This window comes from Orbicella faveolata, unplaced genomic scaffold (assembly GCF_042242905.1).
Source record: "Orbicella faveolata isolate gen_17 unplaced genomic scaffold, um_ofav_v1 contig_14, whole genome shotgun sequence".
Classification (NCBI taxonomy): Eukaryota; Metazoa; Cnidaria; class Anthozoa; order Scleractinia; family Merulinidae; genus Orbicella; species Orbicella faveolata.
This window is the reverse complement of record NW_028301541.1, coordinates 4,220,720-4,281,667: the sequence shown is the minus strand read 5'-3', so window position 1 is coordinate 4,281,667 and position 60,948 is coordinate 4,220,720. Positions and strand designations below refer to the sequence as shown.

Genomic DNA, 60,948 nt, shown 5'->3' with positions numbered 1-60,948 from the left:
TTTGCAAGTAGACACCTCGAAAACCAGCTTATAGCCGTTCTCTTTCTGTTCACGTAGAGATGACTGAGAATTGAAGGAATCTCTGTCCTGGAGTGTTGCCAAAATACCGATAGAGGGACTAAGGGAAATCTGGCTAAAAATCCTGCGATATCAGGTGGTTGATACGTTATCATAGCATATCAAGAAGTGGACAAGGTTTCTGACTACCGCGTGGCACGAAATTTTTGCGGAAGTTTAATCTTTGCGGATCGGCTTTTTTTTTTTATTTTGCCGGGCTTTAATTTTTGCGATTTTCAGAAAGTCACGTTTAATTAGAATTTCAACATTTTCGTGTGTTTTTTTTTTTTCGTTTTACTAAACTACATGCAATCGTCAAGTCAAACAACATGTAGAGAGATAAAACATTGACGATAGTCGATGTTACTCTGTTACACTGAATTACATGATCCCGTCAAAGTGTTGCTGATTGCTCCGACGGCAGATCAGTAATAGCTGCGGTACCACTTGATGCATTATTTCTCGAGTTATCGCCCACTGGCACTTTCTTTTCCACACCGGTATTTTGCCAACAAGATTCTACATGTGATGTTTCTGTGTATAATTTCGCCAGTGAAGTAAATTTCCTGAGGAGAAAATTGTTGCGGGAACTTTTGTTAACGGGAATTTTTTTGCTGATTATGTAAAAAAACTGCAAAAATCGCGAAGCATAACTATGCCACATGGTAGTTAACCATCTGGTAACTCAATCCTGTAGCAGGGCACAGACACCGGTGTTTTTACACTCTTTTATAATTTTAAAAGATTAGTGAAACAGGAAAAACAGCTGGCAAACTTTATAGTTTCAAACTTTAATATTTGATTACAACTGCTGTGGGTAAAAACCACTACAAATCGTATTTTACGTAGGATTCCGAAGCACTGATCTTGAAGAAACTCAAGGAAAAAAATAATCTTGATTTTACACAGCGTGAACTCCAAGCATCAAAAGTTACAATTCAAGTTTAATATAACTTCGTCATAACGGACTCAGAGGCTATCCAAAAACAAAAAACAGATCATTTCTTGATACTTTTTTTTTCTAGACTTTCTATCACTTTGTCGATTTTCATCGAAACAAACAACTTGCACTTTATTTGTTTGTTTGTCATATAAACAAAGTTTCCAGATTGAAAAGATTTGGCGCTAATCCTAACCAAAAAATACAAATTACATATGAAATACTGTAGTGGAGTTCTGTTTCTTTTCAACTCTGGGGGTAGAATTACCCCCGTAGAGTATTAATTGTTCGATTGAGGGGACGGAAAAGATTTTTTGCTCGAATAATCGGGAGGTTCGAAAAATCGAGGGTTAGAGAAATATACGGATTACAGTGTGCTCAGTAACAAGTCAAAAACAGTTGAAAAAAAAAACCTTATAACGTTACTCGGGCTTTCATTAATCCTTGTCTTTTTCTGTAATCTCCCTCTTAAAACCGGCCAAAAATGACCGAGAATCTCGGCACACTTACAAGATGTCAAAAACTAATTAATGAGAACTGAATGAAATAAAATATCAGTCTATTTTATTTCGTTTCCTCTTCGCTTGCCACAGTGCTTTGGTTGTTTAAGATCTTGAATGACGAATTCGTTGTAGTTTCAAGTCGAGCCGGCTGCGTAGTAACACTTACTGTGGTATTGATTGAAAATTCTTGTGACGTAACAGGCATGGCTGTGGTGGACTGGGTTGGAGCCGCGGTTGTTGGGGTTGGGCAATGTCGGTGGCATTCTGAAATCTTGTTGTTATAAACTTTTTTTAAGGAATCCCTGAGAACATAACCAGTAGTACTTCACTATAGAATCAGACCCTGTCGTTTATATGGTATACCCGTATCATATCTTGTCACGCCATATCCTTTTGTGTCATGAAATTTCATGTCACCATTTAAGGTGACAGTGTCACGGGTGACTGTCACAAGTTCTCTTTCCTACACTAAATTTCCATGTCATATTTCCAAGCGTAACCAAATATAGCTAAATATACAAGAAAAAGTGTCTTGGGGAAGAAGATCAGGATTACAATTCAGTAAATTTGATTTTGTGACAGGATACCGCGGGGGGTGTGACTCCCATATAAAAAGGACCGGGGAGCTCGTCGAAAATTTTAAAAAAACTTTTAAGAGGTACCAAGATCCTGTTTTGTGGGCGTGGCTTGAAATTCTTTTTCACCTCTAAGAGGTACCGGTGTAAATGAGACAAAATTCAAAATCATTTGATTGTCACATTCCTCCTGTCGTATTTTTTCGGCTTAATAACCTGAAAGGTACCGCGAAAGCTCCCGATGTGAATCTTTTAAGGCTGAACACCCTTCGAGTTACAAAAATGCTTTTTTAACCCCTAGAAAGTACGGCGAACACCCCCGTCCTTTTTGCGTGGGAGTCCCTCCCCAGGGACAGGATGTCGAACAACGAAATTGCCATTCTGGTAAAACTTTGACTCTTTTGGTCATCATGTTTCTTTTTTAGATTATACTCCCCTGCTTTTGGTGTTAATAGACATTGGGAAGATTGTTGGATTGTGGAGTTCCATTAAAGCAAAATACAAGGCTTGTAAATTTACCAGACATATGGATATCTCATATAGCTGTAGGGCATTCTTAAATGATCAACCAACAGTCCACAGCGATCGTAAATCAACATATCGTCTTTCTTTCCGTCAAGCATTGCCACGATGTCTTGGTTGGCGGGCTCTTGGTAGACTGGGAACGACACTCTCTTTTTCAACTCGGAGATGGAGGTAGCGGATTTTTTCATGTTCAGAATCATGAAGGTAATATCAGTGATATTCCTGTAAGGGACAAACGCTACCATGTTACAAATGAGACTGGCTGACTAATGGGCTAATGGTCTGAAGAAGTTGTTTTCGTAGTTTTACCGCTAAAAAACCTCAAGAAAATTCGGTCTTTAACGTCGAATGAATGAATGAATGAATGCTTTATTTAACGTGGATATACGCTTAGCTTGAGAGCTAGTTAACTGAATAACTAGGCTATAATTCGATAGTAGCACTACTACTACCACAACAGCTGCTCAAAAGCGTCTCGATGAGGTTCAAAGATGATTTCCCGTCCGTGCTGCGCAGTCTCAGCACCAAAATGTTTGTGTCGGAGTCTCAGTCGATGGAATGCGAATCGATGTTTTCCTTACGAATCGTTTATCTTATCTTTGAGGCATTTTAAATTCTTTTTCCAACAGTTTCTTTGATTTTTACAGCCACGAAGTTGTTTCGTCAAGAAGTATGAGAAACAACGAAGCATAAATTCATGAATTCACTTCCTGTAAGTAGTTGCAAAATGTTACATTTTGTGACTAAATTGATACCTGAACGTCCATTGATCAGAATCAGTTTAACCGTCAGCTGAGACACAAAGCGTTTTCAAAGTGAAAGCGATGTGATCTGAGATGTTCAAAATTTAGTGACAGCTGAGAAAATAGCCGAGATTTTAACTACGATAGAAGAGAAATCGCCGAAAAGTTATCTGATAAATGATATTCTAACACCCCCGTAGCCGCGCTAAAAACCGGTGATATTGCGACTGAGTAGTGTATTGTACTCAACAGATAGAATGAGTGTTCTGGCCCGGGTCACCGAGTTCCGTTCTTTGGACCTTTACTCTGATATTGTCTCTCTGCAGATGCACACAGGTGATTGTTGTACGGTACCTTAACAAAAACTTTGGCTAACCTGCCATTGACTGCTTACGTGTTTCGCACTGGATAAAACGCACTTTTCGTGGTCAAAACCAGTATTACCTTTCGGTCCGAATTAGTTTTTCATTTCCGCTGTGCCCTCCCGAGGGGTTTTAACTTGAATTCGGAAAGGTTAACATTCCAGTTTCAAGGAAAAAACGTTTGGCATGGCATTACGTTTGGTCAAAAAGTTGAACAACGATTGATCAGCTAATGAGAATAAGCAAAAACCACTACAGCAGGTTCGAGTTCCAGTCACTTGACTTCCTGAGTCGCGTTACCTTTTCAGCAAGAGTAGTCAAGCAGTCATACCGAGGAGACGGGGTAGAGCAACTAACAAAGAGAGAAAACTGAACAATGCTTGTCTTGCGCTCTATTGAGGATCTCTCACCTTGTCCACTAGACCAAAGAAAAGGCCGAGGAGATAATGTTGAGTAAACAAACGCAAATAGTCGGTGCATAGACGCTTATTTCTTTTGCTAATAGTTATTTTTCTTCGAGCGCGCGAAAGCGGCCGCGAAGCGTGCGGAAATGGGAAAAGAAGTCCACAGACCCTCTATTTTTGTCTTTCCCCAGCCCCAGCCCCAGCCCCTTGCGTTTCGGCTCATTCATATCCCACGCGCTGGGTTAATTAATATTTTGCTAAGCTTGCGATCTCGACGAACTCAAGACAAAATAGAAGGACTGCGGAGAGACTGCTCACCTCTTCACAACTATTTCTTTATACATGAGGTTCATCCGCCCAGCCTGCCACTGACAAAATCGTCAGCTGGCGAGCATCACTCCAAGAATTACCACGTGACCCTTCGATCGCGCTTCAGCCAATGGGTTCAGCTGACCGATCGTCCACGAAGATGGCCGCTGGCATATCCTTTTTGATCCCTCTGTAAGTACCAAGAACGAAAGCGAGGCAAGCAGGAGCTGGGTCGCAACTGCTCGCATGGTCCGGCTGAAATAGGAAAACTTATAACTACGAATATACCAATGTGGTTGTCATACTCTGTCTCAAACCTAAACGGGAACCCTCTTTTTGAAAACAACAGTCTTATGCAGGGGAACACAGACATTTCGCCCCTTCCCGTGTCCCCTGTTACCGTTCTCACCAAGCATACGTGGTCTCCTCGCGAGGCGCGCGGGTTTTAATTTCCACCAAAGCGCGTTCCTTTTCCCACTCGTTTCTCAATAAAACATTTTCAAGAGAAAGGAGGGATTGTTTTGCAGTGTGATAAAAACGTGTATAAAGAACCAAGAGGCCATGACCTTAAATAGCTAACATTTTGCTCTCACACACGATAGCGGACATTAGCAATCTTTCTGCGCAGAAAAAAGCACTGATGTGAAACATTTACCTCCCGTTGATGGTTTTTAACCGATTTCTGCTCACATACTTACGTAATTCGATTTTGGTTTTAAAGGTAACCACCACTGGTTGGAAACGTTACGTAATGGACAGAGATTTTGTCCGTAACAATTACTGTATACTGTGCTTATCTGTTCGTGTTGAAAACTGCTTAAAGGTCATTAAATAGCAGAGTTTTCGCAATTCGTTTGTTGAATGACTTTACAGACTTACTCAAAACGGACTTGTCCTGGATCCAAGAACAAGGGACCGAACTTTCAACGTCTATGCGCTGTTTGCTGTGTACTCTTGGCTCAACACACGGGTAAATTCATTCGTACGGAACACGACACGCTTTTTGATGATAAACGATATGAAGGTCACATATGGTAGTGTCTGTGATACATCATACGTGGGGTCAGCGTGTTGCGTGACATCCTGTGTAACGAATGCCAACGAGACCATAAACTGTGATTGGGCGTTTTTTCTCTGGGGAGAGAGGGAGAGGGAGGGTATGACCATAGGCAAACAGCTCTACATCTCTTCTCATCTGATCACCAAACAAATTTTCCAACTCTTGTCAAACAATTTGTGGAAACATGTATCCTCTCAGAGAAGCCAGCCAACTCCAGGTCATTGTCCCTCCTTTTGCTTACAGAGATGTTAAGTGTCTCGTGTGTTTCTACAAATCTCCTTTGTCTAGTAACCCTTTGACTTCTGGTCTCTAGCTTGAGACGTTTTATATGTAAACAGCTAAATTCTCATTCACTGACTGCTACATGTCCTTGAAAAGAGGTTCTGAGAGTTTGGAGGTACATCAAAACAATATCTCCTAGCTTAGAGGAAAGCCTCAATAATGAGCAAAGGCTTATTAGAGAACAAGAAAGGATGGCTAGTTTAAAAAGAAAGAGTACAGAAGAAGGGCAATAGAATGGGTAGTATTTACAGAAAGAAACAAGGCCCAAAAAACAAACACAATTGGTCGACTTAATGCTTAATTTTAATTCCTTTTATGAACTGTTTAATATATCGTCTTACATCAGGAAGACACACTTATTTCTGAAAAAATTATTATATTATATAACTTATTTTTAACCATAACTGTATGTTTGACAACTAATGTATCAAAAACATATTTCAACATGGTACAGCTTTAACAAACTTCTCCATACCATTGAAATCTGTACTGTCATTTTCCTGTATTACAGCTGAAAAATCGGGTGGTTAATTATATTTTTGCCAACAATTAACCGTCTATATCATTGATATAATAGAAACATGCAAATTATAATCTTTCTCTACCTATGATTTAACATGAATGATTCGATAAATAATTTTCATAACTATCTTTATATCCATTGCAACAGTTGCACTCGTATGTAACACAATGACACTGAATTTCATGCAACTTGGTGTCACGCAATCAACCGTGACAATAAAAATCAACATCAACTTGAACAGCCTAACACATATTGCCAGTACATTGTTCCAGTAATGAAATACGGAAAATTCAGAGAAGGACAGTCAGCGTTTGTATTAAACGAATATTTATGCATCGTGTAACTGTTGTGATTGCGTGACGCCTACACTGTGTGGTTCAAGGCAAGTTTGTGCTGTCCAAGAGCAGTGTGACTTTCAAAAAACCTTCCACACCGCACACAGGCCCAGTGCAATAGCTCCTCGCTGTGTTGGTTCAAGCTCACTTTGGTCTTGAAGCTCTTGAAGCAGACACCACAAGTGTACAGCACGTCGATGAAGCGCGAAGGATCTCTCAGACGCCCTGTACGAACACAGTAGATACGCTGTAAAAACGCTTGCCTCTTTTGATACCAGACAGTATAGCTGAAATGGAAGCCGTATTCAGATCCAGAATATTCTGATAACTCCGAATTTCTACGGCCACGTCGCCGTTCCACCATGCAGCGGAGAACAGCGAAGTTTTCTTCTCTTCTTTGCAGACGATCTTCATGGTGTCTGGAGTAGGGATGGAAACGCTTCCTACACAGTTTTTTGTGTTTCATTTTGTGGCCACTGTAGTGCTGTATACTTCTTTCATAGTGGTGTGAATTTTCCGCTCGGTTCCATCTTCTGGGCGTTTCTTGTCGAGCAAAGCGAGACCTCGGTTCATCTTCTTCGTAGTAAATATTCACCTCCTTGGAAGGACTACAGCGTGTTGTTATTTGCAGGTTGTCGCCTTTCCAAGTGATCGAGCGCTTGTTTTCTGCAAGAGTTGCAGAGCCATACAACAAAGACGGATACTCAAAGACATTTTCCACGTATTCAACCCTCTTCGTCTTGACAAAACGACATTTTCCAACCTTTTCCAGCTCTTTTAAGACCCAGAGTCGTCGGTTGTTCAAAGTGTACCATTCCCACTTCTCTGGGTAAAACACGACTTCTATGAGCGGGATATCCTCCAACAAAATTTCTCCATTCTTTATCTGAGTGAAGGTCTCCTCAAGGGGAATGCCATTATCAAACTTCGATGCGAGAATGTTCTCAGTAAAGCGTATTTCTGAAGGCTTCAAAAGCACAAGGTACGTGAAATTCATTTCGAATATTGCTTCTGCCAGACGGACTGAGATGATTGAGGTGATAAACAAATCGCGCCACGTGCGAAGATTTGCCGCGAAATATTCCCAGGGTAGTCTGGTAGCCTGTAAACAAACAAAGGTCTCCGTAGTGGGAGGGGAGAGGCTAAAAAAAATGTTGATAGCACTTAATTATTTTTTCAATTCTCAAATCGACTTAGAGTTTATCTTATACCATAAATTTGAATGGACGTCATTGAATGGATGACTCGACAACGAAAACTGAGCAAAAATAGCTTCTCTGACAGTCGTTTTGACAAAGACAAAAGAAAGTCCAATAAAGACAATTTTACACGAAAGAATAATTTTAGGAGAAATTTTCAAAAATCTGCAAAAATAAACGATGGGAAATGTGTTAAATATGGGACTACAATGAAGGAAAAGAAATTTGAATTGAAACTCAATGCAAAATAGATTCCCTTGTGGAGATGGGTGGGTACTTTTTTTTTTCCTCTGAAGAATGAGGTACCCAGTCCCCCTCACAATCTTTCTTGGAAACGGAAGGTGAAAAAACGGTGAGGTTGGCGTTTGAACGTAGCAGAATGCAAGTACTTTCGTTACTGTTAATCAGTTTTTCCTCTCTGGTTTGTCGATCACTTGGACAGGAAGGTAATTACAATGAAGCTGAGCAGTCCCTTCCAGGAAATGAGTGGTTGAATCCGTGGGACATGATCCACTATGATGCGGCAGCTCAATCGTTCGACAACACGGTCAGTTTGCCTTTAATTTCACATCTTTTCATTCCCTTGCCAAACTAAAAGTTGAATGTTTTCTTCGCTGAACCTGCTAGTCTTTTAAACGTTACGCTTTTCCTTTCACTTCTTATTGTTTTCCTCGTTTTCTATCCCGTAAACTTCCTTGCAACTCGATATGCAAACTGGTTTACAGTGGAGACGCTATAAACGGTTTTCGAAATACGGGATATTTGGGTAAAAAATTAACAGGATGCAGAATATTTTGGGGAAAAATCAATGGGATATTTAGATCAGATAAAACGGGATATCGAGTAGAAAACTCTTTAATTTTTGCAGTTGGAGTCGGGATATACAGGCCAAAAATGGTCAGGAATTACTGCAATGTGGGAGCCCCCTAATTTCGGGTCTCACAATGGAAATGGAAATGTGATTTAAATGAAGAGTGCTGAACGCCATGGCAAACATTTTGCATCTACCGTGATCAGAAAGATACTGTAGGGGGTTTTACTAAACTGGTGCACCCTGAGTGAGTTTTTGTTACAAACATCAAGAAGTGAAAAAATAGTTTAAGTGCAAAAATGCTGTGACATTTGCAGGGTGCAGACACCAGACTACATTTAGGCCCAAATAGCCCTCTAGTTAGCCTGAACATTACTTGGGTTAGCCTGAACAGCACTCAGGTTGGCTTGAATAGAGCTCAGGTTAGCCGTCCTACGGTTCAGCTCTCACTAATGGAAATGGGAAAACAATATTATTTCATAAGTCTGCAATTGTCGTACACCAGTGCAAAATCACCTTGTACAACTTCTTGTGATCGATATAGACAGCGAAAAAATCAGTGATCATCCTGAAATTCAAACCAACCAATCAACAGACACAGACATGAACAGACAAACACTTGGTACCATGTCAGGAACAATAAAAAGGTTTACATAATAGAGTTTAAAGACCTATCCAATAGCCCAGGGTTAGTGTATTTTGCAGTGGGACAGTGGATTCTGTCCTTTGCCTGTCCAACAGGCAGTGGAAGTTTTTTGAGGAAAAGGTTTTGAGAAAATTCAAATACTGTAAGAGGTGAAACTATTGTTTTTTAGGAGCTAATGAGAATGATCTTTGGGCTAGCTCACCATAGTCACAGCTTGCCCAAAGCTCTAGTGAAAGCTCGCTTATTGCTTTTCTTTATGGTCTGTATACGAACCAAGTGGCCCATTAGGTCCTTAACTTGGTTTCAGTAGCCCTGGATGGGATGCTAGTCCATCGCAGGGTTGCCCCACAGCTTTAAGTTTGCCGGTACCCATTTATACACCTGGGTGGAGAGAGGCACTGTGATCTCCTGCCCAGTAAAATGTCTTGCTCAAGAACATAACACAATGTGCCTAGCTAGGGCTTGAACCCAGACCATGTTATCAGCATGCGAGGGCACTAACCATGACACCACTGTCATATAACAAATTATGTACATTTTTTTACAATCAGGGAATAGGTGTAAAGGATGCCGCAGCAAAACAATCTGATCATGACAAACTCCAAGCAAAGCTATCGCAGTGCTACAAGGACTTGGAAAAATCACCCGTAAAATGTCAGGCCTGTGCTGAAAAAACTGTTGCCAATGCATCACCGTGTGACACTCCATACTTTAAAAAAGTAGTCAGAAGCATACTAGGGAATCTTGAAGATCATGGAGATCATGAGGTTGTGGTGACTGCTTCAAAAGATAATGTTGCAGCTCTGGAAAAATTTGTCAAATCAGACGATGGAAACGTCCAAGACGTCTGTGAGGTGATCATCGGCATTGTATCTAATTTTAAAGGCAGAGACGATATGTATGGTTTTGGTCAGTGGGACAATTCATCATTAAGTTATATAACTAAAGAGGCAATTCTTATCTTGGCATCTCTGATTTTGGTGATTTGCGCAGCAATTGTTTTTGAGACACGCACAAGGTTAACCTGGCGGACCCAGCTCTGGGGTGTACTGTTCATCTGTTTTATTGTCAGCATTCCTTGGGAGTGGTATCGTTTATACAGAAAAGCATTTGCTTCCAAACAAGCACAGATGGAAAAGGAAATTCCCAAACATTGCCGGCCAGATCACGAATTACGGCCATTAGAGTCCCTTACACTTTGGTTGAAAAATTCATTTACCTTTACTGACGACACTTGTGTAAAGTACCAGGAGATGTTACTTGTTGACCCAATTTGGGAAATTTCTCCATCAAAAGTAAGTTCACATTGATTCCCTCGTACTGTGTTACTTGTTTCCAAGTTCTTAATTCAGAATTTTCTAATGTTGGTGAGTAATACTTATTTTTGCAACAATAATATTGAATGGGTTGGCTTCATTCATACTCTAGTCATCCTAATTCAATTGACTTACTAATAATTTCAGAAGTGTAGCAGCTCTCATAAGCTTGTAACTTTTTTTGCTTGTTAGAAGCTGTTGTTGTTTTGGGGCTAGGGGCACTGTTTCTGTTGTTTGTTTGATTGTCCTCTCTAAGGGCATCAAGCCATTCATGTCATGGGTTTCATTAAGGGCCAGGCACCAGGCAAATTGACCGGTTGTGAGGACAATTTTGCCCGGCTGGTTTGACCATCTAGTGGAAAGTTTTTCTTCTTTTTTTCCACCTGTAAAAACCAGTTGCCCTCTTGCTGAAAATGTTAATGAAACCACTGTTGTGTGAGACCTGATGAGAGCTGCTACCTCACCCTGATTTGTTATTTTATGGTTAATACCGTATACTACCACTTATAAGCCCTGGGCTTATATACTCGAGCTTCATGAGAGGTTTAGGATGGGCTTATAAACAGAAGGGCTTATATCTGAGAGGGCTTATTAGCAGACTAAGAAAACCGTCTCAAAATGAACCAAATGTACGACAGTGCAATATGCTTTTCAATATACTGGTTTTAAATTAGATTTAAAACAAAAAAAGTAATCATAATAAATCAATTTCATTATATTTTAAACAAGAAGAGGGCTTAATCCAAGGGCCTTCATTCAACAAAAATTCCAGAACTTTCAAAACAGAGGCAAAGTTTCTGGAAAACCTGCAAATTGTTGAATAAGAGCAGCAAACCATTTATTATATACAAAAATTCTAGAAATTCCTGGCGTGAAATTTTTGAAATTTCAAGAAATACCTCACTAGGTTCTCCTCTTTTCTGGAAATCCTGAAAAATGCTGGTCTATAATGGTTGACCACTAGAAATGTTTGGAAGTTCAAACCAAACATTTTTTAGTAATATTAAGATTCAAAATTTGCCAGCAGACAGCAATTTGGCTACATACAGACTTAAATTATTTGCTGCACATTTCACACTGGAGATCACAAATCCTGACGAATAACAAATCCATCTGTGACCTTTCCTGGCTAATACTTCTGTTCTCCTGCCAGCTACCAGCAAAACATTTTGACAAGGCTGTACATTTAATGTTCTTATGGGAAGCTTGGTACACACAAAAATAACTGATTAGAACAGTACTGTGATTTTGTCCGTAATAATTGCCAAACCTTTGTAAACTCTCTACAGGCAATATCTGCAACAGTAGCCAGTATTATCGCACAACCATTTGAACATGTTGCAGAAGCCATTGGCAAAAGTTTTCGTGCATTGTTCAGAGAGGTCCCTCTGCAGTGGCAACCATTTGTGTTCTTGGCAGTCGTCATCATTATCATTATTGCCATGTTTACACTAAGTGGATTGCAAGTGAAGTTGCCATTTATGACGATCGCTACTGTCCCAGCCCTCCCTGGAAATGTCCAGGGAAATCTTCAAAGGCTTGAAAACCATGTTCAAAATGTCGAAGTGGCCGTACAGCAGTTAAATAATGATGCACATCAGAGAGATGCAATTGACCACGCTCCACTGCAGGAGAACATTAATCAGCAGCAAGAGCAGATTCTTGAGCTTTTGAATGCTATGAATGAACGGCAACGGAGATGGGAAGAGGTAATGAGACAAGGCATGCCTGCAATTCAAGGTGGCAACCAGCCAGTTCAAGGTGGCAATCAGCCACTTCAAGGAGCTCTGGGTCCTGCAGCGAGGGGAGTGGAGCGCATCGGTGCAGAGGAACAGAGGCCTGAGAAATGCCCTGTCATGGAGTCACCCAACATTAAAACCCCTGTTCAGAATACAGATCATGACGTCAAGTTTGGTGTAGAGGATGTAGGCTCTTCTGAGCGTGCATGACATTATTATCAGCTGAACTTGATAAGGAAAAACTTCATTAGACAGATTCAATCATCAGGAATGCAGAAATAGTCTGGGTGTCCTGTCCGTAAATTATCAAGAGTCTGTGTAATCAGAATGTCTCCAATATTTATGAGGCAAAGAAGTTTGGAAATAGAGTGGAAAATGCATGCAAACTTTATATAATGGCCTTAAAATGTTGAATCAAATGTTTGTTTTCAAAACAATGGTATTGTGTCTGTGCATAGCAAAATCCATCATCCCTAAAAGTTCTTTTTGTCTGAACAGAGAAAATCAGAGAACTGACCTGCCGCAGGCTAATGCTATAAAGTGAGTTGATTTTATTTAGTATTAATAATTAATATTCATGCAAACATTTGGATCAGAGTTAAGGGTCCCGATAGGAAGAGTTTTACGCAACAGTGACATGTAGGCATGTGGGGTCCTCTTCAAGGAAGTATTAAGCTGTGATTTACTTACATTTCAAAAATTTCAGTTATGCAGTACTAGTTTAAATGTAGCATATCTTAAGCAAAACTGACCCATTAGCCCCTGGAAACTATGGAAAAAAAGTGATCTGAAGCAAAAGGAACTGATAGATTTATAAAAATAATACAAGAAATTTGGGTTTTATGGATGTAATTTTGCTGATTATGTAACAGTTTGAAAAGACTGTCTGTTCTGTCTGTTGGTAGGGTCACTTGTGTTTGTGGATGAAACACTGGAAAAACATGTGATATAGAAGTATATATTTTCTGAGCTTCAAAAAACTGTTTTTGGTTCCTTTACCCTGGAATCAAGAATTTCAATAATTTGTCTTTGTTCAATGTCAGTAAGGGTGCTTTCCATTATGCCAAAGATTACAGAAATTTTTTTCAGAAGTCAACATTATAACACGGGCACCATTGAAAATATTGTCCAGCGAGGCCAAGATTCCCTTCACTTTCTGCTCAGTGAGAATCTGTCTCACAGTGTACCATCCTATTGGAAAACTCACACCAAAAAATGAAAAATCATTTACACAAAAGGCTCTGGTACTTTTGACAAAATAGTTTTATTAGCATCTTAGTTGAAATTCTACAAATTGCTAATGTTTATCTCATAGTAAGTAAATAATAGCTTAAGTTATTTCCTTAAGAAATAAATAGTCTATTTCCTAGAAGACAATCGTACTTCTCTTTCTACATATTTCAATGCCTCTACTTTACACAAATTCCTTTCTCCATAATTTGAAGTAAGGCCTTTTGCCTAAGTTGATCATATGAAATTGCAACTACATTGCATATGGTGGAAATCTACCTCACAACCACTTTTGGTGACCTGAAGGAAATGCTTTGACAGTCAGATTTTTATTTGAAGAAAAAAAACAGACTGCAACAATTATACAATAGCACAAGAACTGATAGCAATCTACTGTGAAATAAGCAAATAGTTTTCTCCCGTTGGATTTAATGACTTTGAAGTGAATAGAAGTTTGAGATTTTTTTCTCAAGAACTCATCTCTTCATAGAAAAAAAAAAAAATTAAATAATTCTGTAACAACATCAACGCCAAGGTTCCCTTTCAGTAAAATTTACTTGCAATTAATTCAGGGATAATGTCAGTTAATGCTATTGACATAAATATCATCAAGAGTCAAGACTGAAAGATGACTCTCTTTCATTCATTGTCTCTGAGTAAGAATGAACTGTTTCAATGAAGGTAGCAAGTTTTTCTGGGTCATGATCTGGATGCATCCCGTGGCCGAGATTAGCAATATAACGTTGAGCACCAAACTTCCTCAACATGTTCTTGACAGCATGTGCTAAATCCTCCTGCATTTGATGACAAGACAAAAGAGTTCAAATTAATCATGGTTTTTTGCAGTCCATTTCCTGTGATTGTCTTCATAACTTTTCACATAATTTTGTTGAGTAAATGCTGTGCCAATAGCAGTGTCCCTTTTCATGACATATTCAGTTTGCATTGTTCAAAATTACTCAATTTAAGTGAAGGAAATCTCAAAATGATAGTTACAAAGGTAGAAATACAGCCCAGATTGTGAAGTTCCAGAAAATATCCATACTCCCCCCACAGAAGGGATTGGAATTTCCTGGGGGGTAGGGGTTCTCTAAGACCAACAATTTTAAAGAAATGTGTGAAGCTTAATTGGAATTTCCAGAAGGGTGAGGGAGGGGGTCCCTCCCACAGGGGAGGTATGGATACTTTCTGGAACTACACATTATAGTAGACCAAAAAGGAAAAAAGTTAATTGCTCAAGACGGGAAGATTGAGATGGATTACAAACGAACAACTGCAAAATGTCTGCCAAAATGTGCTTAATCCATGATATCACTTTAAGGTGACTACAGTTAGACCAGGTGCCCAGTACTCAGTGTGTAATATTAATTTGTTTACTGTTCAGTCATTTTCAGTTGGAGTAAAATGTGAATAGAATAGCCCAATTTCGATATATTTAAATTCAGCCTAAACAATAGACCTTGGCACGAGGCTCCCGGGAATAAACCCCACAAACTCTGTAGTTATTCCCCACAGCCTCTGGTTGAGGTCTATTGTCTTAGGCTGAATTTTGGTCTATTATATTGAGTGAGATTCAACAAAAGAAGCATTATTACATTATGTAACCCTTGTGCGACATATTGTAGATTATCTCAGAGATATTGTAGATTATCTCTGAGATAGCAGCAGTTCTTTATTTGGAGTTTCGAATTAATTCTTTCAACAATTTCAAGTATCACTTACATGGCTGCTGTAAAGACAAGCTGGATCAAGGTTACCTTGGAGAGTCACTGTTGGGGCAACAATCCTACAAACGAAAAATAATTAAAGTTTAATTTAACACAATGACTTATAAGTGAAAAGATGACAAATAGTATGTCCTGGAGGACAAAAATTACAATGCACAGTAGTTGCAATAACCAGTGTCAAAATGCTCAGACTGCAAAACAGTCAAATGTTTTGCGAATGCGGGTGACAGGCAATATTCGAACAAAAGGTCTGGAGCGAGTGTAAAAAGGACGAAGGAGAATGGGGAGAGACGCTACAACTCTTTGCGCCTTCCAAAACCGTCCAAAAACGACTGTTTTGCAGTCTACAAAATACTGGGCTATTCTTTGATGTGATCAGTTGTCTAAATCTGCATCCTCTTCCATGCAAACTGATATCCTAGCAATCACCCAGACTCATGCACATATTCTGACAGTGTAGACAGTGCTGCCAGATAATTCAGGGTTCAGGTGATTATTTGTCAGAACACATCAATTAGCTGTCAAACCTTGCATCTTTAGGTGACACTGTCCAGTCCAAGCTGACGACATCGTAACCAATTTGTGATAAATCTTTAATGGCATAGTGAGCACCCTTAGCAAATATTGTCTGGCGAGAGATAAATTGAAAATTCCTGTTATAAAATAAGAGTCTTCTACCACTAGTTTTCAGTATGTAACACTTTGATATATTGATTGGTAGCTTGATTAAAAATCTGGGCATTGCTAAGCACTTCCATTTTTACACTTCTCTTGGCTTCACTTTTATTCAGTTTGTGGTTGGCAGCAAGGTTGGAGTTTTTTCCTAACAGTTTCGTTTGTTTTGCACATATAAAGAAGGCACCCATTTCACTAAAATGGTTGTGAATAATTCATTCAACACATCTTTATGAAAGGGCTGAATCTTTCTTATTTCAAGAGAGTGCTTACTTACGGAAAAGTACAAGATTGTGCAGAAATAAATTATATTTTATATTGTGAATTTCATTTACAAATTGTATGAGCCTTTAAAGTCTGGGCTTCTCTATCTGGAGTCAAGTGCTGTAACCATGAGGCCACTGCTCCTCCCTCTTTGTACAGACAAATTTGTAAATTATAGGTACTGACTTTCACTCAATATGTAAATCTATTTTTTGATGTGATTTATTCCTAATGTTCATAATGATTTACAGAGTACCCCCCCCCCCCCCTCCCCCAGAGACAACAGGGGTTTTATTAACGTTCTCAGCAGGGAGGCAACCGGTTCTCCCAGGCAGGAAAAACTTTTTGAACTGAACTTTTTTCTAGCAAATACTTTCCTCCAAATGGTCACACCAGGCAGCAAAATCATCCTCAAAGCCAGTCAATTTGCTCAGTGCCTGACCCTTAATAAAAACCCTGAGACAACCAGGGAATAAGGTTGACCTGACACATTCCCATCACTGCCATGAAAGCCTGTCGCAGTGAGTTCCTATATCCTCACCATTGGCACAGCATCAGTGCCTAACTTTTCTTTCACTTTCTCTGCTATTTGTTTCAGGTAAGGCAGTGAACACAGTGTAAAAGTATCATAACCCAAAATTTCAGCATGAGATTCAAACACTTGAAGCATCTGTAAGAGAAAAGAAGGACAACAAAATGTTACAAATTTATGCACTTTCTTCCATATTTAATTATGGACACTTACTGTAAAGAATGCCCTGTGGAATTCTCCATGGATCATTATGACATTACATGTCACTAGGATGATTATTCATTGTCCATTTATAGGTGGAATCCCCTTGTTGGACATAAAAGTCTGTATTGATCAAAGTGGGGTGCTTTTTCTTTGCATAACTGACTTGTAAAATAATACTCTATAAAACCTACCCCTCTTATTTATATGTTTCTAAACAATTTTAAAATAAGACTACTTGTGGGCAGCACCCAGCAGCAAATAATAATCTTGTCCAACTGAGTTTATTAATCAACCGGTTTTGTCTCCAAGTGAGACTTCGTCAGGATTAAACTACGAGATACAAAGATGGAACTTATTTTATACTAACTCTTTGTAGTACAACGTACGCTCCTACTATAGGGTGTGAACAATAAAACACCCACAAGAAACACATGCAGGATATGACTAAAATCCTGCACTAATAAATGCATTAGAAACTGTGCTCATGGATTTAACATTACATCCGTGAGCCCCACTTACAGTGTAGATTTTTTTTCTCACAATTGTGAAGCTTGGAATGCATAAGTATTGTTATTCAAAATTAATGTCAGCACCATTTATGCAAAGTGTCTATTCTTCCAAGCAACTCTTGAGCTAGATAGTTTCAACCACTTTATTTTTAATTCCTAAAGTGGTTGCCTATGAGAGCATCAACTGTATTACGTTTGAGTGACTACTGAGCACTATACATCTCATTATTTTGCATTTTGCAACTGATAGATATACAGATTTCCTTTCCTTGTTTCCTTCCTTTGTTTGCATTACATCAGTATTTTTATTTACCTGTGCACCAGCTTGGACCTGTAGCACCAAGTAGTCTACAATTAAATCTGTTAACTGTTGCAACAGCCGGCTGGAAGTCTGCAAATGCTGGTTCAAAAATTTACGAGCTTTGATGAATGTTTTGCTGCTTTCACCCTCAATCATGTAACACATTAGGGTCCACTGAAAAAGAAAATAGGCAAAAAAAGTTATAGTCAGAAAAAAGTCAGAAAAAAGTCAAGATTAAAAGTAACATCAATCATGTTCGACGCATCAAGCATCATTCTCAAGATTGAGATGATTAATGTCAATGTTCAGGTTGTTATGTACGAGTTGAGTTCGAAATGGATTGCATTCCAGTTTGCATGAAGTATGTAAATGCACTAAGTAAATCATCAGTGGATAACTTTGTGTAGGTCACTCAACGTGCAGTCCGGCTGACTCAATCCATGCAAACTTATTTACTGATAATTAGTACATTTACATACTTCACATATACTAGCATACAATCCATCTTGAACTCAACTCTTACAAAACAACTTTGACATTAAGGACCTCAATCTTGAAAATGATGTTTGTTCCACCAAAATGTCCATTGACATTACTTTAAATCTTTATTGTCAAATGCTTTAGCAATCAACTCATTATCCGATCTCATAAAAAAGTTATAGTCAGAGAAAAGTCAAATAAAAGTTATGGTCAGAGTCAAGGCCTTATACAGCCCATAACATGATAATGATAAAGAGTTAGGAGTATATTCAATCCACCCCCGGGAAAATGGCCAAACTAAATTGCCTCAGTCTGCTTTCCAGGACTGATTTGAAAAACTTTTCCCAGTCCCAACAAAATGTAAATTGGAGAGGAAGCAAGATCTTAAAATGAAGTCTGTCATTTTAAGTAGGTGGCATGGTACAGGTAGACCTTAAATGTGATATTTTTGAGGCATCATTTGACAACAACTCCTCTAGTTTGGACAGTTGTTATTTAAATTTCAGTACGGTTTCAACAGTTAACCAATAAGGCAAAAACAAAATGAATTCTGGTAGCTGAAACACTGTGGTCAAATAATGACATTGTGCAAATACACTATTAGGAGGTACTTTGAAATCTGAATAGAGCAGTGTGGGTTCAAATGTGGGTCAGTGTCACTAACTGGTCTTTTGGACAAGGCAAGTCACTCTCAGAGTGTTCCTATCCGCTAAGTAGAATATACATAGGTTACTATGATTGACCAAGCATTTTTTTACATATTGTACATTTCCAAAAATATCCATACTTCCCTCACAGAAGGAATTGAAATTTCCTGGGGGTAGGGGGTTTCTGTTAGACCAAAAAATGTAAAGAAAGGTATGACGCTTAATTAGAACTTCCAGAGGGGATGGGGGAGGGGGGGGGGGTCCTAGAAAAAATTCCTTCAGTGGGGAAGGTATGGTTATTTTCTGGGACTACACATTAATGGGCGAGATGAAGTTGAGTGTTTGTCAAATGTCCCTTACATGTACCAGTTTCCAGGTCAAAACGCCAGGTTAGTTGTTATGCTAAAACTAAACCTTCTACAGCCGCAGAAGATTTCCTGTCCCCTCCTAACCCCAATGCTAACAACATGCAATAATCAAAAAAATCTTTTCCAACTGAGACTCTATCCATAAGGCCAGGGAAGCTTTTTTAATTCAAAAAGGCAGAACAATTGATCCCGATGGTCTGAACATCCACAAAGAAACATATTAATTGTTTCCTTTTATTATGTTATTTCATTATTTTATTTTACCAAACGCTTATCTTTAATTCACACTGTAAATTAGTTTTACATAATTATTTCCGGTATTACGCAAATATGCTACATAAAAACACGTCCCAATGTAAAATTCTCATTGTACCTGAAGAAGGCTGGTTTGGACAGCCAAATATAGTACACCTTCAAAAAAATCATCCTACGTTATGTAGGTTTCTGCTTTTATATTCTTCATTTTATGTGTGAAGCCAATTAGATCACTACTGATCCAACATAATACCAGCAGGATTATCGTTCCAGTTGCTTGCTCAAACATTTTATAGTTATGCTTTTAACTGTGGATGAAACCCTGATACGTTACCATTAAAATAGAAGCTTTCAAGAAGTACTGTCTGTTTATTTTCCAATATCTTTTAATTCTGAAGTAAAGGATAAAAAGATAGCATTTTCTCTATCCTTACTGGAGCTCCTGAAAAACCAATGAGAGGTACTCGTCCCTCCAGCTTGTGTCTTGTCAGAGTTATTGCACGGAAAACATATCCCAATGACTTCTCTAAATCTACTTCTTGTTTAAGTTTCTGTGGGGACAAAAATAATTAATAAGCTACAAATACAATTTTGTGAACAAAATTGGTAAATAGGTTGACTGAAAGACAATGGTCAGTAACTCAATGATCATGACCTCAATGTCACTTGGTTCTCGAAGGGGCTCTGGAAACACTGGACCCTAAAAATGGAGAGAAATAAAACATCAAATTACTTTCTATCCATCAATTGTCAACATTTAAAAATCAATTTTGTATCACACTCATCAGTAGTCAGAGAAATGAAATTCTCAAACTCATTAATAATTCATCAGGTAAAAACACAGAAAATCACAACCGTGAAGGAGGTTTGGATACCTGGTCTTAATTAGCATAAATTCTGACAATTTTACTTCTCCATTTACTCCTTAGTTTTTGTTTCAATTGAGAAGATATATCAAACACTCAAGACAGTGTTTCATCGGCTATCCAAACACCTCGAATTTTGTCAAATTCAACTCTCTTCTAGGTGTTTGGATATCCCAATGAAACACTGTCTCTCGTGTTTGATATATTATGGAAGTGTGAGTAATTGATGTGTGCAAACCTTTCCGGGGATCATGAGGACAGTCATACCAAGAGCCTGGTTGGAACAAAAAATGAACGCTGTTAGTATTTCTTTTTATTATCCAACTACAGTGAATACCGTCCAAATAACAGTACAAATATACAGCAATATTGTACAGTTATTTGCACAGTAGAAAACCTGTTTGCTAGCATGCACACGGAAACTGTCGCACTCTCCCTCCTTCATTGATAAATTTATTGACTACAACAGTTGGATAGTAAATCTCTTATTAGATGTTTTGGTGTGTAGTATCGCTTTATATTTTTACTTGTTGTCAGAATATTTTTACGGCATAGCTCATAAAAATATACAGCAATACTACACACCAAAACATCTAATAAGATATATAAATTGCGACCATTACAACTGGGATGACAGGCCGACAGACAAAAGACATTTAGAGTGTCAAGAGTTGTCATCACTTGCTGGTCACTGGCCACTGTGATTGGCAGGTGCAATGAATATAACAAGCATTTGAAAACATGGGAGGTCATCTGAAAATTATGACCATCTGCATACAAGAATTGGAGGAATGGAGGAACCTCATGGTTAGTATGCTCATGACTCCAGATCAAGTGGTCCGGGTTCGAGCCCAGCCCAGGGCCATTGTGATGTGTTCTTGGGCAAGACACTTTACTCTCGTAGTATGTCACTCCACCCAAGTGTATAAATGGGTACATGTACCAGCAAATTTAATGCTGGGGGTAATTTTTGCAATGGACCAGCATTTCATTCAGGGGGGAGTAGAAATACTCCTTGTTACTTCATGCTACTGAAACCAGAGCTAAGCCCTTGCCTGATGGGCCACTTGGTTCGTATACAGACTTCACCTACCTACTTTTACTTACATGTACAAGAATTATGATGAATCTACCTCAATTTAATAACATTAAAATAATGTAGAGCCTCCTTCTCAAAAGCTGAGTTAAAAGCATGCACATTGCTCACACTCTTAGGAAGAAACTCTGTCATAAACAACATTTTTGCCATAGTTTATCATGAATAATAATTATTCAATAATAATTGGTATCATAATTATTTTATGATTATTAGTATTTACCTGAGGAATAACAAGGATATCTGAGAATATGATAGCTGCATCTAGAGGAAATCTTCTTATAGGCTGAAAAAAAGAAAATAAAACTGAGCATGTAATTTGGGAACAGAAGTACCTTATAATAATTAAGCATACTAGTCTTGACACTGAAAGGTTAGAAATTGTTTATAGAGTATGCTTGGTTTTCACCTGACGTCACAGCGGCCATGTTGGAGCCCAAAATTTAACCTCTGGGAATTGAACTCTATTTTTACGTAAATCTTTGCTTTGTTTCAGTGAGAAAACACAGCTGTTGATCATGTGAGTTAAACTCATCACAAATAGATGAGCTTGGGAACTGGTGCCTTAAAGGTTAGCGGGGTGCCAAAGCCATAAGCCGCTAGGAGGTATCCATGGCAACCCTGGAAAGCAGGAACCACCCAATGAGCGTCCGCTAACCGGCACCGTCACACTGAAAGAAATTCAGTGGAATCTACTTACCTGGGGAATACTTACCCTGACCAAGAACAAAACGGGAGGGAGGAGAGGGTGCAAGAATCCGCAATGATTCGCGAGTAAAGCAGTGCAACTGATCCGCAACAATCAGCAGAATACACTACAACAATATTATGCAATGAACCATAAACCCCTGCAAAACCCCTGAAGGCCGCCCCACAGGTCACGTACTCCCAAACGCAGAAACCGCTGGCTGCATAAGCTCATATTTAACTTGCCTAAATGATATTAGCTGGATGGGCACACTAGCTGGCTGCATTAGCTCGAGTTTAACCTTGCCTAAATGATATTTAGCCACATTTAAAACCAAGAATAAGAATTCAACATTATCCAAAGGGATATAAAATCAATTGACTTCACAAGTTGTTAAAAAATTATCTATGTGAGACAGGGTTCCAGATAATTTTTCAATGCAGGGTGTCAATAAGGAATTCCAACAGGTCAATTACCACTGTTCCCACCAAATCATCAATGTTCTATAATTAATTTGTCAGGTCATGTAGCTGACCTTGTCGGGTTTTTGATCTGAGGCCTGTCACTTATCTGGAACACTGTGAGATCTATCTATACCTGAAGAGTGAGTTCGCAAGCCAGTTCTGGGGTCTGCACCATCTTAAAGAAATCAGCATTGTTTTCTTCCTTTAATTTCAGGAATTCTGGAAGTACAACATTTATTATTAAAATACCTTGTGGTACGGTTAGAAATAATGCTTCAGTGAGCAATATGCTGGCGTAATTTGTGGGAGAGCCCAAATAATATCTGGGAGGTCATGCAGTCATGGGTTTGAATCCTGTTGGGGGTTCACATTTTTTTCCTTTGTCTTGCACTTGCAACATTTCATCTTTTACTATAGAAGAATATTTTACAGTTGGAAGTATTTTTCATCAACCTCTGGAATCCTAGAGCCTTACTATATGCGTCAGGATTTATACAGCATACAAGCAATATCCTCCATTTGGCACAAAAACATGCTTGGATATTTGTCTACAGACATTATCTGTTCCGAGAAGCAAATAGTTTTCCAATAATGTTCAAGGTAATGTCCAAGGGCAAATAACCAAGCATATTTTCGTTCACTATTGTGTTCGTTGTATCCTTTTTAATATTAAAAATTGGGGAATATTCTCAGATATTCCACAGTTTTAACTGGGGAATATTTGGTCACATGACATGTTTAGACCGATCATGTGCAAGTAAAAATATTTGATGGATTATAAGTTGAATTATCCTCACACTTTCATTGGTTCTTACTTATGATTCATTGGTGGACAGACACATAGATGATGCCATGAACATTTTTCTTTGATTTCTTCATCATTCAAAACAGAAAAATTCCATGTTGCCTTGCATATGTGCAGAAATACAGTAGATCACAGATGACATCAAAAAGTGGTAAGAACATGGGTGACCGCGACTTGCCTAACAGCTCTTGTGCCACCTTTCCGTTTCGACCACATTTTGGATGGACATTAAACTGACTACCACACAATTATTTTCTTGCCATAAAACTTATCTCCCGTTGACTGGTGACCTGCTAAATATCAGCAAACATCATTGAGGCCCAAAACCCCAGAGGGAGGGAGGAGGACCCTCATATGAAAATGACGGTGGTGCTCGTCGAACCTTTTAGGGGTTAAATAATTGGTTTTGGTACCTCTTAGCATGTTTAGCCTCAGTAGGTCCACAGCGAGAGCTTTTGCTGTACTTTTTAGGGTATTAAGCCAAAAAAAAAATATGATTGGAGGTAATGCATTGTCTTAGAATTGGTACCTCTTAGGGGTGAAAAGGGGGGTAAGCTCCCTTCTCTGAACCTTTGAACCCTTTTTGTAAATACAATGTGCTGGGGGAAGGGGAAGAGAAGCAGCTGCCGAGCCCTTCCCACAGATGTCAGTGCCCTAACTACTGCAGTGAGAGCAGAGATGATCACTAGATCATTGTCTGACAAATGGACCATTTTCGTATTCTTGTTATTGGACTGGAACTAGCTTGGAACTGAGGCTAATGCAGGGAGTGTTTTTGAAATACAAATATAATTTCTCTCTTTTTCAGGATATACCCCCCATGAGCCTCCTTTGCAAGCTAGTTCCAGTCCATACTGAGAATACAAATATGGCCTACTTAGCTCATGTAAAAACCAAACGGATTCGAGGTCATCACGTTGAACGCAATATTGTCTCGATTAAACGATACTTTGAGTCCCTAAACTATCTCTGCTGTGAATTGAAATCTAAAAACAAAACATAAGCTTACGTGACCTAATAAACATGTCAATATTATGTCATCAAAACTTCTCTTACCTGGGAGATAGCGGCCCGCTTGCCGCATGACCCAGACTGGAACCCGCTCAGTCCCTTCTCCACGGGCAGCTCGCAAAATTAGATCATTTTTCAGCTCTGGGAAACCATTCTGTATTTCAGAATCAGCCATTTCTGTGGCTAAAAACTTTAATACTCCGAAAACGACAAAAATATTGGCTCCCGCGATCACTAGAAAAGTACAAGCCTTCTAAACGGAGGTGTACTGGGTTCTATGTTTCCGCGCAAAGCCTTGTGGGTTCTCCTTGACCGCCGCCATTTTGCCGGGTATTAGTACAGGATGTTGGGTTTAATTTCTCGCCAAGCACCTCGTCTTCTGAGACAACCAGGATCTTTGATCTTCAGAAGATGTCTTGCTGATGGTGCCCCTGCCGTGGCTCTTACGTTTGGTTCTCCATCGGAGGTAAGTTAGAAAATAGAGATTCATACATACGGAATCGTCATTCAGTTGAAATGTGCAACAGGGGATACCAGGGACTTGTGTCTAATGTGACCAATATAAGTTTAAGCTCAAAGACAGGAGAACTTTATTGAGCAGAATGTTGGTAGTTGTGGTCTGGTAGATTAAGTTTTACCAAAAGACAGAGCAAATCTCTTTACTTTAGTACTTGGTAGTCGATAAAGCATGCGAATAATTATTTTACCACAATTGCTGCCAATCTCGATCTCGCAATCTGATTGGCTAATTTGCCGTTGTCGATAAGAGTCCATACCACGCTGCTCGCGTCAGTGTGTCGCGCAATGCCTTTTTCAGCTCGCGCTCTAAAAAAAACATTTTCTTTGATGTTGATATTGTGGTAAAAAAAACAAGTCAAAATGTGGCTTAATGTGGTCTGTACTCTTATCAACAATGAGTACGCATCATTACTCTTTTCCCAAACATTTTTTCTTTTTGTCCACTGTAATGACGCGTACTCGTTGTCAATAGGAGTACAGCCCACGCTAAACCACATTCGATTTGTTAATTTTACAATAACTGTCTAATTTCTCGTGTGCTGATTGGCTCATTTTTATCATCAATAAAAGTACAGACGGATAAAATTTTAATTTATGCAAGCTTTTAAGCTTTTCCCAAACATTTTTTTCTTTTTGTTCACTGTAATGACGCGTACTCATTGTCAATAGGAGTACAGCCCACGCTAAACCACATTCGATTTGTTAATTTTACAATAACTGTCTAATTTCTCGCACGCTGATTGGCTCATTTTTATCATCATTAAAAGTACAGACTGATAAAATTTTAATTTATGCAAGCTTTTAAGTTCAACTTTCAGCTGTCAAACTGTCAACTTTTTGACCAATGAGATTTTATAGACTATTTTAGGTAGCCAATCAAAAAGCGAGAAAAGTTATTGTGTAGTTCCAGGAAATATCCATACCCCCCACGGAAGGGATTTTTCCTATGATCCCCCTCCCCTCTGGATTTTCCAAAATCGGCTCACAAAATGCCCCCCCCCTCCCCTCCGGAAATTCGATTGTTGTTGTACACCCCCTGGAAATATTACCATTCCTTGTGGAAACCAAAATAAGCTTTTTTTTAGTGCAAGATGTCGAATTTTGACCCTTACCGTTTTTTCCCGAGGAAAATCTGGTGGATACTGTGACCAACACATAACCAGAAGGTACATCGCCTACCTCAAGGATGCATATCACAGAATTTGCAATATGAAAATTATAGATTTAATACCGTCAATTCCGCCTCACAATTTTGACAAAACAGCAGTTACTAAAAAAGTTCATTTCCAAGACCGTTGAGAGAGAAATGGTGAAAAAGAAATGCTTCACACCACACCAGTTAAGCACAGCAATCAAAACAACATAATTTTCAGTGCATGTTTTGTATCAAATTTCGGTAGATCAAATCGTTGCAAGTATATATCTGAAAAATTTAATTTTATTTGGAAGCTGGAAAAGCAGAACTTTGTGGGCCTTCAACAAATATCTTAGTATTTTTAACTTCTCCAGTGTGTTAAGTTTTCTTAGCCGTTCTTTTGTAGTGTCCCTCACAGCTGCGCTGTTATTTGGGTTGTCACTTTGTAGTGCCAGATACATGTATTTTTCTTACACAACCCTTTGCTCTTGATCTTGCTCTACGAGTAGCGTGAGCGACGAGAAAAATAATTCTTCAATTTGCCAGGGAAGTGCACCACAGTATGGTCACAGTGAACATTCATAACTCTGGCAGCAAATTCCAGCAAATGTTTGCCACAGGTTTTTATCATGTAAGTACCGAAGAACACGCTTCACGGTGTAAACACAATATTTATATTAAATTATTAGCGACAGTGCAAATTGAGACCTCAAGATAAAAACTGCTTTGGTCTGCATAATATATTCAAATATAAGTCCTGCATTGGGATTAAAAGAATTCAGATCATATTAGTGATATATTTTTGGTTTAGTAATAAATAGTACATGACATTCAGAGCAGAGCAACTTCGTTTGCTACACATCCAAGGTGTCATGCATGAGTGATCACAACAACAGACCACGCCAAAAATACCTTCCAACTTTAATTAAGGCCATTCATTCGGCCCTTGAGAGGAGCATGAGTTTTCGGGCATAATTTACAAGCCTTTTCTCCGTTTTTATCCGCTAACAGCTTCACTTGACAAGCAAACAACCGCTTAAAACAGGTGTCCAAGGAATTTCTTTTCCTTTGTCTTCGGTTTTTACACAGAAATATCGAAGCCGCAAGTCGTTTATTTATCTAATCTCTGCTGATTTATATCACATGCGGCTCGCTTAAAAATATATTTCCCTCCCGAACTATAATTGTTGCTGTACTGTTTTCCTCATTCAAGAATCATTGTTAACAAGATAAGAGGTCTGTTATCTACCGATTCCGAATTTTGGCTCATTCAATGTTGATGTTGATGCACACGTTAAGTTCAAACCATATTTTTCACGCTTGCGGCAATACAGGTAGGAGTGACAGAAGTACCTGGTCAAGTGCGACAGACATATTTTCAATCAGTCACAATCAACTCGTCTACTTTCCACAACATGCGCTTCGATCAACAGCCACTACTCGGGAAAATGATCGGGGGCGACAGAATATCGAACCTAACCAGCACAAAAATATTCATTTTGTGCTTTAAATTGGCCAGATTTATTTTTTTGCATTCACGACTCGAGAACCAAAATGCAAACAACGAAACTTTACGTACAACTGTATGAAAATTGCAACAAGCCTGGAAAAAAAAATTCATTGAGACAACCCCCCTCTCCCCCTCCAGAAATTCCTGGGCCTTTGATCACCCCACACCCCCCCCCCCCCCCCCCAGAATTTCCAATCCCTTCCGTGGGGGGTATGGATATTTTCTGGAACTACACACTGAGAATGCTTATGGCAAGTCAACAGCCTTTTTTTCTCCTCATTTATTTCCGGCATTTGACCATTTTGGGGTCTCGCTATTGTAAAAAACAAATTGACGTCAGTTTTTTATGCATCTGTCCTCTTATTGATGATAAATTTTGTCATAACATTGTCAAAGTTTACTGCGGAACCACTCGCCTATGGCTCGTGATTCCTCAGCCACTTTGACAATGTTATGACGTAATTTATCATCAGTAAGAAGACAGACGCATAAAAAAGTGATGTCAATTTGTTAAATGTACAGCTGATAATTAACAGTGTTAACAGTCATATTAAACCTTACACCAGTTCAGTACAGTGGTTTTCAGTACAGTGTATAGCAGTGATTTTGTTACAATTTGCTAATAGTGAGTCCTGGGACTCATCTCATGAAAAATCATGAGTCCCAGTCCAGAATCAATGAGTCCCAGTTGAAAACCCAATGAGTCCTTACTATATTTACTATGTTTTTTCTCCTCATTATATTTCAACCAACCATAGGTTTTTAGCTAGTGTGGCATGAATTTCCTTTTCTTCTTTTCTTTGGTGTTGTTGTTAGATGCAACAACCACATCTGAAGGACAAACACTGCCAGGTCTGCCAGCAACACTTTCACTCTCAGGACCACTTGTGTTTGAAGCCATATCTGGCAGCTGCCCTCCAAAACATAATTTTTTTTGGTACAGTATAGGTTGTAAGACCTTTTTTGGGTGGCATTTCTAATTTCTTTTTAACATAAACTAAATCTTTAAAGAATCAAATGGAAGAATTATGAAAGTTCCGAACCTTTGTCCACCATCTTTGTTCAGCCACGTGCTTTCCATATATGGCAAACATAATGAGTAACCACTCCATCAGTAAAGTAAACATGGCCACTTTTGAAAAAGAAACAGTCGTATCAGAGAATTTGTGTGGAAATATTTCTGTCTATTTGTTCAAAAAGTTATTCTTAACCTATTTTTTTGAGCGGACAATATTACTCTTTTGATTGGAGGTAGCTTTCAGTACATATTTCAAATCGTGCAAACAGGGCATTCAAAAAGATTTTTTGATCAATGGATCGATCATTGCATCTCAAAGGACGCAGGCTGTGAATTATTATGCGTCGTTGAGAATTTTTATGCATCAGGAACGCAGGACGCAGGGGTAACAAAATAGCTGGTTTAGACATTATTTACAAGGGTGTCTTCATGTTTAATTTCGATCAAACAGTTCAGGTTGTAGACCTGCCAGAACCTTGTCACATGTGATAAAAATTCAGTATCTAAATATCATGTCCTGCAAAGTTATGAAATATGAATCAGCCCATGGTTCAGGACAGTCACATCAGTATCCAACATAAAACTAAGAACTTAAAAGAAACTACAAAATTTAAATTGCACATGTTTTCTTTAGATGTTTTATTCAGAATCTGATGTGAAGCAAGTTGATGTTTCCACGACAGCAGGGAGCTTTGGTATTCTACCTAATCATGTTCCCACTTTAGCAACACTTCGACCAGGGCTTCTAACTGTGCACAATGAAGCTGGTGCTCATAAATATTTTGGTGAGTATTTCTGATAAGAGAATTTATTTTTGGTGAAATTTCACCGTGGGGCTGACAACTCATTAAGTGGAGCTAGGGTGGCCTAATGGTTACTGCAGTGGATTCATTGGAGTTACAACTCTGATAAACCTTGTTTAAGGAGCACCTTTTTTTTCTCAGACTAAAACGTAATTTCTTAAATTGTCTCAGTCATTCAGTCTTTCTGTCACTCTGTCACTCAGCATTCGAGTCTTTCAGGCCTTCAGTTTTTTGTCTTTCAGTCATTTTGTCACTCAGTCAGTCAGTGTTCCAGTCTTTCAGGCCCTCAGTCTTACAGTTTTTTGTCCTTCAGTCCTTCACTCTTTCACTCTTTCACTCTTTCACTCTTTCGCTCTTTCACTCTTTCGCTCTTTCGCTCTTTCACTCTTTTGCTCTTTCACTCTTTCACTCATTTGCTCATTAACTCATTCACTGATTCATCTTTCCATCTTTTTGTCTTTCTATCTTCCATCTTTCGGTCATTCAGAACTTCAGTCCTTCCTTCCTTTGTTCATTCATTCACTCATTCATTCATACTTACATGCAGTTGTGGTCCTGGCCACACATAAACACTAAATTCTAATCTCTAATCATCTGGCACATCTTGGTATCAGGAGACTCCAGTTATGTGTGGTTTGAGGTAAAGATTTTGTAGGAGTTATTTAAATGTTCCCTTTTACAGGGAAAGTTCTTGGAAGTCCTTGAATTTGAAATTAAAAATTTAAGACCTTGAAAGTCTCTGAAAAGTTCATTGGGTCCTTAAAAACCCCCTGAAGTTTGTTGTTGACTTGTTGCCTAAAAGCGGCAAAAAAAAAAAAATGTCCGCATACAGTTCATGCTTGTAGTTCCCAGAATGTCCTTGGAAAGTCCCCAATATTACTGTAGTTCCAAAGGGAGTTGAACCCTAATTACAAACATTCTCTCTCCACAGCAAGCAGTGGTACAGTGACTATCAATGCTGACTCTACAGTTCAAATTCTGGCTGAGGAAGCTCATCCTTTGGATAGATTTGACCCTCAAGTATGTCACCACCTTACTGTTTTTAGAGACTGTAGTTTAATTTATATTTAGACCCAATTGGATCAATATTTCAGATATTTTAGGCTTTCCTGGACAGGTTATAGTGAGCAGGGACTTTAAGAGGGGGAAGAGGATCTTCATGTGGGACAAGGTGACTATTTGGAGCCAGGGAAGGGACTTAATTGAATTTTTTTGCATGTACAATAAAAAGAAAGAAAAGAAAAATAGTATCAGCAACTGGAGCAGAAAACAGGACAATGTCCCAATTGATATTCAACCAATAATTATCATATAATGTTATTTACAATCAAGTTAATTTAAAATGACTTCATGTGGGACTTCAATGTTAAAAGGACGGCAGTGCTTGTCGTGCCTTTTAGGGGTTAAACAAGTGGTGTTGGTACCTCTTACTTGGTAACTTTTGGAGTATTGAGCCGAATAAAGTCAGTGTCAGTTAATGTGTTGTTTTAGAATTGATACCTCTTAGGGGTGAAAAAAGTTCCAAGTCACACCCACAAAATAGTATCTTGGTAACTCTTAGGGGTTCTTTTCAGAATTTCAGACAAGCACCCTCGTCCTTTCTATAAGGAAGTCTCTCCCCGTCCACCCCCCCCCCACCCCCCACCCCCGCGATTTAGAGAGGTTCATTAATTATTATAGAGGGGTCTGCCAGAGGAAGATTACCCAAACAAATGTGTATCTTAAGTAATCAGTGGAGAAGATGGTACTCCATTCATGTTCCCACAATATGTACAGAAGTCTGCACACGAGCCAAGTGGCCCACCAGGCCGGAGCTTATCCCTGTTTCCTTAGCATGAAGCGACTAGGAGTATTTCTACTCCCCCCTGGATGGGATGCTAGTCCATCGCAGGGTTACCCCGAGCATTAAATTTGCTGTACCCATTTATAGACGTGGGTGGAGAGAGGCACTGTGAGAGTAAAGTGTCTTGCCCAAGAACACAACACAATGTCCCTGGCCAGGGCTCGAACCTGGACCGCTCGATCTGGAGACAAGCACACTAACCATGAGGCCACTGCGCCTCCACACAATAGGTACAAGGCATCCCTTGTCTGTACCATTGGACTGAATAATTCATCAACTATTTTGAAAGAGCCTTTTAGGTGCCTAAATGGTAGTTTTCTCTACACTTTTCTATACTTCAGTTTACCCTGTGTTGTAACTCTATCCTACGAAAGGTAACTCTTTGGGACAGAGTCTCCCTGTGCATGGAGCACCCAGGGTCCTAAGGGCACCAGCTTATAAGAGGATTGACTGTTGCGCTTGTTTAGGTATACCTTGGTGTTAAGTCTTAACTAATACAGTATTGTTATAGAGTAGATAAGTCTTGTCTTTTCTTTTATAACAGGCTGTTAGTCAACAGTTAGAGCAAGCTCAACAAGGTTTATCAAGTGCGTCTGGTGAAGAAGATAAAGCCAAGGCACAGATTGCTGTTGAGTGTTTAGATGCACTCAACAAAGCCCTAGGACACTGACAATAACTTACCTTCTCTGTTTTAACCTGAGTGGATTAGAGAAAGGATTTGTAATGTTCTTACCCCAGTGGAATTCAAGTCATTTGTGACCTCCAAAGTAAATTGAACTATCAAGCTTTGGTACTTGTGGTTTGTAATGATCAAACAAGTTTTGTTGATTTGTATCAGCTGCTCTTCGTGACATTTGCATATTTTGAGAAAGTGTTTACCAACTTACTCAGGTCTTTCATTTGCAATGGCTTTTTCTCTAGTGTCGTTAAATCTTGTCATCATTCAGACCACAGCAGTGGCTACAATTTGAACTGATTTTCATGGTGTCATTTTGTCTTGAATAAACTTTATTTGGTGCTTATACTTACTGCAATTGTTTTCTTGTTTGTGTTGACCCTTTACTTCTAAAGTGATCAATGTCTAATTTTTATGTGAGGAGACTAACGACATTAACCACATGAAGGTCTTTATGTACCATTGAATTCTCAGAACTGGCATTTAAATGAATGTGTGGAAATTAGTATTAAGAATTAAGATTTTGATCATAGGCCAAACTAAAAGACACTAGTGGAATGTTTATGGTGGGGCTTAGTACAGCAGTTCAGGAGGAGGTTCCAGGGTGATAGACTCCTGCACTACGAAAAAAATGCACAAGCATTTTTTTTAAATTAGATATACGCACACTCACGAAAAGAAAACATGAACACTGTCTCAGACTTTCAAGGACTAATAACCGTGGATATTTATTTTTTCCCCTCAGTATAAGGTCAAGGTGGAGTCACTCAACTCCCCAGTTTCTGTAGCATGGAGTAAGTTAGAGTATTGGTACACCCTCTGGATGGGATTGAAGTTCATTGTAGAGTTACTTCCTCCCCCCAGCATTGAATTCATTGGCACTCTTTTATATACCTGGGTGGAGAGAGGTACTGTGAAACTGACCTCGGTCAGGGCTCGAACCCAGACCACTCAATTTGGCACCCAGTGCACTAATTATTAGGTCGCCTTGACTCCCACGAGGTTGTCTGTAATCTTTTTCACATGTGGATAGCATCCCTACAATCCCAGCCTGAGTAAGTGTGATAAAATTCACAGTTCAGATTGGTTAACTGGAAACATTCATAAAATGCGACGTTAATTAGTGTCAATTATAGTTTGACTTGTGACTTTTTCACATATTCTAAACAATGGCGAAACTTGCGATTTTTTTGTGCCGTAAATCCTCGAATTAGCGTCCCCCCCCCCCTCGAATAAGCGCCCCCCTCCCCTCCCCCCATTTTGTAGACGAGTAATGAGACAACAAAGGATGTATAGTTTTCGTCCTGTAGTATTAGATTTGCATTATTTCAGTTTGTGAACACGTTACGTGAACACGTCAGGGTAGTAACGGTGCCGCGATTTAAACTTTAGGATCAGCTTGTTATGTTGATAAACAGCTTATGTTGTTGTTTACGAGCCCCAGACTGCTACCACGAAGAACTAGAAAGGGTGTATCTGGAAGACGGTCAAGACTTCCCAATGACTGATCAAGAAACAAAGAAAAAAGTTGTAGCTTTGAAAAAAGACAAAGAAGCGCGTCGAGACAAGTGGCTCAAGTCAATGGAAAACCATCCTCGTTGTGCCATACTTCCGTCTCCTGAGAAGCTCGACGTATTGATAGGCTCTCCAGGCTCCGATAAGACCGATACTTTAGGAGACTTCGACCTAATTAAAGACTGGGTAACAAAGTCAGAATTTAGTGAATGGTTTGAACCCAGGGTATCAGTAGTTCGTATAGTGTGATCGTCCGGGTGAGTGTAGTTCTGAAAAGAACTGTTGTTGGTGACTGATGTTTCGACAACCTGAGCGGAAGTCATCTTCAGAGTCAAGTGAATGGTGTTTGTCAGTCGATGATGTTATAAGTCTGGTCCGTTGAACGTGATTGGTCAGTATAGTCATGATGGTATTGGCTGAAAGACTCGTGTTAAGTTTGTCGTCAGTCATTGGTGGGTTTCAATCCGTCTATTGTTAGTCAAATAGGTCGGTTTTTTGGTCCGTGTATTATTAAGTCGGTCTGTTAGAAGTCCGTTTGTCGGTTTCGTTTCCGTCATGGATAAGCCGTTTGTAAGGCGCCGGTAGTTGTTGACATCTGTTAGGAGGCGTTTGTTCTAGGTTAGTGTACCAGCTTTCCAGAGTCAGTCGTTGAAAATAGTTTGTACTGTAGGTTAAGCACTGAGCAGAGTCCCAGTCAATGCTGTGGTTTGTCAGTTGATGATGTACAGCAATGTGATTGTTGGTATCACCATTTCTCGTGGCTCGTTTGTGTTCAGTCAGTCTCGTGTTACGGATTCTGCCAGTCTCACCAATGTAGGAAGCCTGGCAGTCGGAGCATTTGATCTTGTAAACTGCTCCCTGTCTGTTGTTAGGTTCGTCTCTGTCTTTCACGTTGGTCAATAAATGTCGTAACGTAGTTGTGGGTTTGTGGACTACACGAGTGTTGTAGGGCTGTAGGGTCCGTGAGATGGTCTCAGAAGTGCCCTTAATGTAAGGTATAGTCACTGTAGTAACAGGTGTAGGGTTCCTGTTCGTAGTGTCAGCTTCAGTAGGTCGGTAAATGTTTCGTCTAATAAAGTTAGCGTTGTAGTTGTCTTTGTGAAAAACACGTTCTAGGTATCTGTTTTCGTCACGTAAGCTGTCCGGTGTGTCACAAACTAGTTGCGCTCGTCTCGTCAAAGTCTTTATTGTCGTGGCTTTGTGTGAAGTCGGGTCGTAGGATGATTCGTCAAGTACTCTGTCGGTATGTGTCGGTTTTCTGTACACTGTCGTTCGTAGTTCGTTGTTGTCGCGGCTTACCAAACAGTCTAGAAAAGGAAGTTTTCCATTTTCTTCGATCTCTTTAGTAAACTGGATGTCGGCGTTCAGTTCGTTTAGGTGGTCGCGAAAATCGTCAATTTCGTCTTTGTGAACGGCGGTAAAGGTGTCGTCAACGTAGCGTAACCAAAGCGGTATCGTTTGTCGGCAAGTTGCAAGGGCGCGTTCCTCCACGTGTTGCATCACAATTTCTGCGACAACAACAGAAACAGGCGACCCCATTGCTGTCAGAATTGCTGAACACTGGATTTTATGAGTGCGGGACCGGTACTGATGGGGAGAATGTTGAAAACGATGTGTATTATTCCTTTATCCGCCTCGTATTCAGTACAACTTTTGATGCAATGCGTAACACAGCAAGTCCTGAACTTGAGGAGTTGGTATTCTGGTACAAGAAATCAACCATCAGCTCCCGCGAGATCCAGACCGCCATCAGGCTGCTTCTGCCCGGTGAACTGGCCAAACACGCCGTGAGTGAAGGAACCAAGGCTGTGACCAAGTACACCAGCAGCAAGTAAACTCACTTTGTGGGTTTCCCGCCAAAACAAACGGCTCGTTTAGGAGCCACCAAATGATACAAAAGTCAATGACCAACTACAACTGACCTTCTTTCATTTCAAAGCGCAGAAATGAGAAGCGCTTGACACAAACTATCAATCGAAGTTCCTGAATTTTTTTGGCGATATTAGTTCTTCAGTCCAAATATCTATTTCTAGACTACGAGTAGTCCCTCTTTCGCCTCGTGAGTGACGACGCGAGATAAAATGGCCGCGCGAACTCCTGGGGGCGAGAAGCGCGCGTCTCGCCCCCAAGATTTCACGCGGTCATTTTTTTACTCCCGGCCGGTTTATTTAAGGTCTCGCTCGACTTACGAAGCGAAAGAGGGGCTACTCGTAGTCTAATCTATTTCCCTTTATATGCTTTCCCTTAAGATATACAGCGGTACCTCGATTTAACCCTCTTAACTTCAATATAACGAACGATGCCGGGCTAAAGTTAGGAAAATGTATGGGACAGAACTTCATATAAAAACGAATTTCAATATTAGTCTACAAACAGGTTCCATAGGTATCGACAGCTCATTATAGTTACAAATCATAACAGATCTGCATTATCCTCTTTGCCTCTTGTTTTTAGAAGAGTTCTTGTGATAACGGTAGCCAGAAATTTTTCTGGCACTAGTAGTTTTCTGTTGCATAGTGTTCGTTTTATGGACTGACTAGAACTCGCGTCCCAAGAAACCCTAGCCTATGATCAGGCTAACTTTTGTGTCTCAGGTGCGAGCGGCGAAGAGTGGTCGGTAGTAAAGCGGGAGGAGTCTGGTGAACAGCGCGTGTGCTCCCCAGCGTGAGTCTGCTCGCAGGCTAATGAAACCCAGTTGATAGATGTGTACCAGAAGTATGTGCTACCTGAAAAAGATACATCATGCACCGTTTTCCACTGCCTTGGCTATACTCTATATTTAGTGTACTGTACGGACATAGTCGACATAACCATAATAACTGCTAAGCAACTTAACCCCTTGATATAACCAATATTTCAAGTTGTTTTTCCGCAATATCCAAAAGCGAGGTTTTCGACAGAACCAACCAGTTTCCCTGGCTTTAGACAGACACTGCAAGCTGCTGTACCCGTAATGATTCGATTTAGCGCCCTGGGGCCCGTTTCTCGAAAGCCCCGGATACTTTTCGGGCCGGCAAAGCCATTTTTTGTTCATCTGTATCTAAAAGCAGAGAGTTGTGTATATACGCCTGAAACTTCTGGTATGAAGGGAACCTCTGTTCATTTAAAAATATGTGAATAAGACAGCTTTGTAGTCATGAGGTTGGAGGTTTTGCTATGGCTTTTAGGGTGCGAAACTTTTCGGGATCTTCAAGAAACGGGCCCCAGGCCAGGGTTGTTCGAAAGGTGGATAATGCTATCCACCGGATAAATCACTATCCAGTGGATGGCGTGGTTTGTATTGTTAACACTTATCCACTGGATGGTGATTTATCCGGTGGATAGCGCTATATCCAGCCCTCGAACAACTGGGACCAGGGCACTTATTTCACTTTGAAAGCAAAAGGGAGGGCACGCATTGCTGAGTTGAACAGCAATATGCTGTAAAATCAACCTGTCGTAAAACTGCATCAGTGGTGGTGGTGGTGGTGATCATTCCAAAGAAAGCTCCCCTTAATTAAATGTTTTTGAGTTATCAGACTTGAATGATGGACACAGTAGGTGGTGTTTTCTCGTGGCACTTCCATTTCAGGGATAATTTGTCAAAACAACGCGGCATAGCGGGTAACCAAGATTCAATTAATTTTCTATAAGTAACTGTTTGTCGTTCTTAACAAGGACTTCGTGGCTTAACTGTGAAAACACGTATTCAGATCCAGAACAGGAACAGACATACTGTCTTGTGATTGATAGAAAACACCTTTGGTAAGTGGCTTATGTGACCTTATGTATTACCTTTTCCGGGATCTTTTATTTGCAAAACATCATTAAGGAACACCGTGTTTCTGGTGATCTTGACTCACTCGATTACACACTAGCCTGCGAACGCAGACGTATTTCCGGCTGTCACTTGGTTCCGCCGAAAAATAACGTCTGCGAACCCGAGCCAGAAAACGATTTCCGTGAGGTAGGAATTCTAAGCCAATCACAGTTTAGCTCAAATAACCCCAGAACTACTGCGCGAGGTATTCGCTGTGAGGAGCACTCGAGTTTCATTCTATCGTGGAATCGGATTAGCCAAGGAGAAACAAAAGTCATTACGTCACAGAAATCGTTTCCTGGCTCGGGTTCGCAGACGTTATTTTTCGGCGGAACCAGGTGACAGCCGGAAATACGTCTGCGTTCACAGGCTAATTACACGCAGAACTCAAAGTATTATTAAAACCAGTGTCATAATCAAGTTGCAGGCAATAGTATTTCGACAACTCAGTTTGACTTACCTGGGCTAAACGTATAAAGGAAATTCTAAGGATATTTCTTTTCACATCCTCAAAACAAGTTCATTTCTTATTCAAATGTTCTAAGAGCTGGTGCATAACAAACTGATTCAACTAGTTTTACAATTATTGTGGTGTTAGAAATTAACTGAAATCTACTCCTTTACCGAAAACTGCTCAGTGCGAAACCGTTCAGTGGTAAGTCGCTTATTAGCAGGGCACTCCCAGTTCAGCCATTGGGCTACATTCCAGTCAAATGTTACATAAAGGTGCCCTCGGTTAACTTGGACAGCATTATTTAGTCTTTGAAGACTTCGTGCTGGTTATTGTTAACGTCGTGGAAACTAAATTCAAATGGAAACTAAATTTGAATATAGTCATGTGGCGGCAGTGATTCTAGTAGGAATCAGGCTCATTTTCACGGAATAACACAGAACACAAAGACAAGATCTTGTCATGATCAAGTCTACAGTCTTTTCACTTCGTCTTCAAAGACAGTCAGATAGACTATATGTTTTAAGTCAATTAGTATCACGTGCCAAAGTTGTCGGAAATAATTTCGTTTGCTTAAAGCTCGAAGTAAATTGACTGTCAAGGCTGGTTTTCACTAGAGCATAAGCACAAGCACAACCGTAAACACAAGAAAAACGAACAGTTCTGTTTTTCTTGTGCTTATGCTTATGGTTATGTCGAGCGTGTTACTAGTGAAAACTGCACAAGACGAATAAGTGGATTCGTTCTTCTTATGTTTCTACTTATGTTTATGTCGGGGCTGTTTTAACTTGTGCTTATGCTTGTTCTTGTGTTAATGCTCTAGTGAAAACCAGCTTTCAGTGTAAATCACAATCATAAGGGTGTCTGCATATAAAAGGATCTACTGTAATGCATTGCAGACTAGTTGGCTGTTCAGTGCCCGGTTATAGTCGTATAATAGTAACATTCTGTCTTTTTTATCATGGCAGGCTGTTAGTGAACAGTTAGATCAAGCTCAACAAAGTTCATCAAGTACATCTGATGAAGAAGATAAAGCCAAGGCACAGATTGCAGTCGAGTGTTTAGATCCACTTTCCAAAGTTTTAGGACAGTAACAATAACTTAAGTTATCTCTGAGTGAATTCTAGAATGTAGGTGTAATTTCCCTTCTCCAGTAGAATTCATGTGACCTGTGACCACCAAACTAAATTGAACTGCCTGAAGCTTTTGTTTTTGTTGGTTCGTTAATGGTCAAACAGGTTCAATTGTTGATTTCTACTGTTGTATGTGAAGTTTGCATCTTTTCAGAAAGTGTTTACCAAATGAAACTCGATTCTTTCCTCTGCAATGGTTATTTCTGCACTGTTGTGAAATCGATCTCTTCATCGTTCAGACTATAGAAATAATAGCAATGTGAATTTTAACTTGAATAAACTTCCCTTGATGCTTGTACTTTACAGCGTTTTCTTATTTCTGTGGGTTTTCTGTTTTTCTCTCGGACAGATGGGTAGAATAAGGACATTAAACATACAAGAGATATTGTCTTGATGTACCACCATACTCTCAGAACTTACTTTAAGAGAAATTTATGACGTGCAGTAAGGAGAATTTCAATAACTCTAAGCAACCAAAAATAGCAATTTTGCCTCAGTCTACAAGGTTTTACTTGAGTTTGATTGATCAAAGCCTGACTCCTTTCTTGCACGCTCCACTACACCCTCACCCCCTCCCTCCCTCTCCCCCTCCCACCCCCTCCATGTCCACCGAACAATCCTCAACCATACCTTTCTTTACTAAACAACCACTAAAGCAGCTTGTATGAGTACAGTCGAACCCCTATTAAACGGCCACCCCTATTAGGTGGCCTGTAATCAAAGTCCCGATGAGGGCCTTTTCTATTGTTTTTACCTCTAGCAAACGGCCAGCCCCCTTTAAGCGGCCATTATCCATTTCTCCGAGGGTGGCCATTTAATAGGGGTTGAACTGTACTTCTTTTACTCGCCCTCCCCTCTACACCCTAGCATTTAAATGAACCAGTATCCCTTTTGTTTTTATACACCTGCCTGAAGACAGCATTGTAAGAGCATGGAAGGAGGGTCTCGCCCAATTACACAGCACAAGCCAAGTTCGAACTGAAAGCTCGTAATCCGGAGTCCACCCCTTGAATTTTCGTAACATTTTCGGACATAAAATTTCCATCAAAACAAGATAAATCTGCCTGATCGCAAATGTTTACTATAAATAATGAAAGTTGGATCAGAATCTGAAGTATAAATGATTTCTATAGGTGGGAGGAGGAGGGAGAAGTTTTCAATAAAATTGTGGCAGAGAGCTTGTTTGGAACATAAATCTTTGGAAGGCATGCTGACTCTACTTCCTTGTTTCAGGCTAAATTCAGGTAAATGATGCTTCCATATTATAAAAGGAGGCAAACCGAGCCAGTGAGTGATCAGCAAGCAGTGCCGTAGTTCAAACGAATTCAGATGTATTTCTCATAAAGACGGGCCATTTCTCGCTTCCCCAGCAAAAACGGGTGGGACTGGCAGGGTGGGAAGGGTTTAACGCAAAAACGTGGGTGCTATCTTAATCTGCTAAGATGATTGCATCTTCGGAGACCCCAGAGGCCCGGGCGAAAGTTTATATCACGCGGGGAGACTTTCTCCTGGAAATATCGCGTTGTCCCAACTAGTTGCCCCCGGAGTCTCATATATAAAGGATGGGGGTTCTTATCGTACCTTTTAGTGGTTAAAAAAGCAATTTTGGTACGCCCACAAAACACGATCTTGGTGTCTCTTTGGGGTTCTTTTCAAAATTTCCGACGAGCACCCCCCGTCCTTTTTATATGAGAGTCCCCCCCGGGTAGCTGCCTCTGGATCTCCGAGGATGAGGTGATTGGTGAGTTTTGGCAATTTTGAAAGGGAGCCCCATCCAATCCCCCTTCCCCCGCCTAATGCCCCTTGACACATCTACAACTGACTCAGATTCTCTTCCTACACAAATTCTATCCACGTTTATTGTTTGGAATATACTAAATTGACAGTTTAAATTTTGATACGAAAGAGATCGATCGAATTTTTTTAAAAATTACATAAAACTCGGTCAGACCAAACGGATTAGAATTGAATAAATCAAAGGCGTGGACACCCCAAAAAAGATTATCATAAAATTAATCATACATTCATATTTGCATCACACCCTAATTCAGTGTGACATGTGGTCGTGGACGTGCTTGGCCTCGCTTCTTCAAGCAGAAATTCAACTCTTTTCGCTTGTTCCTGCCTGAAAATGACTTCCAAAAGGGTACAAAGTTAAATTCAAGGTTCAAGAACGCTCGACTTCAGTTGAAGAAACAGAACATGGCGAAATTTTAGACGTTTAGCAGAACAGAGATGTCTTCACTTCAGGTAAGGCGAAGAAGCGTTGCTGAACAGCGCTCTTACGTTCTCGAAGGTACCACAATGTTGTAGGAACAACTCTTCAGATGAATTTTATGGTCGAGATTTTATTACTCTTTCTGTTTTATTCCACACAGTTTACTGCAGATACTTAACACGCTACGCTCGACACGCTGGTAAGATTACCGTGAACTTTAAAAATGTTTAAAAATCTTTCTTTAAAAATCTTTTCAAGTTAGTTAGAAAGAATTTTGAATATTTTTGCGACATATTTTTGTGTTCTCGCGCTTTAAACGAATGTTAGCCTTCTAGTGCTACCTTCGACTGCTCACTGTTGTTAACTCCTGTAAAATTTAGATATGCTTGTTTTCAATCACTTTAGCCTCGGTAAAGAACAATATTTGGTCTTTTAATCTGGAGGTGGAAACGTTTTGAAACTTTACTGAGTAACATCTTTGTCCACAAACCCAATTTTCCCTGTTGGTTTTTCAGTTTTCTGATGCCACCTGCTCTACCACCGTGCGTAGCTTAAGAAGTTCTCGAGGTTATTGGAAGCCCTCTGTGACGTAAGCTTCATTTAAATCATCTTGTTGATAAATTGGTCTTGCCAGAAAAGCTTGGTGATAAAGCATTGATTGTTTTTTTAATCTGCAGAATTGTAGAATCGAAGTGGGTGTTAAGCGTTGGCAGGAACAAAAAAGAAAGCAATCTAAATGTAAGTACGGCTGACTTAGAATTTTGTTATTTTAGCCATCTCAAGCTTTTGCAAAATTAACTCTGTTAGAAACTAGCCATTACTTATAGTGATTGGAAAAAACTATCCAGTTTAAAACTGGGTGTAACGAGGCTAGCAAAACATGCAACATGTTCGTGTTGAATATATATCGATTGAATGGTGTTTCTATATTACAGGATAGCTGGAACGTGGAGCAAGATTCGCAGAGACAAACACAAGGAGGAAACCAAAAAAGACAGGAAAATGTAAGTTAAGCTGACTTCACGTTGTGTGTTTTTAATTGGTGTGAACAAATTTATTTTCTAGGGTGACAACGGGGTGACAACGGGGTGACAACGGGGTGACAACTGCCAAAAATAATCCTACTCAACAAAAGGGAGAGAAAAAATCGTACAACGCGAGCCAAGAAAAAAAAAACATAACGAACAAGTTCCTCAAAATGTTGTACAATCTGAATTTCTTACTGAGAAAACATTTTCCATCACCTGCTCTCTTCAAACACTTACGATTATCCTTAAGATAACAAGTTTGACCAAACTCCTTATAGTGGTCAGCCTCTGTGTTTCACGTTGTTCTTTCTTGTTAACGTGAAACAACGTTTATTGATGAACGCATTTTTGGTTCAATTTGCAGGATTGCAAGGATGGAAACAATATTTGGGAAGCGAAAACGTAAGGTGCAAGCAAAGGAAGATGGCAAAATGTAACTACCTCATTTTTTTTTTGAGGGGGGTGTAATCAATCTACGCGAACGGGCACGCATCAAACATTTTGGTAAATTTTGACACTGCCCTCTGCAAAGCAACAGATTAACATGACCAAATTGTGTATTCATGGTAATTGTAAAATCTGACGGCTACTTTTCCTCGCCAAACGTCAATATGAATTGTCTAGATATACCAAAAAGAAAAACGACAGTGTTAATTTTTCATGATTTCTAGAGTGATCTGAAGCTTTGTGTTAATGACAAACCTTTACTTTTTTGACTGAAAACGTCAGCGTAAAAAAATTCGAACTGACAAAATAGACTAATTGATATAAGACAAAACATTTTAATGATAAAATGTATTATCGTTTGTCTCACGATGTAGTCACTTGTAGCTCAAAAATAAAGAATTTTTTTTACCTCGTAAGAGGACGTTTAGAGCAAAATTCAAACCTTTTTAACAAGTAGTATTTTCATAACTGATAAGGAGTGGTTATAACTCATGAGTAGATCTTTGCATTTGAAAATGAAACTATGAAATCCAAACTAGAGCCTTTTTCAAGTGACAATGAACTTTTTCAATTTAAATAAAACTTTTTTCAATTCTACAAAATGGCGTTTTAAATAAATTGGAACTTTTGGCCAGTTTAAATGTGTTTTGGCATCTTCAGACATCTTCAGCTAAAGTTAGGTGTATTGCAGTAGAACTTAAAATGGCTTTAAACCAAACTTCAAACTTTTACATCCCAAAGTGGAAGTCTAAATAGAAAAGTGACATGGAAGTGCATGGAATTGTTTCAATTAAAATGAAACTTCTTCAACTCCAAATGAAAATTTTCCAAGAGAAAAAAGACTTTTTTTCGTGTCACAAGAAATTCTTTTTAAATAAGCACGGTACTCTTTCAGTTAAAAATAAAACTTTTGCAAGGTAAAATGCTTTCTTTTTCCACTCTAAAATAAAACTTTTCCAAAGAAAGACTTTTTTTAACTCAACACAAATATTTTTTATCAAGCATGGAACTCTTCCAACTCGAGAGTCTTTTCATGAAAATTTTAAAAAGTTGTTTCGACTAAAAGAAATCCTTTTTAAGAAAACATAGAACTCTTTCAGCTAAAAATAAAACACTTCCGAGGAAAAGTACTTCATTAACTGAGCATGCTACTTTTTAGCTCAAAATGAATCTTTTGTAAAGAAACACACTTTTTTCAGCTCAAAAGAGATCTTTTCAAGCGTTTATGGAACTTTTTAACTGAAGATCAAACTTTTCTAAACCAAATTACTTTTTGCCATTTAAAAGAGATCCTTTTCAAAAAGGATCAAACTTTTTCAGCTGAAAATGGAAAATTTACAAGCAAAATTACTTGTATTTAAATTCATAGGAGATCCTTTTAACTAAACATGGACCTTTTTGTAGCTCAAGATGAAACTCTCCTAAAGAAAAAACCGCTTTCAACTCAAAAGAGATGCTTTTAAGCAAGCATGGAACGTTTTCTACGGAAGATGAAAATTTTCAAGCAAATATACTTTTTTGACCCAAAGCAAAAGTGCTTCTTCAATTTTAAGCAGATCCTTTGGAACTGAACATGGAACTTTTTAACTCAAAATGAAACTTCTCCAAAGAAAAAAAGTTTTTTCAACTCAAAAGAGGTCCTTTTAAGGGAGCATGAATTTTCTTCAACTGAAGATGAAACATTGTTGAGAACGTACTTTTTCGACTCGAAAGAGATGCCCTTTTAGTGAGCAGGGAACGTTTTCAATGGAAAATGAAACTTTTTCGAGCAAAATTACTTTTTCACTTCGAAGGCGATCCTTTTTAATTGAAAATGTATGTATAACTCAAAATGCAACTTTACAAACGAAACATACTTTCTTCAACTCGCTAAGCAAGCATGGCAACTGAAAATGAAGTTTTTTATAAGCAAAAATACTTTCTTTTAACTCAAAGGAGTACCTTTTTAATTGAAAATGGACCTTTTTAGCTCAAAATGAATCTTTTGTAAAGAAACAGACTTTTTTCAGTTCAAGAGAGATCGTTTTGAACGTTTTTGGCACTTTTTAACTGAAGATGAAACTTTCCTAAGCACAATTACTGTTTTCCATTCAAAAGAGATCTTTTTTAGAGAGGATAGAAATTTTTCAGCTGAAAATAAAAGGTTTTCAAGCAAAAGTACTTTATTTAAATTCATAGGAGATCCTTTTAACTAAACATGGACCTTTTTAGCTCAAGATGAAGCTTTCCTGAAGAAAAACAACTAAAAAGAGATACTTTTAAGCAAGCATGGAACTTTCTCAACTGAAGATGAAAATTTTCAAAGCAAATATACCTTTTTGACCCAAAGCAAAAGTGCTTCTTCAATTTTAAGCAGATCCTTTGGAACTGAACATGGAACTTTTTAACTCAAAATGAAACTTCGCCAAAGAAAAAAAGTTTTTTCAACTCAAAAGAGGTCCTTTTAAGGGAGCATGAATTTTCTTCAACTGAAGATGAAACATTGTTGAGAACGTACTTTTTCGACTCGAAAGAGATGCCCTTTTAGTGAGCAGGGAACGTTTTCAATGGAAAATGAAACTTTTTCAAGCAAAATTACTTTTTCACTTCGAAGGCGATCCTTTTTAATTGAAAATGTATGTCTAACTAAAAATGTAACTTTCCCAAAGATAATACTTTCTTCAACTGGCTAAGCAAGCATGGCAACTGAACATGAAGTTTTTCTAAGCAAAAATACTTGTAACTCGAAGGAGATCCTTATGAACTGAACATGGACATTTTACCTCAAAATGAAACTTGTCCAAAGAAAAAGACTTTTCAACGTGAAAGAGATCCTCACTTTTTTCCACTCAAAAGAGATCTTTTTAAGCAAGCATGATTTTTTTCAGCTGGAAAAGAAGCTATTATAAGCGGAAATACTTTTTCACTCGAAAAACGTTTTTCAAACTCAAAAGAAATCTTTTAAGCAAGCATTGAAATTTTTCAACAGAAGATGAATTTTTTCAAAGCGGATATACTTTTATCCTCCCAAAAGAGGTCAACTAGAGTGAAAATGTTCCAAGCAAACATACTTTTTTCAATTCAAAAGAAATCTTTAAAGCAAGCATGGAATTTTTTCAACTGAGGATGAAACTTTTTTAAGCAAATTACTTTTTCCACTCAATAAAGATCCTTTTGAAGTAGTGAACATGGATTTTTTTCCATTGAAAATGAAACGTTTCCAAGCAAAAATAATTTTTCAACTCAAAAGAGGTCCTTTGAAGCATGCACGGAACTTTTTCAATTGAAAATTTAACTCAAAATGAAACTTTACCGAAGAAAAAGACTTCTTTAACTTGACAGATCCTTTTAAATGAGCATAGATTTTCTTCAACTGAAAATGAAACTTTTTAAGCAAAAATACTTTTTTCGACTCAAAAGAGATTTTTTTAGAATATATGGAACTTTTTAATTGAAAATGAAATTTTTCAATGCAAAAGTACTTTTTTCGACTAGAAAGAGATTCTTTTAAACAAGTATTTTTTTCAACTGAAGATGAAACTAAAGCAAAAATACTCGAAAGTGGTTTTTTAAGCAAGCATGAAACTTTTTTCAACTGAAGATTATACTTTTCTAAGCAAAAACCAGTTTTTTCTACTCAAAAGAGATCACTTTTAAGTGAACATGGAAGTTTTTCAACTGAAAATGAACATTTTCTACTCAGAAATAATTTTTAAATTCAAGGACATCCTTTTTAACTGAACATGAATATTTTCAGCTCAAAGTAAAGATGAAACTTTTACAAAGAAAAAGAGGGGCTTTTCAACTCAAAAGAAATCCTTTTTAAGTAGTCATCGAACTTTATCAGCTGAAACTGAACGTTTTGTGAGCAAAAATACTTTTTTCCACTCCAAAGAGATACTTTTTTAGTGGGAATTGAACTTCGTCAACTAAAAATTAATGTTTTCTACGCAGAAATATGTTTTAAATTCATGGAACTTTTTAAATCAATATGAAACTTTTCGAGCCATAAAGACCTTATTCAACTCGAGAGATCCATGCAACTCATCGAAGATGGAACTTTTCTCAGCAAAAACACTCTTTTCAACTCGAAGGGATCCTCTTTAAGCGAGCATGGAACTCGTTCTGTCGAAAATGAAATTTGCTAAGCCAAAAAACCTTTTTCAATTAACTGAACAAGGAATTTTTATAACTAGAATTGAAATTTTTCTAAGGAAAATAATTTTTTTGCTTAAGAGATCTTTTTCATCTAAACATGGACCTTCTTTTAATTCAAAATGAAACTTTTTCAACAAAGACAGACTTTTCATTTCAAAAATAACTTTTAAATAAGCATCGAACGTTTTTGAGTACTCGTAATGAAACTTTTTCAACGAAGGGTGAAACCTTCATACAGTTTTGTTCGGAATAGTTTGGTCCAAATTTTGTCACGTAACACGTATCTAAGCACAAATCTTTAGAAACAGTTTTGTAAGTAAAATTGCATTTCTTACTTTGAATAAACTTTTGGAATCATTTCAGAATTGTTAAGCTTTTATCCCAAGTCATTTAGATATGGTGGATTGTACTTTATTTTGCTTAAAAGCAACAAGACTTAATTTTCGAAACGTTCAGTTCAACGAACGATATAACAGCTGATCGGAGTAGTAAGGAAATCATTTGAAGTAGAGGGGAAAAGGAAAACAAACAAATTACGGAGTGCATAAAGAGACGTGTTTTACATCATTCCGATTGAATTCTTGAATGTTTTCAGGGCATACCTGCTCAGATTTTTTGTTAACTTTGATCCAGTTGATCGTGCATTTATCACCTGTTTTTTACGCCAAAAGATCGAACATTTTCATTCACGTGAGTTTCTGACGTTACATTGTTCGTATTTGTATTGTGCACAATAGTTCAGTTTTGAAAAGCTAAGTTAAAACTATATATCAATGATTCTTCAGTTGTTGGCATCACCTCGCACTGAGCTTCTTAAAACAGTAAAATTTGGTGGAAAGCTTGTCATATTGTTACTGAATTGAGCTTTTTTTAAAAAATTATTCTCTCTCTGTATGGCATGACTTTGTTTTCTCCAATAAGGTGAGCTCAGCTAGGCTCAGATTCTTTACTAAATTAAGTAAATCTCTAAGCTATGTTACTTTTTTACAACGTAGAATTTTCTTGATTAAATTTACATACAATGTTTCCGTTTTGCTGATTTGAAAAAAATAAAACCGTTTTTAAATTTTGTAGTCAATATGGTCCAATTTGATGATTTAGAACTTACAAACGAAACTTCTTCAGGAAATGTGTTCTTGAAAATACGTCAACATTGTTCAAACCGTCAGACTAGTGGTCAGTAGTAATCAATAGTGACAAAATATAATTTTTTCTTGAAACATCAGTAAAACCAAACATGCTTGTGAGAATTAAGTGAACTAACCAGCAGACTGAAACGAATTGACTTGATACTTGGCAAAATCTCAACCCTTTGAGTAAGAAATGTATGGATACTAGAGAGGAGAGCTTGTGTGTTGACCTTGATCAACTTAAACCTTTTGACGATTTCTCAACGAGAATGTTCTGCTTTTTTTGTTATAACTATTTTGTGAGTAAGCGACAACAAAATTTCTGCTCCATTACAATGTGAAATACTATTTTACGTACTATGATATTATCACGCAAAAGATGACTTAATTCAATTATAATCGAAGGAAAGGATCTTGATAAGAACTCGAAAACGCCTCGAAATAGCCACGAAATAGCTGTCTGGTTCGGTGAAATCTTTTTTTCCTTTTTTCTGAAGACATTTTAGTTCACTTTTGTGAGGGCTTTTTTTGTTAAATTCAAATTCTAAGGAGTGAAAACTTGATCAAACACTACATTTTAAACAAAAGATCGCAATAAAGACATTGTGAAAAAAATATCGGACGCATTTTCGGTATAATCTTCATGTCTCTCACAACCGTTATCGAAGTTGTTCGTTTGTTTTTTTCTTGACTTGTGGCCTCGCGGTGTAATGTGCACTCTTTGTCGTTTACGACTTCTCCTTAGCCATCAATTTCTTTGAGGTTTTTCTTAGCAACTTCCTGCAAGAGGCTGGAGCTCTGCCGAACCAATTTTTTTTTTCTTTTTGATTTTAAAGAAGCAAAATTATGTGAAATTTTAGGAGCTCAGGGGTGTATTTTTCTTTCTGGTAAAAGATTTTTTCTTTTGCTAAGAAAAGAAAAATGCATCTCTGGGCTTCTAAAATTTTACAGAATTTTGCTGCTTTAAAAAGAAAAAGGAAAAAAGAACTGGTCTGGCGGGGCCTCAAGCCCCTTGCTGTGGAAGTTGTTAAGAAACAACTTAAAGAAAGCGACGGCGAGGGAGAGGCCGTCGACGCCAGAGGGCGCGCGTTACACCGCGAGGCCACAGTGACGTTGGATAAATTTTGGCCAATATTTAATATAAATAGGTTCGGAGCTATAATTTAAGGAAAACATGGGCAGAATACTCATTAGTATTCAAAATTCAGTCTTTATTTATACACAAGGGACCAGAAAAAGCGTGCAAACAAAATTACCATATAAATTTTATTTCGTGTTCTCAAAATATATTTTTACACTGTGTAGTTTTACGTGTACGTTATTACCGGTCTGTAGCATATATAAATTTTATTTCGTGTTCTCAAATATATTTTTACACTGTAGTTTAACGTGTACGTTATTACCGGTCTGTAGCTGATATGTTTTTACTTTATTGCAGGATTGGAACTTCAAGAACAGAGAAAGAGAAGAACACTATTTACTGATTTGAATTTATTAAAGGCTTTGAAACAAATCGCCTGTTATGCGGCTCACTGTCACACGCGCGTGAGAAAACAAGCTGTTACGACACATTGCTCAGTCTAATATGACGTTCGCTCTAAATTATTGTATTGTACATTGATTTGGTTTTGCTTGCGTTATGTTAGATGGAGTAGAAGCTTGTCTTCGCACTCAACGGTGGTAGAAGTCGCTGTTCGTTTTTACACTTACAAGATTTTTTCAAGTAGTACATGCACACTTGGAAAATTTTTTCAAATAGTACATACACACTTAAAAAAATTTTTCTCATACACATTTACACTTTTAGAAAATTTTTTCAAATAGTAGATACACACCTAGAAATTTTTCTTCATACACTTTTACACTTAGAAATTTTTTTCAAATAGCAGATGGAAAATTTGTTCTCATACACTTTTACACTTACAAAATTTTTTCAAATAGTAGATAGAAAATTTGTTCTCATACACTTTTACACTTAGAAATTTTTTCAAATAGTACATAGAAAATTTTTTCTCATACACTTTTACACTTACAAAATTTTTTCTCATACACTTTTACACTTACAAAATTTTTTCAAATAGTAGATAGAAAATTTGTTCTCATACACTTTTACACTTAGAAAATTTTTTCAAATAGTACATAGAAAATTTTTTCTCATACACTTTTACACTTAGAAAATTTTTTCTCATACACTTTTACACTTACAAAATTTTTTCAAATAGTACATAGAAAATTTGTTCTCATACACTTTTACACTTAGAAAATTTTTTCAAATAGTACATAGAAAATTTTTTCTCATACACTTTTACACTTAGAAAATTTTTTCTCATACACTTTTACACTTACAAAATTTTTTCTCATACACTTTTACACTTACAAAGTTTTTTCTCATACACTTTTACACTTACAAAATTTTTTCAAATAGTAGATAGAAAATTTGTTCTCATACACTTTTACACTTAGAAAATTTTTTCAAATAGTACATAGAAAATTTTTTCTCATACACTTTTACACTTAGAAAATTTTTTCTCATACACTTTTACACTTAGAAAATTTTTTCTCATACACTTTTACACTTACAAAATTTTTTCTCATACACTTTTACACTTGGAAAATTTTTTCAAATAGTACATAGAAAATTTTTTCTCATACACCTTTACACTTACAAAATTTTTTCAAATAGTACATAGAAAATTTGTTCTCATACACTTTTACACTTAGAAATTTCTTCAAATACTAGATCCACACAGAGAAAATTTTTTCTCATACTAGATACACACTTAGAAAATTTTTGCACATAGTACATACACACTTAGAAAATTATTTTCAAATAGTACATACAAAATTTTTTCTCATACACTTACAAATTTTTTTTCAAACAGCAGATGGAAAATTTCTTCTCATATACTTTTACACTTACAAATTTTTTTCAAATACTACATAAAAAATTTTTTCTCATACACTTTTACACTTACAAAATTTTTTCTCATACACTTTTACACTTAGAAATTTTTTTTCAAATAGTAGATGCAAAATTTTTCCTCATACACTTTTACACTTAGAAATTTCTTCAAATACTAGATCCACACAGAGAAAATTTTTTTCAAATAGTAGATACACACTTACCAAATCTTTTTCACATACACTTTTACACTTACTTACACTCACAAATCTGATAGCAGATACAAACATTGGACAAACACGCTTACTTCGCTCGAAAAACTAAACGCATTACACATTCTAGGCAAACACAATTTTTTTCATGCAACCTCAAAAACTTAATCACTCAATTCTTAGCATTTTTATACAACACTTAGAAATATCTCAACAAAAAACCCAAAGTTTCTTCAGCTCCGTTAATGCTATTGCAAATAAACTGTTTAATCCACGGCCAATCTGAAAACAAAACAACGACACAGTAAATACAATGCACAATCTCTTGAGTATGTTACTAATTACAATATCAAAAGAATTTGTAATTCAATTGTTTCACGGAACAATGACAGCGAACCTACTTCTACGTTAATTTTACCCTATATTTCTTAAATCGTCAACGTGGTCTTGTGGTAATGCACACCCGTTGGCGTCGACGGCCGCTATCCCCTGCCGTCGTTTCATTTAAGCTGTGAGTTCGCAACCACAGTGGGCCGAGAGGCCCCGTCGACAGAATTTTTTTTTCCTTCTAATTTTTAAAGAAACAGAAATCTGTACAATTTAAGAAGCCCTAAGATATATTTTTCTGGAAAAATAAACCAGAAAAAAAATCTTAGGGCTACTAAATTGTTCAGATTTCCATTTCTTGAAAACCTAACACGAAAAATCCAAAGTAGTTACTAACTCAAAGTTTAAATAAAATAAAAGCAAACAATACACCAATAGAAACCAAAAGATAAATACATTTAAACCAGGATTAACCGAGAAAATCACATACACAACTTGAGAAAGACCTTTGCATTTTCACAGCAACTTCAACAATACAACCACGAAAAAGAAAACTTCATTTCCAGTATTTAAACAAAAGCGTTTTCCTTTCCGATACTGTTACCCAATAGTCTAATCAAGGAAAAAGCTCCACCAATCTCAACCCCGTTAACAATTTGAAACCATTATCTTAAAATGTTCGGATTAAACCAAATTTCTACAAAATCGTAAACGTAAGTCAGCCACAACAACTAAACTGTTCTCGTTCCAGTGTGACAAAAAAATAGATTGCGTTAAGTTCAAAATTTTATCTACTGTTTAAAAAAGAAATACAATAGAAACAGACCGATCACGAACTCACAAAAACATGTAATCTGAAGATGAAATATGAACTCTCTTTACACAGTCTCTTTTCATGTCTGTTATGAGAATTTCGAGGTAGATCGAGAAAATAATATAACACCTGGCAGCTTTACAACACAATGAAAATAAAAAAGTAAAATTCTATGTTGATCTTGGAAAACTGGTTCTACTAAAAAATACCTTCAGCTTTTGCTGCGAGAAAATTAACAGAAAATCTTTTCTGTATGACTGTTTATACTCAACACGACATCTTTCAGTTACAATCAAAGAAATATTTAAACAACCCACTAATCGTCATTTTGAGTTTAGGACAAACAATCTTTCTTCTTCTTAGCCATGCTGTTTCTATCTTAAAACACTGAGAAACCGTCATAACATTCATCGTGTAAAAAACTAGACAATACTATACAACATCGATGACAAAATCTCCTTTAATTCTTGTGTCGGAAAAAATGCTTCATTTATTGTACCACTTTTATAAACCACGTCTCGTCAGCCTTGTTGTATTCTTTCAGTTCTCATCGCTTGAGAAGTTTGACTGGTTACGAGTTTTATTTTTGATGGCATTTCTTTAACAATTTCCCTGTTATATCTCCTCTTTCTGATGTGCTCGTACAATCAAATCAATATCACTATTTTGATTCGTAAATTGCGAATTTCATGTGAATTAAGATAAACAGAATTACTGTATTTCAAAAAATAAACCTACTTTCTGGCGATTTTCTAGGTTTTGTTCGATAGAAAAAGGTGCATTGTAAAAAAAACATTTTGTCTTACGTGGTCTCAAATTTACTACCCTGAGAAGTTCACGAATTGCAAACTTGTGACCATCAATCAAGTTGCCTTGGCGACCAATTCTGTAGTCTGATGAATATTTTATTTCCACAGATAAATTTCTTACAGTTTTTGTTTAAGCATTCTTTATGACCATCACCAAACTACATTTGGTAATATTCCAAAAACGATAAGGTATCTGCTATGTCTGCATGAGAGTTCTAGGGTCCTAGCTATCAGTAGAAGTTTCAACTCATTTCTTAGCTGAAAGTAACAATTTCGATCGAATCTAGGTCCTTTATTTACGGCACCAAAACTATCACAAAAAATTATTATTCTCCAACAGAACACTTAAAATATCACTCTGGCATTACTTTGCTTTAAAAATACTTACTACAGTAGAACACGATCAGTAATGGAAATGAATTTATTTTCCATCCAAGAAGTTTAACAGGAAACCAGGCGCAATTTTTGTAGAGGAATCCAAAATATTAGTGTACTTTTTAGAGAAATGAAATCTTCTTCGACAAACAATACTGAAAAACGTCTATAACTTTCAGAAAAAATAATAACTCATCACGTTTTCTAAGCAAAATCTGTAGAGCAAAACTTGCCACCAAGCTAACGTCTTGGAAAAAACCATTAAATGATCATCCAATTTCATCTTCAAATGGAGTCTAAAATTGGCCTGACTTGTTATTGAAAAATAAGGATGCAATATTACAAAAAACGTATCCCTCTATAGTTCTATGAATGATCCTGTAATGATTTAAGAAAGAAAAATCAGGAACGATATCAGACACCACCCCAGGCACAAAGATGAATTTTTTAAAAAATTCTTCCTAGGTCAGAATGAAATTGGGCTGCCTCAGACAATTTGTATTCAATATCATTCATATGAAAATTTGGGAAATGTTCGAAAATGCAAAAGTACTCTGTACTAATCTGAAGACTTCAGGATAACAGGGACAAAATACTCTTTCCATCCCCTCTACTTGAAAAGTAATAATGTGAAGACAAGCAATCTTTTAGTCCTAAAAATGAGCATTTTGTCAACCGTTTCTGCAAGCCAGAATTTGAATACAGTAAATGATAATTTCAAACACGGACTGAAAAGTTCATTCCAGTGACAAAACCAATTTCGAACCTCAGCGATAAAATAATTTCCAATCCTCTGCGAACAGAAAATTTTGAGTCAGCAGTTCTTAACGGTACGGCAAGTATTTTAATAATTTTATTACCCCGGGTATACTACTCCATACTACTCTTAGCCCAGTGACAAAAATAATTTTTAGCCAGGGCCACAAACAATTCTTTCAACAACAGCAAAACAAATCTAAAGCCAATTGAGTGCATGACAAGTGTCAGTAGCTCATTTACTCCACTGTAAAAGTGAATATAATCAGCGGCCAATCAAAATTGTCTGTTCCAATGGAAACATTCACACTGCTACAACATAATTGGTCTGATCACGAACAAAAAAATAAAAGACACGAAAATGAATTTTGTTTGAAATAGTGCCTAGCTCAGAATGGAAAAAACTAAGAAGAAATTTGGGCCGATTTTTCAAGTATAAAAGAAATTGAAACAGTGCTGCCTCAAACAATTTATTTCAATATCATTCACAGAAAAGGTTTCAAATTAACCTAAATTCAATGAAAATGACAATTTTGAAATTTTCGAAAATTCAAAGGTTCCAACCCCCCCCCCTCTCCCATGTAGTAAGCTAAAGACTTTCGCATAACAGTGAGAAAATACTCTGTCCGTCCTCTCTTCTTGTAAAGTAATAATTTGAAGACAAGCAGACAATTTTGCTACTCCTTAAATGGGCATTATGTCACCCTTTTCTGCATAGTATTCTAAATTACAAATCTCTGAACAACAAAAATTTCATGGAAAACTAGCGTATTTATGCCAGCTTGTTCAAATTTTAGTTAAGGTTGCACATAGAACAAAAACCTTTAACCTGAAAACTTCCGAACCTTTTCAAAATAAAATGGGTAATCTAGACTGAACAGAACACATTGGAAAATAATTTTTGTTAAACGTAATTATTAGGATTCCAGTCTGCAAACTGATGGTATCTGACAAGACATTTCACAAGATGTCAGACAATGGCTTTTAAAATCGCCCTTAAAGTGCGATGACTTCGACCGGAGCTACCTTAAAGTTTTTAACCAATCAAAACTCGACTTTGGAACAAAATTCTGAATTAGTTTGTAATCAGACCAACCATATTGAAGCAGGGTGACTGTTTGCCGTTGGAACAGACGATCGTGATCGGCTAGTGATCACGTACAAATGTAGTTGATAAGAGCAGTCCGGCACACTAACAAAAAATAAAAAAAACATGCACCACAATCACCTGAACCCAGCGCACGGTACAGCGAGAAAAAATGATAATTCTTGAACACGGAATGAAAAGACCATTCCAGTGACAAGAATGATTTCAAACCCCACCTATAAAATAATTTCGATTCCTGAACGAACAGAAATTTCAAGTCACAATAGTAACAATATTGTAATAATTTTGTACTTTTGTTTATTACTTTATAATTCTCGTTACCCAGCGGCAAAAGATTTTTTTCAACCAGGGGCATAAATAATTCTCTTAACAACAACGCCAAAACAAACTATGAGATCCCTTACAAAAATAACTTCCAAGTTTACAACAAAACAAATCTGAAGTGTCGGTCACTCGTTTGTGAAAGTAATCAACAACCAATCAAAATTGTCTGTTTCAATGCGGAACATTCACACTGTTACAACATGATTGCTCAGATCAAGAGCAAAAATTGAAAAAAAGCCACTAAAATTAAGTTTGTTTGCAATAGTTTCAAATTATAATGAAATTGAGCTGCGTCAGACACTTCATTTCCAATTAATACAATTCAAATGATAGATTTCAAATTAGCCGAAATTCAAAATTTCAATTTTGAAATTTTAGGAAATTGTGGGAATGCAGAGGTCCCCTGTGCTAATCTGAAGAATACAGGATAACAGGGTGAAAATACCCTTTCAGTCCCTTCTTCTTGTGAAGTAATAATTTGGAGACAAGCAGACAATTTTCCTAGTCCCTGAAGTGTGCATTTTGTAAACCTTTTCTGCAGGCTGGAATTTGAATAGAGTATTCTTAAAAATCTCTGCACAACAAAACTTTTAATGAAAACTAGTGTATTTCTGCTAGCTTGGCCAAATGCGAGTTTATGTTGCACATATAACAAAAAGCTTTAACTTGAAAACTTACAGACCTTTTCAAAACAACATGGAACTCTAAGACTGAACGCAGAAAAGCAGAAAAAAATATGAACAGAATCATTTAGATTTTCAATCTGCAAAATAATGATATCTAGCAAGACATTTTACAAGATGTCAGACAATTACTTTTAAAATCGTCCTTGGAGAGAAACGACTTCGACCAGAGCCACCTTAAAGTTTTTAACCGATCACAACTCGATTGTGAAACAAAAACTCTGAATTAGTTCGTGATCAGACCAACCATGTTAGAACAGAATGTCCGTTCGCCGTTGAAACAAACGATTTGGATTGGCTGGTGATTACGTACAAATTCCGTTGACAAGAGCAGTCCGACAAACCAACAAAAAAATGGTTTGAAAGAGTTCCTAACTCAGATTTTTCAAGTATTGATGAAATGTCGCTGCGTCAGACGATTTGTTTTAATGTAATTCCAAAGATAGGTTTTAAATAAACTTAAATTCAAAACGGTGATTTTGAACTTTTTTGAAATTTTCGAAAATGCAAAGGTTCCCTGTACTAATCTGAAAATACTCTTGAAAGAAAATTCTCTTGTAAAGTAATCATTTTACAACTTTTAAAATGTGCGTTTTGTAAATCTTTCTGAAGGCCGCAATTTGGACAGAGTATTCTTAAAAATCTCCGCACTACAGAACTTTCGAGGAAAAATAATGAATTTCTGCTTTATTGGTAAAATCTTAGTTTATATTGCCCATATAACAAAAATCTTCAACTTGAAAACTTATAAAACTTTTCAAAATAACATGGGTAATCTAGACTGAATAGAAGAAGATCGGAAAAGAATTTTCATTCAGAGTAATTATTCAGAATTTCAGTCTACAATCTGATGATATCTGCACATTTTCCAGGATGTCAGACAATTGCTTTTAAAATCGTCCTTAAAGTGAAACGACTTTGACCGGAGCAATCTTAAAGTTTTTAACCTATCACAACTCGTTTTTGATTGGCTGGTGATTACGTAAAAATTCGTTAAGAAGAACAGTCCGATCCAGCAAACCAAAGAAGAAAAGTTCTTGAGTATTAATGAAATTAAGCTGCGTCAACAATTTCTTTTCAATGTAATTCAATTTAAAGCTTTCAAACTATGTACCTAAATTCAAAATGATAATAGGATTTTTTAAAATTTTCGAACACGCAAAGGTCCCCTGTGCTATTGAAAGGCTTCATGATTTCAGAGATAGAATTCAGTTTTCCGTCCATCTTCTTGTGAAGTAATAAATTAAGACAAGCAGACAATTTTCCTAGTCTTTAAAATGTGCATTTTCTCAACTGAATGAACAACTTAACGCCAACAGCGTCGAGAAAATTATGAGTACCACTCTCCCTCCCCCACACACCCACCCTGAGTAAACATACATCATTAAACACCCCCCATGTGAAAATTTTACACTACAAAGTTTTCTTCCAGCGTAGCCAAATAATCTTGAGTGATAATTTTAATAAATAACGAAACTGCCTTCCATAACATACTGCTTTGGTTTAGCAAAACTGCGCAGTTCAGCTGTAAAATGAATTGATAAGAATACCTAGAAATTGTAAAGTTGTTCTACTTACAATTGATCCTGTTTGGTATTATCGTGTTTAATGATCTCCTGATATTTCTTTGCATTGCCACGATGTGTGTTCCTGAAATTAAGACAAAGAAAATGTTAAACAACAAAGTATTTCCAATGTAATAAAACCGAGGGAAATTTTAAGGCCAAAAGAAGACCACCTCCCATTTACTATGGCTTCGATTTAACAAAATGTCTCTTCACGTAGCTACGGTAGGTCAACTGCACAATAAATCAATAAGAATAGAAATTGCTCTGGTACTTAAAATGTATCCTTTTAACTTTTTGATTGCATTGCTCCTGATATTTCTTCGTATTGCTACGATGAGTATTCCCGACATTAAAACAATGAAGCCCAATTGAAAACCAAGTTAATCTGCAAGTTGTCCTAAATGAATTGACCCTCGGCCATGAAAAGTGAATAAGTTTTTGATTCAAACTCGAAATTGCAAAATGATTTGAATACTCTTTTCCTTCCATCTTCTTGTGAAGTAATAAATTAAGGCAAGCAGACAATTTTCCTAGTCCATAAAATGTGTATTTTCTCAACTGAATGAAAAACATCAACAACGACACAGCGTCGAAAAAATTACGAGCACGACCCTACCTTCCCCACACACCCGCCTTGGGTAAAGATACAGTCGAGCCTCCATTCAACAACCCCCCGGTAGAAATTTTACACCACAAACATTTCTTCCAGCGTAGCCAAATAATCTTGATTGATAATTTAGGCAATGCCAAAACCGTCTCGGCATATGTATACGCTACCGCTTTGGTCCGCTGAGTTAAACTGTAAAAGGAACCATTAAGCATAGCTAGAAATTGTAAAGTTGTTGTTCTTACAATTTATCCTTCTTTGTTCGATTGTGATCAATGATCTCCTGATATTTCTTTATCATTTGTTACGATGTATATTCCTGAAATTAAGACAAACAAAGTGTTAAACTTTAAACTTTTTCCAATATAGGCAAGTGATATCGAGTGAAAATGTTAGTCAATGAAGACAGAACTTTAACCGCCTCCAATGAGCTACAACTTCAGATTAACAAAATATCTAATCAACTATGGGAGTTTCAATATACGTTGAATCAATGAGAGCAGAAATGTTTGCTGTACTTACAATTTCGGCTCTTATCTGTTCCATTGTGATGTTGTCCTGCTATTCTTTTGCACTGCTGCGATGTGTATTCCTGAAATTAGACAAATAAAGTTTTAGACCACAAAAGTTTTCCAATGTAGCAAATAATATTGAGTGAATTGTTATAGCCAAAAGCAAGACCGCCACCCGTAAACTAAAACTTCGATTTAACAAATTGTCTAATCACCTACGGCAGGTTCAACTGCGCAATGTATCAATAAGAATAGAAGTTGTTCAGGTACTTACAATGTATCCATTTATCTTTTTCATTGCATGTAATGCTTCCCTCATATCTCTTCTTATTGTCTCGGTGAGTTTTCCTGAAATTAAAACAATAAAACTCAATAGAAAACAAAGTTAATCTCCCAGGGGCAGTATCACGAGAGGTCTTCTAAGGTTTTTGTGCAATTTATGCTAAAATTATAAAGATACACTCACTGATCAACAAAATAACCTTAAAGCGACAAAAAAAGGCAAAAATTCAATCGCTAAGAGATCAATGATTTTTAGTGATTTTCCTCCACGTAACATTGTCAAACTTCAAAACGTCGGCCCGACGTTTTCAAGTTTTAGACCACTTCTTTCCTACTCGTCCGTAGCCACAACAGTTGAAAACAACTTTCATGACTTGTACGGTGCATTTAGCAAGGTTAGGCAACTACTGGTGGATTTCCAATTAATACCAACACCGTCATTGGATTTTTAAGTAGCACTAAATCTTGGTGACACTGCCCCTTTATGAATTTACCCCCTACGAAACGTGAATACGTTTTTGGTTCAAACTCGAAGTTGCAACGCAAACTTATGATTCCATTGATTACACCTCGAAACTCGAGCTTAAACTGCAAACCCTGACTCGAAATAAATTGCATGATTTCCTACAACAATAAAATAGGATTTTGTCCTCAAATGTTGAGCTACTCCTTTACAATCTAATCATTCGGTCACTTGGTATCAGATGATATTCATACCGTGAGTAATTTATTTGTTCTTTCAATTCTGATGAACTAAAGGCCTTGAAAACCAGCAAGATAGTTTTGAATTTCCAAGAAAAAAAATGAATTCGGAAAGGACTGAAATTTCAATCGAAAAAGCCAGGTCCTACAATTTGGAGCAATCCTTAGTCACTGATCCAAAGTTGAAATTTATCCTTCATTAGGCTCAAAGTTTTTCGTTTGATTATTTTAAAATAAGATCAAAAGAACAACGTCTAAGAACACTAACCAGAAAGATGTGTTCATCTTGACTATGTATTGTGGTCGTCGTCCAGCAACACCAAGAAAACCTTGAGTACGTAAAGGAATAAAAATCTAAATAAACGAGAAAAGAGAAAAGAGAATAAATCGACGTAAGAGGAACTCTTGCAAAGAGCAAACTACCAACATTTCATACGCGACGATTGCAAGCCATTGTAATCATAATGTATAAAGTCAAAAATGATCTGGCGCCTCGTTACATTGCGGAATTATTTGTTGTTACCAATTCTCCGTATCACCTTAGAAATTCTGATTTCACCATACCCAGATTTCGGACTGTTGCTCATGGCAAACATAGCCTGACTTATTTAGGCCCTGTCATTTGGTCCAAACTCGACAAATCGATCTTCTGAATCATTACACACTTTTAAAAAGCGCATCAAATTGGTTGATTTCACTAGCCTGCTGGACAGTACTTGTAAAGACTGTTCTTTATTTAACAACTAACACTTGATCTTACTGCATGACTCATTGTTTGTGTTATATATATATATATATATTTTAAAACACTTACATAAGTACATGTATTTCATATTTTATTGATTATTAGATAAGTAATCGTAGTTAGGTGTCTCCAATTAGTATAGATTGTATGCTAGCGACTTCGACACGTTAATAAAGTTCTTATCTTATCTTATCTTGTCTACATATACTTGAAGATGTAAAGCGAGACAGAGAAATGGAAATTCATCGGTTTACGTTACTTTGAATTTTACTATCGGGAAAATGAACAATTTGGAAACTATTATCTGTTGCAATAAGCAAATATCGAATATTAAAACTAACTGCGATAGGAAGTTTTATCCTTACAACGAAACAGAAAAGAACGCTTGACTCCCTTGCACGTGCTGACC

General features: G+C 37.5%; 5 protein-coding genes and 2 long non-coding RNA genes across 7 annotated transcripts in view; 3 read left to right on the top strand and 4 right to left on the bottom strand.

Annotated features, from left to right (window-relative positions):
• Window positions 1-253: 253 nt before the first annotated feature.
• On the bottom strand, window positions 254-5,438 carry LOC110050208 (selenoprotein Pb-like). The gene is made up of 4 exons (XM_020756098.2): window positions 5,298-5,438; window positions 4,428-4,673; window positions 2,595-2,822; window positions 254-1,802 (listed from the first exon to the last, which is right to left on the bottom strand). The coding sequence occupies exons 2-4, from the start codon at window positions 4,460-4,462 to the stop codon at window positions 1,562-1,564; spliced, it is 504 nt and encodes a 167-aa protein (XP_020611757.2). The 5' UTR covers window positions 4,463-4,673; window positions 5,298-5,438; the 3' UTR covers window positions 254-1,561.
• A 607-nt stretch (window positions 5,439-6,045) lies between these two features.
• Window positions 6,046-7,685, bottom strand: LOC110050249 (uncharacterized). Its single transcript, XM_020756153.2, has one exon. The coding sequence runs from the start codon at window positions 7,613-7,615 to the stop codon at window positions 6,647-6,649; it is 969 nt and encodes a 322-aa protein (XP_020611812.2). The 5' UTR covers window positions 7,616-7,685; the 3' UTR covers window positions 6,046-6,646.
• Window positions 7,686-8,123: 438 nt separating this feature from the next.
• Window positions 8,124-13,427, top strand: LOC110050248 (chloride channel CLIC-like protein 1). Its single transcript, XM_020756152.2, has 3 exons — window positions 8,124-8,364; window positions 9,826-10,569; window positions 11,880-13,427. Exons 1-3 carry the CDS (start codon window positions 8,197-8,199, stop codon window positions 12,537-12,539), a joined length of 1,572 nt encoding a protein of 523 aa, XP_020611811.2. The 5' UTR covers window positions 8,124-8,196; the 3' UTR covers window positions 12,540-13,427.
• Window positions 13,428-13,574: 147 nt separating this feature from the next.
• LOC110050251 (uroporphyrinogen decarboxylase-like) lies at window positions 13,575-24,715 on the bottom strand. Its single transcript, XM_020756156.2, has 11 exons — window positions 24,497-24,715; window positions 22,769-22,854; window positions 21,707-21,769; window positions 20,626-20,661; window positions 20,177-20,221; window positions 19,956-20,072; window positions 17,784-17,945; window positions 16,767-16,895; window positions 15,814-15,914; window positions 15,282-15,345; window positions 13,575-14,353 (listed from the first exon to the last, which is right to left on the bottom strand). The coding sequence occupies exons 1-11, from the start codon at window positions 24,624-24,626 to the stop codon at window positions 14,168-14,170; spliced, it is 1,119 nt and encodes a 372-aa protein (XP_020611815.2). The 5' UTR covers window positions 24,627-24,715; the 3' UTR covers window positions 13,575-14,167.
• A 29-nt stretch (window positions 24,716-24,744) lies between these two features.
• LOC110050250 (ATP synthase F(1) complex subunit delta, mitochondrial-like) lies at window positions 24,745-32,307 on the top strand. Its single transcript, XM_020756155.2, has 4 exons — window positions 24,745-24,917; window positions 29,268-29,418; window positions 30,368-30,456; window positions 31,824-32,307. The coding sequence occupies exons 1-4, from the start codon at window positions 24,795-24,797 to the stop codon at window positions 31,947-31,949; spliced, it is 489 nt and encodes a 162-aa protein (XP_020611814.2). The 5' UTR covers window positions 24,745-24,794; the 3' UTR covers window positions 31,950-32,307.
• Window positions 32,308-41,226: 8,919 nt separating this feature from the next.
• LOC149113680 (uncharacterized) lies at window positions 41,227-49,326 on the top strand. Its single transcript, XR_016206321.1, has 6 exons — window positions 41,227-41,270; window positions 41,587-41,660; window positions 41,749-41,809; window positions 42,007-42,075; window positions 42,464-42,532; window positions 49,252-49,326. It is a non-coding gene; the product is annotated as an uncharacterized LOC149113680 (long non-coding RNA).
• A 1,381-nt stretch (window positions 49,327-50,707) lies between these two features.
• LOC110050243 (uncharacterized) overlaps window positions 50,708-60,948 on the bottom strand; it is a 12,232-nt gene continuing 1,991 nt past the window's right edge. Inside the window, exons 2-7 of the long non-coding RNA XR_016206320.1 lie at window positions 60,063-60,148; window positions 59,085-59,158; window positions 58,821-58,890; window positions 58,544-58,617; window positions 57,702-57,773; window positions 50,708-51,209 (exon numbers count right to left, since the gene is read on the bottom strand). This is a non-coding gene — a long non-coding RNA (uncharacterized LOC110050243). The remainder of the gene's footprint in view (window positions 51,210-57,701; window positions 57,774-58,543; window positions 58,618-58,820; window positions 58,891-59,084; window positions 59,159-60,062; window positions 60,149-60,948) is intronic.

Excerpts from the sequence above, each read along its gene's own strand:
- LOC110050208 (XM_020756098.2), bottom strand. The coding sequence starts at position 4,462 with ATGAACCTCATGTATAAAGAAATAGTTGTGAAGAG. Across the intron at positions 2,823-4,427 it reads AAAGAAATAGTTGTGAAGAG|GAATATCACTGATATTACCT; the intron begins GTGAGCAGTCTC and ends TGTCCCTTACAG. Across the intron at positions 1,803-2,594 it reads ATGAGATATCCATATGTCTG|GGATTCCTTAAAAAAAGTTT; the intron begins GTAAATTTACAA and ends TTATGTTCTCAG.
- LOC110050249 (XM_020756153.2), bottom strand. The coding sequence starts at position 7,615 with ATGAATTTCACGTACCTTGTGCTTTTGAAGCCTTCAGAAATACGCTTT.
- LOC110050250 (XM_020756155.2), top strand. The coding sequence starts at position 24,795 with ATGTTGGGTTTAATTTCTCGCCAAGCACCTCGTCTTCTGAGACAACCA. Across the intron at positions 24,918-29,267 it reads CGTTTGGTTCTCCATCGGAG|ATGTTTTATTCAGAATCTGA; the intron begins GTAAGTTAGAAA and ends TGTTTTCTTTAG. Across the intron at positions 29,419-30,367 it reads TGGTGCTCATAAATATTTTG|CAAGCAGTGGTACAGTGACT; the intron begins GTGAGTATTTCT and ends CTCTCTCCACAG.
- LOC110050251 (XM_020756156.2), bottom strand. The coding sequence starts at position 24,626 with ATGGCTGATTCTGAAATACAGAATGGTTTCCCAGAGCTGAAAAATGAT. Across the intron at positions 21,770-22,768 it reads CTTGCGAACTCACTCTTCAG|CCTATAAGAAGATTTCCTCT; the intron begins GTATAGATAGAT and ends TCTTTTTTTCAG. Across the intron at positions 17,946-19,955 it reads TTGGTTTTTCAGGAGCTCCA|TGGACCCTAATGTGTTACAT; the intron begins GTAAGGATAGAG and ends TTTCTTTTTCAG.
- LOC110050248 (XM_020756152.2), top strand. The coding sequence starts at position 8,197 with ATGCAAGTACTTTCGTTACTGTTAATCAGTTTTTCCTCTCTGGTTTGT. Across the intron at positions 8,365-9,825 it reads CTCAATCGTTCGACAACACG|GGAATAGGTGTAAAGGATGC; the intron begins GTCAGTTTGCCT and ends TTTTACAATCAG. Across the intron at positions 10,570-11,879 it reads GGGAAATTTCTCCATCAAAA|GCAATATCTGCAACAGTAGC; the intron begins GTAAGTTCACAT and ends AACTCTCTACAG.